Source organism: Camellia sinensis, unplaced genomic scaffold, assembly GCF_055761805.1.
Source record: "Camellia sinensis isolate YWXY unplaced genomic scaffold, ASM5576180v1 Unanchor3, whole genome shotgun sequence".
In the NCBI taxonomy this organism is placed as follows: domain Eukaryota; kingdom Viridiplantae; phylum Streptophyta; class Magnoliopsida; order Ericales; family Theaceae; genus Camellia; species Camellia sinensis.
The window spans coordinates 10,701,411-10,773,499 of NW_028129178.1; the positions used below are offsets into that span (position 1 = coordinate 10,701,411).

At 37.6% G+C, this 72,089-nt stretch overlaps 1 protein-coding gene across 2 annotated transcripts; it reads left to right on the forward strand.

Moving 5' to 3' along the window:
• Positions 1-21,139: 21,139 nt before the first annotated feature.
• On the forward strand, positions 21,140-48,675 carry LOC145816030 (uncharacterized). Of its 2 annotated transcripts, XR_014358507.1 has the most exons (5): positions 21,238-21,909; positions 24,310-24,535; positions 24,746-24,849; positions 48,001-48,226; positions 48,437-48,675. XR_014358507.1 is itself a non-coding variant. In XM_082912261.1 (4 exons), exons 2-4 carry the CDS (start codon positions 24,344-24,346, stop codon positions 48,005-48,007), a joined length of 303 nt encoding a protein of 100 aa, XP_082768387.1. In that variant the 5' UTR covers positions 21,140-21,274; positions 24,310-24,343; the 3' UTR covers positions 48,008-48,139. The 2 variants fall into 2 exon arrangements, 1 of the variants encoding a protein (XP_082768387.1); XM_082912261.1 differs by lacking the exon at positions 48,437-48,675 and having other exon boundaries at positions 21,140-21,274; positions 48,001-48,139.
• Positions 48,676-72,089: the final 23,414 nt, after the last annotated feature.

The following is a 72,089-nucleotide window of genomic DNA, read 5'->3' on the forward strand; positions in this document are numbered from 1 at the left end:
GGTATTATTTGATAGATTTGTTGCATGGGTCCTTTGGACACATGTAAAGAGCTTGAAAAGTTATGCAGTGTGTATGAAAGTGTAATTAATAAAGAATGTTCAATTTTTTTAAGTATTCGTAATTGAGTAATTTACACTAATCTCCCCTTAGGTTTGAAAAAAATATAGTAAATATCATAATTTTGATATTATTACATTGAACTTCTGTCACGCTCTCAAATTTATTACCAATACCTTTATTTAAAATTCATTTCCATAACTTAAAAAGCGGAAGGAAGACCAAAAATAATAAAACTCTAAATATTCTCTCTTGCATATACAATGATGTTTTTAACTAAGGAAAATCACAACCTAACACGTCTCACGCGAGAGGAGAAAAGGTGGTGTGAACACCAGGCGCACCTGATGTTTTTGACAGAAGGAAATCAATTGCCTAACGGGTCTCACGCATAAGGAGGAAAGATGGTGTGAACACCAGGTGCACCTGATGTTTTTAACTGAGGAAATCAATTGCCTAACGTGTCTCACGTGAAAGGAGGAGGGATGGTGTGAACACCAGGCACACCTAATGTTTTTAACCAAGTAAAATCAATTGCCTAGCACGTCTCACGCGAAAGGAGGAAAGGTGGTTCGAGGTTCAAAACCCTTCGAATCAGCGAAAAGGCAAACGATTTTTTGAAACTCGATGCAACAAGATTAACCCACCCCGAGAAGGCCTCGGAAAATGAAGGCCATGGAGATAGCGAAGTTTTGATCATGAGTTTAAACAAATCAAAATGATGCACCAATCAAAACGATGTTCGAATTAATATGATCTCTGTATCCCATCAAAAGGCGGATTCACTTAGCGGTTACGTGAGAGTTTGGATGGTACACCTTACACTTTCTTTTCTGTTTTTTCTTGTATTTCCCCTTTATATTTGCTTTATTTGTTTACTTGGTTCTTCAACTTGTTTTCCTTTTGCAGTTGTGGATTTACACATACTTCACTTCCCTTGCCCCAGTCCCAGTGTGGCCGATTGAGTTTTCTATACCCCACTCCCGATACTACAACTCCCGATTTGAGTGGCGATGACGCGTAGATCATGACTTTCCTCACTTTTGCCGCTTCTTTGACACCATCACTGCAGAGAGGGTAACAAAACCTAATACTAGTCTTTATCTTTTACTAGTTTTACTGTTTCTATACTGTTCAACCCTTGATATTTGATTTCTTGCCTTGCATCTTCTACTCGCAGATTGACTGGCACCCCTAGGCAAGCATTCCTCAAGCATCAAGGACAACCTATGTTGCTGCGTGGAAGGCCTCCACCATGCAGATTCTGTTCGAAGGTCCTTTTGGCAGGGCATATCATTTGGGAGAGCGATTCATTCGCCAGACCTAGAGCTGAGCCAATCCTAACATTTCACATTTTCCTCCTTCAAGCATGAGGATCGCTGATGATCTTTGTGATGGGACCCTGATTGATCACCTTATGCAGGGATACCACAGGCAAGGCGACTTCATTTCCTTCTTATAGACTCGGGTGATGGCTCTTCTTACTAGGGGTGTGGTTCGTGCAATTCCTGAGGCTGCTACTACTGCTGCTGCCGTTGTCGCCGCTAGAAGAGGAGTTTATGATGCTCCAAACCTATACTAAGGGTTATAGTCAAGGGAAAGTCACAAATGAGTCCTATGGCCAATAACCAAGTAAGATCCCAGATTATTAGAGGAGTCAAATTAGCCTCCCTTCTAAGTCCAGCTTTCTTAGGAAGCGTACTACCCTTTTGACAGATCTTAAGAGGCATTGACACAAGGTCTCATAAGCAACGTAGAGAATTATATTGGTGTTGGAATTAAAATACATAATAGTAGAATAATTACAAATATCCTTAATTACAAAAGCTTGTACCATCAACATTACATCCAAAAGAAAATTTAAAGTTTCATATGGACTTTATAAAACAACAAAAGAAAATCCTAACCTTCTAGGATAGCCAAATATCCTCAAAGATTTCCGGTTCATCGTCTTCTGCAGCGCGCTCCTCTTCTACACCTGGCATGATATGCCGTAAGCTTTGAATGTCCAGTAAACACACACACACCCCATCCCTTTGACATTTTTCTAGAATTTCTTAAAGCTTACTGATTTAACCGATTCTTTGCAATAAGTATCAGAAAGATGAAATGAGCCATAAAAACACACCCATGACCCTTAAAAAAATTATCACACACTCTCTATATGTCAAATAATACCCCTTTGAAATAGATCTTGAGTTCATGAAGGTTTTCTATGGAAACAAAATCACAAACTTGAGAAAAAAACATGCTGAAAATTTTAAAGAAAAAGATGAACACCACTTTTTCAAACCATGCATCATCCAACAAGTGTAGTAACTCCAAGTAACATATAAAAATATGATTCTAGCATGTATTATGAAATGGAAAAACATGATGGTATTCATGGAAAGAAGAGGTGAATGAGGTTCACCTTAGCTTGCTAGATTTTTTTCCTACTTGTATCTCTCTTTTTTCTTCTTCTTTTTTTTTTTTTCTCAAACTCACTTGCTCTCCCTTTCCTTCTCTTTTCAGCCGTGGGTTGTGTGTGTATGGAGTGACAAAAATGAGCTAGCAAGGCTTGTATTTATAGGTCAAGGAGGAGAGAGAAAATGATTGAATGGTTTGGTTGAATTTCAATGGAATTGATCTAGTTTGGTTGGTTTGTAATTGGATCCAATTAGGATTAGTGTTAATTAATCTTGATTAAGAAAAAGTAATCATATTTATTAGTTAATTGGGAGACAAGAGTACATTGCATTTATTGCTCCCCATTTCTTCATGTTTTCAAAGATTTTCTTGAATATTTAATTCAAGATTTGCTATATAAAAAAATTATTTTTTTGGTCCTTCTCCTCTATTCACAACCGGCCATCATTTCCACATGTGAGAATTTGATTTCTTTTGAATAAAATATAGTAGATATTATGTATAAATCAATAAATTATTACTTGTACTCTTGTTGAATAAAATATTAGGATTTTTGGGGCCAAAATGCAATAATAAGGAAAGTAGAGGGTACAAATATGAAATTTTGAAATAAAACATATATTTAAGGCACAAATTTAATAAATTAATGATAAGAAAAGTAATTCAGGTCATGGGAATACTGATCCACAACAAAAGGCGGGATACCGAGCTAAAATGGCGATTACTGGAAATTAGGGTTAAAATTGAAATTAATTAAGAGAATGAGGGACTTCAATGAAATAATTTAAAAGTAAGGCACTTTTAAGAAAATAAAATTTTTAGGGGCCTCACAGCATTCCTGCTATAGCCCTTATTCTTGGGCTTCCTACAATACCGATAGAGGTTGTATACATGTGACCAGATGAGGTGATCGAGCAGATCCCTCTTGAGCACATTGAAGAGAGAGATCGCAGGTTGGTGGTTGCTCCCGGTATTGAGCAAGTATGTATTCCCCTATATTTTTGCCCACTGTGCTTTATCACTTTGTTCTATATTCTCAAGTCCTCTCTCTTTTGCAAGTGTCTGTGGGGTATGTTGTTGACCTCCTCCAGATGGTTGACCGATTACTTCTCATGGTGTGGATGAAACAGACTGGTCTGGTCACTCATGGGATTGAGGTACACTTTGTCTATAGTTTACTATTGTTTCAATCTTGCCCACAATTCTGTTGAGTCTATTTTGATATATGTACTCTTTTTAGCTTGAGTCGGCACCAGCTGCACCCCACAGGACCTCCCCCCAGCTAGGAGAAGGAGAGAAAGACGGGGCCCAGTGAGAGGTAGAGGGTAGGCGGATCGGCGGAGAAACAGAGTGAGACAACGCTCGCCTTCTTCCAAGGCCACTTTTGATGAGTACATGACCCCTAAGGATAAGGGGGATGAGGTCAACATCCAGTCTAACAGCACCAGCGATGATAAGGACGCGTCTCCTCCACAACCAAGGAGGAAGAGGGCGAGAATGGGTTGATTTTTACTTTCTTTTCTTTTTTGCTTTGTAGTTAAAAATTATATAGCTTTAGATAGACCCTTTGTTTTATTTTTGAAGATTTTTTGTTTTTTTTTTTTAGAACAATGATCGTGATTGAACCCACCAGTTTATGAAAAGAATTTTTGGATGGTTTCTCTTGCATAACATATGATGAATGGCGTAACCGTTGCATAACAACCTTGTACAAGACTTTACAACTGTGAATGCTTGCTGTTGAATTCATTCTTGCATTGAATAATAACCTATAACTAGACAAAAATGCAAAATACAACTCGATAACAGAAAGAACAAAATGAAAACAACCTAAAAATGCTAAAAAACACTTGATGCAAACAAAATAAAACTCAAAATACAACCATAGTGAACCAAGGCAATAGCCAGCTTTTTTCTACAACCGCTCTGAATTGGGCAGGTATTTAGACCCGGCCGGGCCCCAATAAGGCACAACTAGGTCTAAAAAGGATGTCAGTGGGTATGATCTAGCTGTCATGCACTGTCTCTTCCTCAAACTCTATAAAAGGTGCTCCTAAGTTGCTTTTCTGGCAGAGTAGCAAGTCTTTGATATTTTGCTCTCAAGATGGAGATTTTACTCAACAATAGGCTCCAAGACTAGATAGACACTTTGGACAGCTCAGGAAAGATGCATTTTCGTGATTTTGGCATAAACGCTTTTTTTTCGTTATGCTGTACTTCACTTTGTTTTCCATTCCTTCATGCCGTGGTCCGATGTTAGAACTCGGTTACACATGTATTTTGCTTCGAAGCACAAGAAATGTGCCCTATACTCGAAGAATTTCAAGCTTTGATGAAGTCCCAGCGTGATGAGGAAATTATACTCCAGCCCCGTTTTGCTTATTCACGAGCACTTGGACAAATGTGTGGGTTTACATTACACGAGGCTCGGTCCCTGGCTCATGACGGGGAGCTGGATATCCTAGGTTTGATTCATCGCTTTTTGGGTATCAAAAATAGAAGTGACCTTCTCTGGCGAGGTTACCACCAACACGCCCTTTGCTTATGCTTGCTTGCACACTTTTTACTTGCCCCTAGATGTAGCGGAGGTAGCATCAGGTTGATTGAAGTGGCCCAATGTCTGAAAGAGGGTAAAAGTTGCATGGGTTTGCCACTAGCCGAAACTTTGATAAGCTTAAATGTTTTTCATCGGCTAAAGGCTACTCAGTTTGTGGGAAGTCCGCTGCTTCTCCAGGTATTGTTTCACACCATTCTTATTTATGATTCTCCTCACTCAACACTCATTCTCTATTTTTCTCTCAAAGCCGTTTCCTTACTTTTCGCTCATCATACACCTCTCTATTCTTTAATCTTTCTTTTTTTTCATTCCTCCCCAGGTGTGGCTAATGGATAAGCTAAAAGTAGTGGACCCTTGCCCCAAGTATTCAGCCCGAGCTTACTTCTTTTGTCAGCGGCTAGTAGACTTCCTTTCAGAGAGATGGTGGTGTGACTGGATGTGCAACAGATTTGCAACTGACGTTGCTTGGCATTGCCCCTGGCTCAATTTGACTTGATGAGCTACAATATGTCCCGATAGCCAGGTATACAGATAATTGGCCTCACACACTATGTGTTCTATTTTCCATTTTGGTTCAGGCGCCAGTTTGGACATTATCAAATCCTTCCAAATGAAGGGGTGGAGTACCCAGCTTCATTTCCGGTTCATGCCTCTCACGTAACCTAGTATCTCGCTGCTTGGAGGACAATGGAGCTTCTGACCCCTGCCCCTAGTTTCCATGATGCCCTTTCTGGTGAGTGCTTGACTTGGCTTGAAGACGAGGCACGGGTTAGGCCATTTTTGCCTGTAGAGACCTTCACGAGTGCGAGCAGAATGTGTTTAATGATGTCAAATGGATTCAATATTAATGAATATGACAAATGTGTTTAAATTAAAAACGCAAACAAAGGCTATGTTATAGTATGTCTTCATGTGGGTGATATGCTCGTCATAGGTAGCAATAATGACATGATTAAAACTACCAAGAAAATGTTGAATAAACATTTTGACATGAAAGACATGGGGATTGCTGATGTAATACTTGGTATGAAAGTTATCAAAACATCAGAAGATTATACTTTGTCACAATCACATTACATTGGGAAAATACTTGAAAAATTTAGCAAAGATAATGATTATCTTGCTAAAACACCTGTGAGTGTTAATTTGTTTCTTTCTAAGAATGTATAGGAAAGTATTTTTCAATTAGAGTATGCCCAAATTATTGAAAGCTTAATGTACTTGATGAACTGCATTAGCCCAAATATAACTTATGTAGTAAGTAAATTAAGTAGATATACGAGTAATCCAGGAGTAAAAAACTAGAAAGCTATTATAAGGGTTCTAAGAATCTTAGATTTACTCGTAAGATTAGGCTAAATTATACTAGATATCTAACAGTATTTGAAGGATATCGTGATGGAAACTGGATATCAGATACTATAGACTCAAAATCCACCAATGGATATGTTTTTACTCTTGGTGGTGCGGCTGTATCTTGGAAATCTTTCAAATAGACTTGCATTGCTAGGTCTACTATGGAATCAAAATTTATAGCTTTAGATAAAGCTGGGGAAGAAACAGAATGACTTCGTCACTTCCTTGAAGATATTTCAATGTGGCCAAAACCTGTGCCTGCTATATGTATACATTGGGATAGTCAATTAGCAATAGGTAGAGCACAGAGTCATATGTACAACGGCAAGTCACGACACATTCGTCGTCGACAAAACACCGTGAGACAATTACTCTCTAATGGAATTATTTCCATTGAATATGTGAAGCCTGAAGACAACATAGCGGATCCACTAACCAAAGGGTTAGCAAGAGAGTTAGTTGAGAATTCATCGAGAGGAATGGGACTTAAGCCTATGAAATAAGAGTTACCACAGCGGCAACTCAACCTAGTTGATTGGAGATCCCAAGATCTAGGTTCAAAGGGACAACCGAGTTGTGTATAACTAATAAGGATCACTAGGGAGTCAAACTTCTACCCATTTCTGTGATGAAATAGTGATGTTTGCAGCGTTTTAGGTTAATTAATAATTTTAATGGTTCTTATATCTAGGAATACCTAGTGGAGTATGGCAGGATACTATTCATAAGAATCACCTATATGAGTGTGATCTGGGCCACTTCTATGAGATTTGTGAAGGGCTATAATTCTCTAATGCACTCATGAAAGACCAAGTTGTTCAGGGCCAAAATGAATACAATAGTGAGAACTAAACTGTGTCTGGTAATATTCTGTGTGAGCGCTATTGTTACACAAATGGCTGAATAGTTCAAGATATCATGTTCATTGGTTAGCTAGTAAATTCGATAGTGTCTCACAAGGGAAGGTTCAAAGCCAAAAGCTACCCATCATATGCAAACGATTTTCGATTTCTGTACTCTCTGTAATTAGATCATGTTGTTGCATTTTCTCTCTGTCAAATTCCATTTATGTATTAATGTGGGGGATTGTTAGAAATTATGGTTTTTATAGGCTTATTTTGGGTAAACTTTGAGCCCAAATTTGAGTAAGGCCCACATGTTTTTTAGGGTGGGTCCAAAGACATGACGTGTTTCTTGCCACATGGCAAGTCACAGGGTACAAACGGTTCGTCAAAACCATTTATGAGTGAATGAGAAGTTGACGTCATTTTCGGGTTCATGGAATGAACAATTAAAGAGTAAAATGTGGGTATCATTTAAATAGTTGTCCTACATTAAAACTTTAAGAGAGCTTGTATGTGTATGTAAGCTCTAGGTGGACAAACTTGGGTTGGGCCCCAAGAGGCACCCCAAGTTTGTAGAAAAGAAAAGTTATGGACAAAGTGGGCTTTGGCCCAAACCATCACACAAGCGCGCGTGCTGTCGCCTTTAGTACGACCGGCCGAGCCGAGCTGGGTACGGGTTATGGGTTATGGGTTATGGGTTGGGTCTGTAGACGCGCCCTTGGGCCTCATGCTATAGTTCGGACTCGATTTGTGTCGGTTCTTAATATGATCTCATAAGGTGCAATGTGAGATTGATAAATCACCAAAGAGTCTAAATCCGACAAATCGTTTTGGAAAATAGATTTTTGTAAAGAAGTGCCAAACATGGACTGCTTTGTTAGATATAGAGTCGCCACCTAAATATTTTTTATGGGGGAATTTAGCGAACCCTGACTCATTTACCTAAGGCCACGTGTCCGTCATCACCAAAGTTGCCTCGGCTCGGGAACTTAGGTACGATCGGGGAAGGTCAGCTATGAGCACCCCCTCTCGCCCGATCCGAAGATCGGCCTCTACTAACCATGATATCTAATTTTGAAAACGTTATGCTTTCTTATTCTGGTTAATTAGACTAGAATTACTATGTGATGCGCGCAGCAAAACAAGTATAGACTAAATCGCCTAATTTGGAACAGAGCATTGCATATCCGCTTGTATGGAAAATGGTTTGAAATTTGCTACTCACGAGTAGGCTAAAACACGGATTTCAATGAGTTGTTCCAACTCAAGCAATCCAACCTTCACCCACAGGCATTCAGGCAGTAATATCACGTAAGAATATAGCCGTATGGTAAGCATGCTGTCATGTTAACATTCACACTCATGCGAGATACTAAAGCATAAATACTTACATCGTACTCCGTGCCAAAATGATGAACTAGTCAGTAATCATGCATGATCCTAGTTTAAAAATGGCTAATGCATCGCATACAAAATGTCATTAGAATAGGCTCGGCTAATCTAAGGATGACATGTGAAATACAACAATTTTGATGCACGTATTCAAGTTTGGAATTCGAAATACTATGCAGTTAGCATGATACGCCGAGCCTGGTGCATGCAAGACTGATGAATGATGCACGCATGCACAGTATAAGGTATGCTAATTTAAACGTGCCCTAACACTAACCATCAAAGCAGGTAAGTAAAAGGGAGAAAGAAGTGGGGGTTAGAAGACATGCACACACGCACCCCACACTTATTACAAATTCGCCCTTGCTCGGAGGGACCAAAAGAATAATACAATTTAATTAACCTACAAGCTAATTAAATATTACAGACAATTAACTAGTTAAGCAAATTAACTAAGCTAATTAAGCAGTAAAAAATCAGCCTCGGGAAGAGGGTCCAATGCATGTACGCTCGGTTTCGCTCAGAAATCCGTCACCATGCACAAGTTGCCTCTGTTTTCCCTGCCCTGCTCCTCTGAAAATGGCACAATTCCCAAGGAACACTCTCTGGACATTGTGGAACACCACCGGCCAAGGGGAATGGTTACTGGCCATGGCAGGGTGGTCATCGACCATCCATGGAGCCATTGGCCATCCATAAATGGTCGATCGGCACTTGGTGTAGTCGACCGGCCAATGATTGCTGCAGAATCTGTTTTGACAGCAGCAGAGGGCAAAACAAGGCATGGCAATGCATTTCAAGCAATGTTTGCACCAACCACACTCCTTACCATATTCATGACTCAAAGGGGCATGGTACTCGATTTCCGGACTACTAATCGCACATTTCAATGCGTGATGGCCCAAGAACCAAGTATGCATTTTCAATGTGGAATGAAATGCACACAAACAATGAGCTCAACCTCTATCATACTCAGTTCAAGAGGCAAAGCATGTATGCCAATGCAATGCAACCTAGGCATGCGAACTAAGTATACAACATGGCAATGCAAACAAGCATATAAGACATGTGACAATCATGCTAATGACAAGTATGCGAGATGCAATGTGGATGGTCAAGCATGCAAGCAAGCATGTGACTTCATTCAATCATGTAACAACACATGGGGTAAACATGTAGCAACATATTAAACAACCTAAACATGCAACAACACACAAGTTTGCAACAACACACATAGTAAGCATGCACCAACACATAAAGGGTGGACTTAAACCAATTTGGGCAGCCCTCAACTAGGCCCAAAACAGTGGCCAATGCTAAGGAAATGGAGGCCAAATGCACATACAAGCATGCATGCAAACATGGTCCATCACTTAGGCATCAAAGAGCAACTTCTAAGCACACTTAAAAGAGGCTAAACATGGGCTTATGACAAGCAATATAAGCTCTGAAAATCAAATGAGGATGGGGCCAAACCAACCTAAACCAAGCAATCAAAGCATGCTAACAAGCCCAAAGCTTGAGGCCAACCAAAGGGCTCAAACCATGGTCATGCCAACCAAGTCTCAAAGGGCCAAGGGGACTCCAAACAGCCCCAATGCAGGTCTAAACAAGACCAAAAACACACCTAGATGGTGTCTAAATGGTTTAAACATGCAAGCATACAAAAGAGGCCAAACATGGAGCACAAGATGACAACCTTATAAAGCATTAAAGGGACATCACATGGAGCATAAGATGACAACCTTATAAAGCATTAAAGGGACATCAAATGCAAGCATACAAGCATGCCATGAGGACTGAAATGATGCTATAAGTGGTTCTAAGCCACTGAAATGATGCAAGAATAGCATGTTAGAGGGTCCGATACTTAAGGCTTACAAGAGGGATTACATGATAGCTATACAAAGCGAAGCATGGATGACCCAAATGACCAAAAAAAGATCTCAAGCACACTAAAATAAGCATAAAAGCTTCACAAAGCTAGGCCAAAACACATGAGCATGGTAGTCTAAGTGCTATGTACATGTTAAGGCAAATCATGGCATTACATGACATGTATGCAAGGCAAGCATGGTGTGTCTAAACCAAGTAAAAACAGAGGTAAAGCATGGCAAAATACTACCAAATACCTACTGAAACATGGCCAACATGAGTTCAAAAATGGTGCTCATACATGAGGCTTAAATGGCACATTTTGAAGACAACAAGGAGAGGGGGTGGCCCTCTCCTTCTTAGGACCTTAAACCACCATCCTCACCACTGAAATCCCTCAAGATTTCAGTGGTGAGGAGGCCCAAACAAGGTGGTCCCGGAGCTCACCAAAATATCACAAAAATGGGGCCAAACAAGCCCTAAGAGAGGTTAAACAACCCCAAACAACAAAACACCCTTAAACAATTATTTTAAGCAAGTAAAAACAAGACTTTTATTAGTTATATACAAAGTCTAAAAACAGTTGCAAGATAAGCAAAAAATCTATGCAAAAATGGGGAATAAAATGCAAGAATACTCACCCTTGAAGAACACTTCCAAGATCACAAGGCCAGACCTCTTCTTGGATCAAAACCAGCTCAAAAAGTCCAAGATTAACCCTCTAAAGCCTCAGCAATTAAGGGAAGGTGTAATGGTAGGTGTTTATGTGCAAAACTATGAACAAACACACACTTATGCACAATGAGAGGAAAGTATAGAGATAGAATAGACACACATCTAACCCTAAAAAGAACCAGACCTCTGGAGCTTCTTTCTCACCCTAGAAGAGGGAGGAGAGGCCTCCTCTTTATAGAAGCTCCCTCTTGCAAAGCTTCCAAAGTAAGCTAGTCAAGAGGGAAATCCCTCCATACACGTGTAAGCACAGCTGGCATAAAAATATCTGCAAAAGCAGATTCACAGTGATCGGCCAGCTAAAAATGTCATTTTGACAAAATAAATGGCCGACTAACCATCAAGAGTGCCGACTAGCCAAATATATGGCCGATGGCAACAAAACACTGGCCAGTGGCCTCAAGCCATTGCCAGTGATGTGTGGGGATGGCCCACAAGCCATTCTTTGCCCCTCAAAGGCAAAACACAAGTGTTTGGTGTAAAACCAAACACAAAACAATCGAGTCAAGAGATTCCGAGGCAAGGTGCGTGGCCGAGACCTCCGAGAACCCAAGACGAGCACAAACATGGATGATCACCGAGTGTTCAAACGGTGACGTCCAAGTCTTGAGGATGGTCAAAAATAGTGTGTCTACAGGTCCTAACTTTAATTTTTTGAACAAAATTTATTTAAATTTTTTTTCAAAATTCTTGCAGGAAAAATTTGAATTTTGCACCAATTTGAATTCAAATTTTTTGCTCCCAACTAGTATGTCTTTTCCAAACCAGTCCAGCAGATTCAAAAAGGTTTTCAACCTGTTTTCATTAGATTGCACCAGACATACTCTGTCTCTTCCCAGACAGATTCAAACCTGTTTTAACTGGTTCAATTCAATTTCATACCTGTTTGGTTCGAACTGCATTTTTTCAGTTTGAAATATGCACCTATTTGGTTGAAATCATACCTGTTCGGTCTTTCCTAATGGTCACCACTTAGCCTATAAATACTAGAAGTGTTCCAGCAATTTGATAATTCGCAAATTTTCTTCTTGCTTTCTTTTGTGCTCTCTTGCATATATATTCTATATATTATTGTTTAGGAAATTTTTTGAGAGTATAGAACATAGATTTTAGTTCGTCGTACAGATTGTTTAGAGTGCTGCTACCATCTGTGTAGAGATCATTGTATCTTGGGAGATAGATGCCATTTATCCGTAACCATCGGAGTGGGGCAAATCTGTCTTAAAGACATAGTGTCAAACACTCGAATTGAACAATTTTTGTACTTATTCATTTCTATAAATAAATTTTGTAAGTAATTTATTTTTGTTTGTTTGATTTGTTTCAATTTATTTTGTTTTACACAGAAGATTATTCTAACAGATGTAAAAATCCCAACACTTCTTATCTATGTCAAAGTTGTATCAACGTGAGTCATAGGCCTCAATTTGTAAGGGCCAACTTCAAATCACTCTGTTCTAATAGTTGTTTGTAGATTTACATTGCTTTATTTCTTTCCATGATTCCTTTTACCAAGTTTTTGTTACATATTCTGACATATATTTTTGCATTCTTGGTAGGATTTGGAAGGCTTGAATTTCTCAATATCTTTTGTCGTCTCAGAGCAATTTTTGCAGTAGCATCTCCTAATATAAAAGGAGCAACTGACGAAGGCATAATTTGATTTCTATCTTTAATTTGATGAGTTTAATTAGTGTCTTATATTTTAAGCAATGTAGCTATGGTTATAGAAAGAGGAGAAAGGACATGGGTGTTGAGAAACAATAATTTTATGATAATTTCTTATCACAATATTAATGTAATGGGTTTCATAATTCATGTATATTTTAAATATTATGCTGACAATATTTTTTGATATGTCATATAATAAGATAGATTGTTACACCCCAAATTTTAATTACTCGGAAACATTATCAAAGCCTGTAATTTTGGTCCATTTTTTTTAAAACAAATATCCGTTACCCTTAAGTAATAGAAACATAATAATACATGTTCTCTCTCTCAATGAACACAATAATAACCATAATAAATGTCAAGCTTCTGCTGCGAAGCTTCAAATAAATAATTGCAAACAACAAGATACATTACGTTCCTTTCACATCTATGATGAAATGATACATAAAAGTTACCTGGACATCCATAACTCTTCGACTAATCAATTCAAATTTCTCTTCATGAAAAAGAATAAAACAACGAGAGATGAGCACTAATGCTCAGTAGGAATCTCATAGTTCCACAACAATAGCTAACACACAGATAAAAATGATCATGCATGCAGGGTGATACTATATAGTTAGGTGACATTTTGTAAGTCCTAAAATATTTTACGAAGAGTATCTTTTTCTTAAAATTTCATTTGAACCTTTAGTAAAACTCCCTTCCATATATGTAGTCTTTCATCATTAGCAAACCATAAATTCACTTTGAAAAACAAGTGCACTTAAGAAAGAGCATCATCTTAAATATATTAACCCGATGCCAAATTATTCCTCATATCATTTCCATTTTTCCCTTATACTATTTCCAATTACTATACACCATAACATCAAAATTCAAAGGATTAGAGTTCAAACATAACACAAGAATAACATGCCTTTTTTAATTCAATTTCTTAATTATTTACAAAACAAAACTCATAATCTTCCCTTATAGTCACAAGCAATCCATTGAGTTCATCATCACCAATCCCTAATCCAATTACCATTTCATTTTCCATTCTCTTCAAATAATTTCTATTTTCATTTTCCTTTCATGCCAAATTACACATCAAATTGTAATTTCATGAGTTCATCACATGTCACACATACTATTACTGACTCAACATGTTTCATAACACCTTTCACCTTTAGCTGACTTGATACGACGGAAAGTGGACTCCCAAAATCACCTTTTTGTTTGAAACCATTCCCCACATTTGCCGACTCCCGAAACGGCAGGGCGGTGGGCATCCAAAACATCACAACCTTCCACATTTGCCGACTTCATAAATGGCGGAGACGTGGACACCCAAAACCATCCGTTTTCCACATTTTTCGGCTCCAAAAACGGCGGGCTCATGGACACCCAAAAACATATTCACACATTCGTTCGGCGGTATATGCAGACAAGGCAATTGGGCACCTTGACTTCCCGGACAAGTACCAATTTCAACTCACCCAACACAACTCAACACACCCAACTCAACTCAACACAACTCGACCCAACGCAACTCAACATGATTCAACACAATTCAACATAATTCAACCTAATTCAACATCATTCAACACAATCCATCATTAGAATTAGTGGGCAATGCCAACACATCTTTCATTATTTCCGTAACACATTAGCTCAATACACATCCACCATATATTAAAATTTCATTTACATAACAAGTATGAATATGTTCCACGACTTTCTTCATTATCCATCAAATCAATCATTGTTTGTTACAAAAATATAACAACACATGCATAGGGGCATAAAGATTCATCTTGAAAGTGTTCACAATTCTTGGGTTCAAACTATTTCTTTACTTCCCCATATTATTATCAAGTCTACAAATTCAATTTCTACAACACATTGATTATTAATTACTACCCAAGATTATAAATTAAATCTCCAACATTCAATTTCTTTGATACAACTCATTCTTATAATACTGTCATATTTTACAATCTCTCATTTATCATTGTTCACACTCTTCTTAACTTAACATAAACTTAGTTTCATGAATTTAATGTTAATTGAAGTATCCTTCATTTTTCAAAAACAAATTTCATAACTAGAGTTGAACATAAGTTCGGGCTTTTAGTTTTGAGGTATAAAATCACTTTCTAACTACACAATAAGATTCTTAAATCTTCACTTCATCATCTTATCACAAATTCTGTATCATCCATACCATTAACAAATTTATTTACCCAAATTTAGTTTCATATTGTAACATAATTTAAAAGATCCACAATAAGAGTTTAATTGCAACTTTTACATAAATTTTCAACCACTTCCAAAATGCAATTAAACTTGTATATGTGCAATTTAATACCTTAATTTCATAATACTACTTTCAATTTAAGCAAAACCATATTCTATTTTCATGAACCAAACTAGGGTTTTCAGAGAAATTGAAACTTTTCACCTGAACACTTTTTATTTCAACTATTTTATTAATTATACACCCAATTTCATAAGCCCATAATCATAACCCAAAAATTAAACCCCAACATTTCAAACCCTAAACTCCTAATATCATGATTTATCACAATATGCTTAAAAATATAAATTTTGTGTTTATGTAACGAAAATATTCACAAATCTATCTATAAATGAGAGTATTGAAGGAGAACCAGAAACTGTATCTCAAAGAGCAAGCAAAGAAGCTAGATCAAGAGCATCCTTTCAAAAATCCAAAATCCAATCAGTTGAAAAGTAAGATCTTCAAGCCTTCTTTACTTTTTGGTAAGAGATCTTAGCCAAATCTTTAAGGAATGAAAGGTATTCGGGTAAAAAATCTAGAGTTTTTCGAACCCAGGATGAGGGGGAGGAAAAGGAAAAAGGAAGTGCAAAGAATGATCTAGAAAATCACTTTTTAAGTTGTTGAATTCGCGCTGTCCGCACGAGCGCCACTTTCCACGCTCGAGCACACTTGCTTCCAACACAGATACTAAAACTTCAAATGGACATAATTCTCTCATCCGAACTCCATTTTAGGTCGTTCTTGTGTCCAAATCGAAACCCCAGAAAAAAGCTTTCCAATGGTTCTAGCCTTACACCCAAATTCAAAGTGTGGAAAAAAAAAAGGGCAAAAGAGTGATGGTTGTTCATAGGAAAATTATCCGAATCAAAGTTTTTGGTCCAATCTTACTTTGCCATGATGTTATCACTTCGATCAATGTCCCAAAATAAAACAAGGAGGCTCCAAAAATTTAGACTCAACTAGGCAGGCCGCTCGAGCGAACAGACCAACAAAGCCGACCTGCTCAAGCGATCACTCCTGCGCTCGAGCAGAAATTCACAACTTTCAGAATCTCGGACAGACTATAAAAGTACTGGGAGCCTCACAAGACCACTCAAGCATCAACTCTTTCAGTCGAGCGGAGGGAAAAATTCTAAAGTGTTACATAGATCGTAGAAATAACTATCATTGCACCATTATATAGTATTTTCAATCAATAAAAAATGATATGAGTCAATATGTTTCATCGATAAAATTTTCACTACATAATTGGTTTAGAACACTAAGTAAAAAATATGTTAGGATAAACTACTAATAAGTCCTAATAGTTGGATTTAATTTCTATCAAGTCTTATAAAAATTAAGTACTAGTAAAATTGTTACTAAAAATAATTTTTTGTGACAATTTTTTGTACATGTCTCTAAAAATTAACAATTCATGATTATAGAAAGAGGAGAAAGGACATGGGTGTTGAGAAACAACAGTTTTATGATAATTTGTTATCACAATATTAATGTAAATGGGTTTCATAATTCATGTATATTTTAAATATTATGCTGACAATATTTTTTGATATGTCATATGATAATATAGATCATAGAAATAAACTATCATTGCACCATTACACAGTATTTTCAATCAATAAAAAATGATATGAGTCAATATGTTTTATCGATAAAATTTTCATTACATAATTGGTTTAGAACACTAAGTAAAAAATATGTTAGGATAAACTATTAATAATTCCTAATAGTTACATTTAATTTCCATCAAGTTCTATAAAAAATAAGTACTAGTAAAATTGTTGTTAAAAATAAATTTTTTGTGATGATTTTTTGTACATGTTTCTAAAAATTGACAATTAGTGAATTTTTTTGTCACAGTTTTTATAAATTGTTACTAAAACTTACAATTGGTAACGTTTTTCTGTGACGAATTTTTCAAACTGTCGCTGAAAGTTGAAAATTAGTTGCACTTTTTTTTTAAACTGTGGCTAAAATTTATAATTGACATTTTTTGTGACAATTTTTAAATGGCCATTGAAAATGAACAATTAGTGATGCCTTTTTAATAGTGTTTAATAAAAAATGTCATTAATTATAATAGGACCTATTGAATAATAAATCCACTTATTATATATAACCTACACATAAGTCCCCAATAATTACCCTTAAAATGATAGGATATGTTAGAGTGGTTAGGGAAGTCTTGTAATAAATAAATCCTTAATTTTTAATTTTATCAATTTAAACTTTAATATTTTGATTTATTTTTAATTTAAACTATTCTTATTTTCGTTAAGTAAAATTGACAAAAAAACCAAAAGTATTTTAGTCATTAAACATATTATAGGTATACGAAAAATGTCTAAAATATCCGTTTTCGATTAGTTTAGCGATTAAAATATATATTTTCAATAATGATACTTAACAAAAATAAATAAATAGTTTAAATTAAATACAAATCAAAATATTAGATTTTAAATTGACAAAAATAAAAATTAAAGATTCAACTTATTACAAGATTCAAATCTTGAGTTGTTTTGTTAAATTCTATTGAAGGCGACCACATCATTATTGAAGAGACCAAATTCTTTAAGGAAAACTTGCATTTCAGTGGTGTAGTGGAAAAAAAAATTACATTTTCATAATGGTGTAATTCTATTGTGTGCATAATACACATACATTCATATATTTAGTAAAACTTTTCTTGTGTGTCATAATTACACCCAAAAAAAAAAAAAAAAAAAAAAATCCATTTGTAATGTAATTTTTTTTCACTAGTGCATGTATTTTAAATTTCCCCAATTATTAATTGGAGACAGTTGTCGGATATGTCCCTCGGCAAGAATTTATGATTGGTTTGGAATGTTTTTAAAATGTGTACTTTTTGATTTATTGGTTTATATGGGTTGGGTTTGGATTGGGTTTCATGTGATGTGTTAGAGAGGTGATGTGATTTAAATAAGATGATGTGCCTTAAATAGGATAGTGACTTTTTTATGCCAAACCAACCCGTAATTTTGTTAGATTCTAATCATTTTAAAATTATTTATAAAAAAATTATATTAATTCAATAATTATAATTACATAATTTTATTATATTTATCCTTAAAGAAATTAATTAATTAATTTTAAAATTAGGTTTGTCTATTATTTGAAAACAAGTTTATAAAACCACGTAACTATATTATCAAATAAATATATTTTTCTAATAAATAATTTATAAACAAATAGTTACATAGTAAATTAATTGAAATACCAAAATATAATGCGTGGTGAATTTACAAATCCAAACTAATAATCTGATCATTTTAATGGATTGAACGAGTCTTACACTTATGGAAAAATGTTACAAGGTACACAGTTAAAAATACATCTTCTAAGATTTGTTCAAAGTATAAATTGTTTATTGTAATTTAAAAAATTAAAAATACTTCATTGTCAAAAAATTTTATTTAACAGAATTAATTAAAAAAAATAAAATTCATAATTACTCTCGTATACAATAATAAAATTATTTAAATTATTAATTAAAACATGTTTCAAATATCATTAAAAACTATTAATTGACTTGATGATTTATTAATAAAAGGGGCGATTTGTTATGAAATTAGAAATTTCAAGGGGTGAAATGTAATTTCTAAAACTAGAAAGGACGATTTGTATTTTAATCAAATCTCAGGAGATGTATTTATAATTTATCCAAAAAAGGGGAGAAATAACTTATCAGTGATGGTTAGAGGGGAAAAAAATTACTAAAATGTAATAAATATTGTAAATACTAATAATTAAAATTAAAATTTTTATTATTAATGTACAAATTTTTTCTTTGACACCACTATACCATAATTGTCCCTAAAAAAAATAAGATGTATACCATAATCTCAATCAAAAAATTTTCCTCAGTGGGCCCAGTGTTGTTATCATCCAAATATCATGATCTTTGGTTTACTTCCTATTTTCCTTCCAATGGAGAAGGTTGTTTTTAATAGGGAATGACTTGTTTCTATCAGTCAAAGATCTCAACTGCCTGACTCAATTCAATTTTTACTTAGAGACAAACTAAATTCTTTTTTATATTATCAAAATCACTATATCGATCCATCTACAAATACGAAATTCCCACCCTTTATTATTTTTTAGGTCAATTTAAGTTCCGTTTGAATAGATATTTCAAATGAAACTATTTGAAGTTAAATTTTATAAAAATTTAAGAGAATTGATTATTATTGATAATTACGAAATTGGAGGAAAAGTTAAAAGTAGAGTAAGAAAATAATTATTTTTTATAATTTATTTTTTTCCTATTAAAGTATTTATAATATATAAAATTATAATTAGACAATTATATATAAGTTCAACAAAAGATCTCTATAAAGAATAAGAAACCACTGGCGAGCATCTCCAACGGTAGTAGGCATTTTACCTATCTAAATATTACTATAAAGTATATATTTTATTTTACCTATCAACTGTTTTATGTTTTTATTCCAACCATACTCTTTATTTTAGCTATTTATCCAAATACTATTAATTTTATAGAATGCCACGTCAACAACAAAGATGGAGGGAAATGATCCTAATGATTGAATACATTTTGCCTAGCGTTGAAGGCTGGCTACATATAGCTGGTGAATATGAGTTGAGCCAAAATGCCTAATCATATGCCTAGTGCATTGGAATTGAAAAAAGTGAATCACACTAGGCATTTTAACTAACAAGTATTATATGCCTAGTGCATTGGAGATGCTCTAACAAATTCCCGTAACGGAAATGAGCCGTAGCTCGACAAGGGAGGCTCGAATTGGCTCGAAAGAGGGAGAGGAGAAAGAGAAGGGAGAGGAGGGAGAGGAAGAACGGAGGGAGGAGATCGTCGCGCAGCACCACCGCCGTCGCCTCGCCGCCGATCGTTGCAGCTTCAGACCGTCGCCGCCGTCGTCGCAGCACCTTTGCTCCTCGCCGATCGTCGCAGGTGGAAGCTCTGCCACCGCCTCGCCCCACCTCCTCCTCCAGCAGATTTTTATGGCCCCCTCCTCCTCCTCCCTTCTCTTCTCCATTCTTCTCCTTCTCTTCTTCTCCCTTCTTCTTCATCTCCTTCTTCGTTCTGCAACAAAGAGACGGAAAAAAGAAAAAAAGAAAAAAAAATCGACACCAAAACGATATCGTTTTGGTGTCGAGCCGGGTTTCGAGCCACGGGTTTCGAGCTACGTAGTACTACGCTTCCCGTAATAGGAAAGAAATCATCAATTTTTGGATTTAGCAAAGATTAGCTCCTAACCTTCTGGCTCGAAATATATAGATATATAGCTGGCAAACTGAGTAAATATTCATCATAATATTCATAGTATGAATTATTTCAAATAATTATTTTTGTATTATTATTAAATCCATCGTAATCATCCATTATTATATTTAAATTTGAATTATTCTCCAAAAATGATTAATGTTGAAGTTCTTTCATTTCAAATTCATTAATTGAAATGCAACTGTGTTGTTAACATCACTGGAAAAGCACTCTTTTCACCCACATTTATTTTTTTAATAGGCCAAGTGTTGTTTTATACTAATTCTTAAAAACTTCGGTGAAGTTTCCCTCTATTTTCAATGGTTGAAGTGTGTTTTTTTACTCTCCACTTCGTAGAAATTTGGTGAAGTTTCCCACTATTTTCTTTCCCAGGAAAAAAACATATCTTTTCCCGCCAAGAAATACCAAAAATAGAAACGAATGGATGCATCATCATTGATAAAAAAAGAAGAGAAAAATACAGAAAAACATAAGAGCCATCGTGGGTTGATTTTAATGAAAATTTTCAAATCCAGATATTATTTTCCTTACCCGAAAAAAGAATAATCAAAAGGCAGCAATTGATTGAAAGTGATTACAAAACTTATATCAAATTGGGAAGGAAGTCACAGGCGTGCATTTCCCTTTCAAACCAACATTTTCCTAGGAAATTTCTTCTACTACTTATAAGTGAGTCTTAATGCACAGGCGTGCATTTCCCTTCCAAACAAACATTTTCGTAGGAAATTTCTTCTACTTATAAGAAAGTCATAGTGCATATGTTCGATCATTGCGAGTCTTAATCATCTTTCGTGAAAATCTAGAGGTATGGCATGATCTTTTCATTTTTTTTGATTTGATCTGATTTGACAAATCAATTAATCTTTTGGAATTGCTTGCGATTGTTTGTGGGTTGTTGAGTGATTTGATTTTATAGTTTTTTTTTATTATTAAAAAAAATTTCGATGATTGGTGGTGGGTTTGATCAGTGTGTTTTGATCGTTCGATGTTTAATTCTAGTTGTGTGCGTTAGTTTGTAATCTCTCTCTCTCATGTGTTCTCGAAAGTGAAGGCTTGAAATGGCCCGAAAGCGTGGGCTCACCCGCCCATAATACGTCTCTCTCTATCTCTCTGTTTCTCAGTCTCAGACCCATACTCTCTCTCTATCTCCCTATTTCTCTTCATTCTCTATCTTCTCATCCCTCCTCGTTGTCGATCTTCAAGAGCTTCTCAAACTGAAAGAAGACTTGTCAGCCTCCTTCTCTGATCTCTCTCTCTCTCTCTCTCTCTCTCTTCGATTTTCAAGGGTTCCCTGTTTTGGTCAAGTTCTAGTGGCTTCTACTCAAACAACAATCAAACCTCACAAACTAACAGTGATGTGAAAGCTGTGTTTTTGCACAAAAATGTTTACCCAGTATTGTCCCTGAATGCCTTACTTTGCTCATTCTTTCATCATCCACTGTAAGTTTTTTTCAATTCTCAAAATAAAATAAAATAAAAAACTTTGAAAGTGCTTGTGTTTCAATTTCAATTCTGCAAATCAAAAGGGGATTTTCTCTTTTTATTTAAAACAACATATCTCTTCCCCTCTAACCCATCATTATAGATTTGGGTTTAGATATATAAGTGATACCATGAATCTCTTGCTAGTTTAATCTCAAAGTTTTAATTTGATATTGACAAAAAAATAAAAATAAAAATTAATTTGTGGGTATGTTGGATGCAAATTCATCTTTTGCATATGATTATAGTTAAACAAGTCAAAGCTAGATATATGTAATCACAGTTGAGTAAGTGATTTTCTTTATACATCTGCTAGTGAATTGGGGTCTGATTCATTGACACCACAGAAGAGAAGACCAAACCCACTCCGATTCTTTATAATCTTTATAATCTCTATAAATCTGCTAGTGAATTGGGTTCTGATTCTTTATAATCTCTCTCTCTCTCTCTCTCTCTCTCTCTCTCTCTCTTATGTGTTTGTGGTTTTTCAACTCTGTTTGTGTGTTTGTGTTTGAGAGAGATTTAATTTAATTTTGTGATATAGTGTTAATCAGGTGGGTAAATTACAGAGAAATTGGTGGAAAGTGAGAATAGTGTTAATCAAGTGGGTAAATTAAGTGGGAAAGTGAGAATAGTGTTAATCAAGTGGGTAAATTAAGTGGGAAAGTGAGAATAGTGTTAATCAAGTGGGTAAATTTTGTGATATAGTGTTAATCAAGTGGGTAAATTACAGAGAAATTTTGTGATATAGTGATATAGTGTTAATCAAGTGTGTAATTGAATCTTTATTTTTTATGACTCTTTTTTCAGTCCGTAGAGAAGACAAAAATGAAAATGAAATAATGATTCTACATGCATCACAAATTTTTGTTTTTGTTTTTATTTTAAACAGTGCTTCCATAAATTTTTCTGCTAAACTTCGAGATTACTTTTATTTATTTATTTATTTTGGAATTTAATTTGAAATTTTAAAAATGAATAATGTTCACTGTTTTCTTTAAACCCAGAACCTAATTTTTTTTTTGGTTATATTCTCTCTTTCTTTCTTTTGGTTCACAAAATTTGAGAACTCAACTCCTTGAGCTGAAGAGTTGTAGGATCTTATGAATTTTATTTAGCTCAGGCGTAGGATAATGCAGACCCAATCAGGGCTTAGTTGGATGCATTTGAGTTCTTTGCTTTCACTAATACTTCTCTTTTAAAACCTTCTAAAAATATTCAAAACAACATAATGATTGGATTCTAGCAAAAAAATTGATTTAACACAAGACAAATCTCATTTGATGAAGTTCATAATAGAAACAGCTGGTGTGGTCTCAGAAACTCGGACACTTTTTCAAGAAAGTGATAAGTTAACATGCATCCACCAAGTCTTTATTATTATTATTATTTATTTTTATTTATTTTTAATGTTTTCAAAAACCTAACATACTCACTGAGACAAACACAAAACATGTAACTTGTAAGTTTGAAGAAAATAACTTTGGAATCTAACAATAAAATACAATTATTGTAGATTTATGTCTATTAACATTATCTCATCTATTAGATCTTTTAATTTTAAGAGTCCAAAGCCCAAGTCTTACGATTTGTTTATAAATGCAGTTTTTAAAATCGATATTATGATTTTAGTTCACACTTCTTTTCTAAAACGTAGGGTGTGGTACATGATTTCTTAGTATTGTCATATAATAATATATAAATCTATTGGCAATGCAGAACATGAGAAATAGATAATATTTTATTGTATAAATATAAAACTATATACATATTTGTTTTTGTGTCCTTTCTATGTCATGTCAATATAAAAAATTTTAAAAAATATTGTTGTGTCGACATGGCCGTATCGTGCCATATTTGTGTCTTGTGTTCAGTGCTTCTTAGGGTGTAGTGGCACATGAGGATCGTGCAATATGAAGACAGTAGTGGTACTCTTTAGTGGCAAAATAAACATGGAGATGTCGTAATTTGTTTTTTGTTGTATGGTTTTTCATTTTTCTGTTTTGTGATCTATGTTTTCTTCTAATTTGATATTTCTTAAATTCGCTCAAGATTTTTGATTTTTGATTTTTTATTTTGGTGAAACATGTTTGTTTTGTAATGAAAACCTGGAAAATTGTTTTTAAAATTCTAACATAATTTTTTCTTCAATTACATAAATGTAGTTTTAAATATGTAGATTGTTTGCTAAATAATATATTTATTTTTTTTCTTTTCATCACAGCAGTGAGATGGGCATTTGAGAAAAAAATTGAAAAAATAGGATGGCATACTTTTTTAAAACCAATTTCCATCCTTATTATGAAACTGTTCCAACTGACTGCAATAAACAGCTAAAGTTATTTTATAAACATGCAGGGATTGAGGTAACATCTGAAGGGTGAATTGAGACATGGAGGAAAAAATGGTGCTTGATTTAGATCTCAATAATCTGCCTTCACCTGTTGACAATGTGCGATCTATTGATCTCAGTCTTACATTAGCGTTACCTTGGGACACTGGACCGTCACAAATACAAATGACAATCGAGCTTGAGTCTGTTGATGATAAAGTTGTCATATGCTCACCAAGAAGCTTTGTTGAGGTATGAAATCTTACATTATTGTTAAGATTTTGTTAATGTGTGCCGTTAGGGTATATGTTAAGAGTTTTAAAAAGATTGTACATTCTGCATGAAAATGAGTGCAATGAAGAATGTACAATCTCTGTGACCCTTATTATTATGTTAGTTGCTTTTCTTATCAGTTTACCTGATTTTTAAGTTTACTAGTTTGCCTTTTTCATCTCATCTTAGGCTAAGGCTAGACAGAAACGTGGGGTGATAGAGGTGATTGATGCTGAAAGTGATTTTCAAAGAGGCTGTTCAGCATCTTGGCAATTATGTTTCCCTCATCCACTGTAAGTTTTTTTCAATTCTCAAAACAAATAAAATAAAATAAAAACTTTGAAAGTGTTTGTGTTTCAATTTCAATTCTGCAAATCAAAAGGGGATTTTCTCTTTTTATTTAAAACAACATATCTCTTCTCCTCTAACCCATCATTATAGATTTGGGTTTAGATATATAAGTGATACCATGAATCCCTTGCTAGCTTAATCTCAAGTTTTAATTTGATTTTGACAAAAAAATAAAAATAAAAATTAATTTGTGGGTATGTTGGATACAAATTCATCTTTTGCATATGAAGGGGCTAAATGTGAAATGAGTCAGGTCCAAGCCTTGGGCCGGCCCAATCCAACAAAGTTCGAATCCAAGTGGGTCAGATGAGTATATAGACAAACCAGTTGAGCCCAACTTCATGATCAACAGTCCACCTAAGTCCTCAAGCACTTGGGCCCAATCCGCAGTGGAAAGGCTAGCCCAGCCGTAGTGCTGGTCTGGGCTGGGCTGGGCCAAGCTGCGAAACGGAATCTGTGGGCCGAACAGATAATGGGCAGCCCATCTCCATGAATGATCCTGAATCAGACTAAACCGAGGCACATCAGTACCGAACTGAAGTACATGAGTACCGAGCTGGAGAAACCTCACAAGGAAACGTGGGAGCTGTGAGTGCAAGCATGTGCAGGTTGCCACCTCAGCTGGTCCCCCACGCCTAGAATCATGGAAGTTGTTGAACCAAATGAATGTGATTTGTTATCAGCATGCCCACAATGAGTATATGCAATCAATGACAACTACCAGGTGGTCCCCCACCTGGAGCAATGTTGAAAGGACACCTGGCAGCATCCACATTCCATGAAACCACCTTGAGAAGCAAGTAAGGAATACTATATATATTTCATAAACTTCACATTGAAGGTAACTGAATTGAACTAAACTAAGGAGAACTGTTCTAATCACACTTAACATACATTCTTTCTCTGATCACTGATTCCCACGCCGGAGGGTTTATCCGGCCAACCCCGGCCGGGCAGCTCTAACGGTGCTTCTTGTGGCAGGAGTCCCGGTCCTTGGATAGTCCAACTGAGTGCGGAGCCCCGATCCACTTTCATCTAGTGCGGAATCCGGTACGCACAATTGGTGCGGTGAACGTGGATCACTTTACCTCTGAGCTCTGCATTTAGTTCCGGCAATGGGGATTGAGGACATTCCGCCTTCAGCACATACTCCACAGACGGAGAAGACGAAGGACAAAGGTTTGGCACTCCAACAGTTCTGGAGAAGCAAACTGGAAACAATAATCGAACCCCCGAATCCGTCGAGCATCGACTGCCCTTCGCCGGAGGTTCTTCTCATCATTTCCTTCTGGAAAAGGATTATAGAGATCGAATTATAGATTCCATGGGAATGGAGATACAGGAATTGAAAGATCAACTTAAGAAGGTGTTGGGTGATCCGACGGAAAAGAGGACGGAAGCAGAGCCCTCTCGTTTGCAACAAAGGAGCTCGTCTAGAGAACTACCAGTGAAAAAATTCTCCAAGAATGACTCCGGGCAACGAAGCCTACCCATCCCAGCACAGAGTGAAGCGGCGAGTAGCCACACCCGTGGGTCACGCCGGAGGAGGGCCAAGAGGCAGAAGACGGTTAGTCAACAAATTGAATACCCTCCTCAGGATCTTCGCACTTGGCTGATTGGCAATAGGCAAAATGAGCAACATCGAGATCATCTGGACTGTACTGTTCACCAGAGAGAACATCGAGCGCTGGACAGGCTCGTCTCTTCGCCATTCTCTCCGGAGATTGAGACCATGAGACCTCCAAAGAAGTTCACTCCACCAAAGTTCACTTTGTACGATGGGAAATCGGACCCTCTGACACATATCAGCCATTTTAGACAGATGATGTGCCTATGGAGCCGAGATGAGGCACTGATGTGCAAAGTCTTCCCATCCAGCTTGGGAGAAACTGGACTCCGATGGCTCGATCGACTCCCCGCTGGGTCGATTCATGGCTGGAAGCAGCTCTCTGAAGAGTTCCTAGCCAGGTTCGTCTCCAATACTAAGATCCCAAAAGAGCCGGATACACTGTTCGGCCTCAGGAAGGAGCAAGAGGAAACGCTGCACAATTATGCTAGGAGATACTGGGAAGAGTATAATGATCTGGAAGAAAATGTGTGCAGCGAGCAGATGATCGTTATGTCCTTCAAACATGGTCTGCGCTCGGAAAGTAAGTTGAGGCAATCACTTACCAAGCGCCCGGCCACAGCTTTGAAAGACTTGCGCGCCAGAATTGAGCAGTATGCTCGTCTCAAAGACGATCAGATCCCCATCGAGGTAGTGTCAGCAGAACAAATAGCCCGGCAGAAGAAGAGAACGGATCGAGGAGAACACCGAGGGATTGCAGTGAATGAGGTAGATAAGTCCAAATCCTACGAAGCTGTTGTGACTGTGTTCAAAGAGCCAATCTATCGAATCCTGGAAAAGATCAAGAGAGAGCCCTTCTTTGTTTGGCCGCCGAAAATGTTGGGAGATCCAGCTCGGCGCAATCAAAAGCTCAGATGCACCTACCACCAAGACAGGGGACACATGACTCAGAACTACAGGGCGCTAAAGCAACACTTGGAAGAACTGGTGGCAGCTGGACACCTAAGGGAATACATTGATCAGGATAAGGAAGTGGCCGAGCTGGGGAACCCACCTTCAAAAGCAAATATTGAGCATCCACCCCGGCTGATAATAAATGTGATCTATGGGACAGCGGCTCAGGAATCTGAGGAGGCACTGAAGGAAGAGATCGCTAAGGCTGCGCAAATTCAGCGAATCATGTCAGTGGAGCCGGCATCGAAAAAGATCAGGGCAGTGCGGCAGACATACTGTATTATGATTTGTTCAGAAAGCTTGGCCTCTCCGAGCAGCATCTCACCCCAGCGGCAGCCCCGTTGGTCGGTTTCAATTCACAGCCGGAATGGCCGCTCGGTAGAATAGTATTGTCAGTCGTAGCGGGGACAAAAACCCTCCAGATAGAGTTCTTGGTTATTAGTACACCATCCCCTTATAACGCCATACTTGGCCGTCCGTGGATTCATCGAATGGAAGCAGTCCTTTCAACCTATCACTAGCTCATCCGTTTCCCAACGGAACACGGAGTAGAGCAGATCTCAGGAGATCAAGTTGCGTCCAAACATTGTTTCATGGCAGCATTAAAGGCAAAGCAGCTCTGCAATCGGGTACAGACGGTAGAAGTGGCCGGACAGCCAGTCTTGGAAGATGTGGGGGGAACTCCAGAGGAAAAGATGGTAGAGGATTTGGAGAAAGTCTTGGTAAGAGAAGATGACCCGGAAAAGTACTTCCTTATCGGTACCTCGTTAGGCACTGATGAGAAACTTCAGCTGCTGGAACTGCTGAGGGAAAATATAGAGGTATTCGCGTGGTTAGCATATGATACTCCAGGGTTGGACCCAGAATTTGCTTGTCATAAGCTCAACATCAGTCCTTCAGCTCGGCCCATTGTACAGAAAAGTCAGAGATCCTCAGTTGAGCACACCGAAGCAGTAATTGTCGAAGTCGAAAAACTCCTGGCCTTGGGAGCAATCAGAGAAGTTCAGTACCCGCAATGGCTGTCTAACACAGTTGTAGTCAAGAAGAAGAACGGAAAATGGAGAGTTTGTGCCGATTTCACTTGCTTGAACAAAGCCTGCCCTAAAGATAGTTTTCCGCTGCCTCGCATTGATCAACTAGTAGACTCAACAGCAGGGCATGAGCGCATGAGCTTTCTGGACGCTTATAGCGGTTATCATCAAATACCACTGTTCGGTCCGGATCAAGAAAAGATAGCGTTTATCACTCCGAGAGGGACTTACTGCTACAGAGTAATGCCGTTCGGCCTCAAGAATGCCGGGGCGACCTACCAGCGAATGATCACTCGGATGTTCAAAGACCAACTGGGAAAAACCATGGAAGCCTATATAGACGACATGGTAGTAAAAAGCAAGTTCGCTACAAACCACCTCACAGACTTGAGAGAAGTTTTTAGCATCCTGAAAAACCACCAGTTTCGACTCAATGCCTGGAAATGCGCCTTCGGGGTAGGAATTGGGAAGTTCTTGGGATACATGGTCACTCACAGAGGAATTGAAGCGAATCCGGATCAAATCAGGGTAATACAGGATCTCGAAGTGCCAACAAAGTCTAAGGAACTGCAGAAACTAACCGGAATGGCGGCCGCACTGAATCGATTTATTAGCAAATCCTCAGATCGGATGAAGCCCTCCTTCCAGCTTTTGAGAAAAAAGGCAACATTTGAATGGAGTAGCGAATGTACCGAAGCACTGCAGAGCCTCAAAAGATACCTTAGTACACCTCCTCTACTGTCCAATCCAGAACTGGGAGATGAGCTGTACCTCTATCTAGCAGTCTCAGATCATGCCGTGAGTGCAGTATTAATTCGAGAAGTTGACAAGGAACAAAGACTAGTATATTATGTTAGCAAGACTTTACTAGATGTCGAGACACGGTATCTACCATTGGAAAAGTTAGCTTACGCGCTGCTTATCGCCTCAAGAAAGTTGCAACATTACTTCCAGGGGCATACCATTAACGTCCTCACTGAATTCCCCCTCAGATCTGTATTCAGCCGAGTCGATTTCTCTGGTCGAACAGCAAAGTGGGCAGTAGAACTTGGTGAGTTTGACATTCGGTATCAACCCAGGACAGCAATCAAGGCCCAGGTCTTGGTGGATTTTGTCGCAGAATTTACTCCCACCCAGAGTACCGAACCGGGGAATCTGAGTTCGGCACAGGTGCCATGCGCCACCGAACAAGGAAAACCCAGTGCTTCGGAAGCATGGAAACTCTTTATTGGAAACATCTGGCAACTCTACGTCGATGGTTCATCCAATAACCGAGGCTCGGGGGCAGGAGTAGTTCTTATTTCTCCAGAAGGATTTATCTGGGAACAGGCTCTCAGGCTAGGCTGGAAGGCTTCAAACAACGAGACCGAGTACGAAGCATTATTGGCTGGCTTGCGTAGCACCGAACACTTTAGTGCAGAACAACTTCTTGTTTTCAGCGAATCACAACTAGTGGTGAACCAGCTTTCTGGGGTCTATGAAACTCGAGATGAAAGAATGGCTATGTACGCAGGCAAGGCCAGAGATGTCACGACCCCAAACCGCCCCTAGTAGTTATGGTGCCATGATGGCCAGTAATTCGAGATTACTGAAGGCCAACTTTCAAAAATCCACACACAACAGAGTATAAATATATGGGGCTCACAAATACGGAAGCAATACATACAAATCAGATTAGTCCATAAGAGCTGTGCGTAAGTCAAATGAAATGGTAAACATCTTTACATGGGTTACAACTTAGTTACAAATGAGGTAAAGTACAAATTACATCTTGACTAAAAGGCTTCTCAAGCCGACGTATGCAAAATACAAGTATTACAAATCGAAAAGCATAATTTTCAAGACTGCCGACATGAATACAAGTCAAGCCGACGTAAATACAAGTTAAGCTGACATAGGCAAAAATCTCAAACAAGCTCGCGAATCACTTCTAGGCGTCACCGCCTTCTTGCTCATCACCTACATATATATATGGAGAGGGTGAGCTTGGATACTCAGTGAATGATATAAATAATAAAGGGGTCTGCATGAATAATGGCCGAAATCTTTTCAAAACGACAAATATCAAAACTTTATATAACAAGGGATGGACCTCGTCCAACTAGCAAATCTTTAAAGCTTCAAGAGATGCTTACTAGCATCAACATATCACAAATGGTTACATTCCGGACAAGCAAACCCACGCGGTAAACCGTTAGTGGCAAAACAAGACAGAGCAAGGGAGATATCTCAAACAATGGTGCTGCAAAAGTTTAGAGTCCTCTAGCACAAAGGACCTACGTTACAAAGGCCCGTAGCCCCCTAACACGAGAGTACTGTGAAAGTTTAGAGTCCTTCAGCACAAGGGACTTTCAAAACAAAATGTGCAGTTGCATTATAGTCCCCTGGCACTAAGGACTTCCAAAACAAGATATGTAGTTGCATTATAGTCCCCTGGCACTAAGGACTTTCAAAGCAAGATATCATCAAAACAAGATAATACTTGGTATACAAAATAGGGACAATCATTCATGCTTAACAAATACTTTTCAAAACAAAGCAAAGCAAAGTTCATCAAAACATTGATAGCATAACTTTATTAAAAATACCACTCGTATAGTTCTTCAAACGTCGGGGTCAAGGCAAGTCCCAATCCTACAAACACATGGCAAAGTCTATTGAATGCACTTCTCAAAACAAGTCTTGCATGCATGTAAATGACCTCGGCATTCTTCAAAGACTAAGTCAAATCAAATCAAAACACAGTTTCTTATCTCTGGAAAACATGCTGGGCAACTACCAGGACTAGGCCGAGATCCCACACCTCTTTGCCGAGGTGTGGCCTCGATGGCCACACTCAAGGAAATGAAGTCGGAAAAATTTGGGTTTCCCTCTCTTGAAGAACATGACGAACATGAAGAACATGAACATGAGGAAGATGAATGCAAAGATTATAACTTGCTATTACAAAATCTGAGATTTCATGCTATGAATTCGAAAACATGGACTTGGGTACCCATATTCAAGGATCTTATGAAAACAAACACAAAAACATGAGCCTTAATGCAAACTTTCGGATCAAACAAGGTTTTTCTTCAAGAACACATGAAAACCATTTTCTCTCTCTAAAATCAACTTTAAATCAATGCCTGATGTGCAGAACAGGTTTGATCGTGCAATGCAGCTAGATGATCAATAAGAACAACAAGAGGTGATTAAGATTCTAATCTCAGAACTCGAATCTAACGGCTCAAACTTCAATGATCAAGCTTGGAAGTTCACTCTCTTACTCAAAGGCTTCACCTTCTTCTCCCTAGAGTCTCTCTCTCTAAAAGACAAGATTTGATCCAAAATGATATGTTTCTCTCGACAGTCACTAACTTAACCCTCTGCTGGGACACGTGGCATCGGCTGATTGGCTCTACTCAAATAGGTGACTGACTGACAAGACAAGACCATGACAAGGTGTGTTCAACAAGCTAGACGGCAAGAGCACTCCGGCAAGTGATGATCTCGGCTAAGGGCAAAGCTTCGGCAAGTAGGGTGACAACGACATCGGCTTCGGCTTGGAAGGACAACACTTGACTAAGCTGTGCCACACCTTGGCCTAGATGTGCCACACCTCGGTCTAGGTCACACCATTCTAGGAACAAAATTACTGAGTGCAAGGATTAAGGATCTAGAACGCCTAGATAGTAACATCTCGGCCTAGATGATGCACATCTCGGCCTAGGCGACGTGGCACCTCGGCCTAGATGGTGACATCTCAGCTAATATGCCAGGGTGAAGATGGAGGTCAACTGAAGTGGTTCCAAGATAGTTCTAAATGTGGAAAGGTTTCAAGGTGTCTAGGCTTAAGATGACCTCGGCAACACACCAGGCAAGAACAAAACATGCAAGCAACACTCAAGCAAAACAAGACAGGATTTGCAAATGCACATAACAAGACAAGATCATACGTAAATGCATGCAAGTATGACTAAGTTGAAGTGAGGGTTGTTACATCCTACCCCCCTTAAAGAAGTTTGGTCCCCAAACTTGAGTTACTTTGTTCCAAAAATAATTCTAGATGTCAGACTTTCATTTCCTCTTCCATTTCCCATATAGCATCCTCACCGTAATGCTCCTTCCATTCAACTTTCACCATTGGTATCGACTTACTTCTCAATTGTCTCACCTGCCTATCGATAATCCGTATCGGCTTCTCTTCGTAGCCTAAATCCTTATTAACTACAATTCCGAAATAGTCGATCACATGCAGTGGATCTCGAATATACTTCCTCAACATCGAAATATGAAACACATCATGGACTTGGTTCAATTCTGGCGGCAAGGCAAGTCTGTAGGCAGCGAGGTTAACCTTCTCAAGAACTTCAAAAGGCTCGATGTAACGGGGTACTAACTTATCCTTCTTCCCAAATCTTGTAACTCCTTTCATCGGCGAAATCTTTAGGAATACATGATCCCCGACTTCAAATTCCAACTCTCTTCTTCTCTGGTCGGCATAACTCTTCTGTCGACTTTGTGCGGTTTTGATTCTTTGCTGAATGAGCTTAATCTTCTCGGTTGTTACTTGAATTAACTCGGGACCAAGCAGAGCTTTGTCTCCTACCTCGGTCCAACATATCGGCGACCTGCACTTTCTTCCGTACAGCGTTTCATACGGCGCCATGCCAATGCTAGCTTGATAACTGTTGTTGTAGGTAAATCCCACCAATGGCAAATGTACTCCCCAACTCCTTTGGAGGTCCAATACACATAGTCTAAGCATATCTTCAAGTGTCTGAATCGTTCTCTCTGTTTGCCTATCAGTCTGGGGTGAAAAGCTGTGCTAAATCTCAACTCGGCTCCGAAAGCTCTTTGCAGGCTCTGCCAAAATCTGGAAACAAACTTCGGATCTCGATCCGACACAATTGACATCGGCACTCCATGAAGTCTAATAATCTCATTCACATACAACAAAGCAAGTTTATCGGCGTTGAAGGTGGTCTTAACAGGCAAGAAGTACGCTGATTTAGTTAGTCTATCCACGATAACCCAAATCGAATCCATACCCTTTTGTGTCTTTGGCAAACCAACCACAAAGTCCATGGAGATGTGCTCTCATTTTCACTCAGGAATCGGTAAAGGTTGGAGAAGTCCTGCTGGCCTTTGATGTTCTGCTTTCACTTGTTGACAATACAGACACTGGGACACGAACTCGGCTATTTCTCCTTTCATATTCGGCCACCAAAACGTCTGTTTCACATCCTGATACATCTTGGTGTTCCCTGGGTGAACAGCAAACTTGGAACCATGAGCTTCCTGCAAAATTTTTCTTTTCAACTCTGGGATCTCGGCCACACACAATCTTCCTTCAAACTTGAGCACTTGATTTTCTATGGTGTACCCTGATCTCGGCTTTGTGATAATCTCATCGGCTACCTTCTTGAAGAATTCATCCTCCATCTGTCTTGTCTTTACTTCCTCAACAGTAGTCGGCTCCACTGAGATCGTGGTCAGACATGCCAAATTTCCAACCATCTTTCTGCTCAAAGCGTCAGCTACGGTGTTAGCTTTACCTGGATGATATTGAATTTGCATATCGTAATCTTTAAACAACTCAAGCCATCTCCTCCGTCTCATTTTCAATTCTTTCTGAGTGAACAAGTACTTTAAACTCTTATGATCTGTGAAAACCTGACAAGAAGCCCCATACAAGTAGTGGTGCCAAATCTTTAAAGCAAATACTACGGCTGCTAGTTCTAAATCATGGGTGGGATAGTTCTTTTTATATGGCTTCAATTGACGAGAGGCATATGCTATAACCTTACTCCCTTGCATTAATACACAACCCAGACCTTTATGTGAAGCATCGCTATAAACATGAAACTCCTCATTACTTGATGGTAGTATAAGAACTGGTGCTGCGACTAACCTCGTCTTCAACTCCTGGAAGGCTAATTCCCTATCCTCAGTCCATTCGTAAGTCGTTCCCTTCTTAGTCAGCTGTGTCAACGGAATTGCAATCCTTAAGAAATCCTTCACGAACTTTCTGTAATAACTTGCCAATCCCAGAAAACTACGAACCTCAGACACATTAGTCGGCCTCGGCCAATTCACAATGGCTTCAATTTTACTAGGATCGACCGAAATACCATCTTTATCAATTACATGACCCAAAAATGAAATAATCGAAAGCCAAAACTTACACTTGTTAAACTTAGCATACAATTTCCGATCCCTCAAAGTCCGTAAGGTAAGTCTCAAATGATCCTCGTGTTTAGCTTCGCTCTTAGAGTAAATCAACATATCATCGATGAAGACGACCACAAACTTATCTAGATATGGCTTAAAGACTCTGTTCGTTAAATCCATAAATGCTGCAGGGGCATTGGTCACTCCAAAAGGCATTACTAAAAACTCGTAGTGGCCATACCTCGTCCGAAAAGCGGTCTTCTCAACATCCTCGGCTTTAACCTTAAGCTGATGATAACCCGACCTAAGGTCAATTTTGGAAAAGACTCGAGCTCCTTGCAACTGATCAAACAAATCATCTATTCTCGATAACGGGTACTTCTCTTAATGGTTACCTTGTTTAGTTCCCGGTAATCAATACAAAGACGAAGTGTACCATCCTTCTTCTTAACAAACAAGACGGGTGCTCCCCAAGATGAAGTGCTCGGCCTGATAAAACCCTTATCTAGCAACTCTTTTAGTTGAAGTTTCAATTCCTTAAGCTCGGCGGGGGCCATCCTATAGGGTGTCTTAGAGATGGGCTGGGTTCTCGACATGATGTCAACAGTAAACTTTACCTCTTTATCGCCTAATGACCCGGCAAATCATTTGGAAAGACGTCGGGGAACTCATTAACAACTGGGATGTCGGCTAACTCAATACTTCCATTCAAATTACTTAGTATACTACACAGATAACATTGACACCCCTTTTGGACCAACCTACAGGCTTTCAAGGATGAGATTAAGTAAGGTGGGGATACTACTCTTTTACCCTGAAACGTGACCTCGGCTAGGTTTGGGGGTTTTAACGTGACACTTTTAGAAACACAATTTATAGATACGTGATTTGCCACTAACCAATCCATCCCCAATATAACATCAAAATGAGCTATGTCCAATGGCATTAAATCAGCTAACAATTCAACATTCCCAATCACAACAACACCTGTTCGATAGATGGATGCAACATTTATAGATCTCCCAGATGGAGTAGATACAGATAACACATAATCAAGGGGTTCTAGTTTCCTATTAATCTTCTCGGCAAACTTAGCAGAAATGAATGAATGCGTAGAACCCGAATCAATCAATACATATGCATTTTGAGAGCAAATTGGAAGTATACCTGACACCACTGTCTCAGCATTCTGAGTGTCTCCTGGTACCAGTGCAAAAACTCTGCCTTGCCTCATCTGTCCTTTCCCAGCGTTACCTTTTTGTACGGAACCCGAGGTATTCTCATCTTTCTTACTATCTTCAGCCCTTGTTTTTGGACAGTCCCTCACAAAATGACCTATTTCACCACATTCATAACAAGCTCTAGACGCCCGACGACAGACCCCGAAATGTGGCTTCCCACAACTTGAGCATGTCGGCTTAGTACTACTTTCCTGCCTTGGGTTGCTTGAACCGCCAACATTCGCTTTCTTCTTAGTACCAGATTGTGCTCGGCGATTGTCATAATTCTGCCTCTTCCTTTGGCTCTCTCCCGAACTCTGATATCTGTTCAAGTTAGCTTCGGCCATAATGGCTTTGTCCAGTACTCCGGCGTAAGTCGGCATATTGAGCATGTTAACTCGGTCTTGTATCGGTCCACGAAGCCCACTTTCAAACTTCCTAGCCTTCATATATTCATCGTTGACCATGTGGGGTGCATACCTCGCTAACTCGGTAAAGGCACGGTCGTATTCAGCCACTGTTCTACTGCCCTGCGTCAGAGTCTGAAATTCGGTAGTCTTGCGATCTCGAACACTTAGGGGAAAATGCTTGGTGTAGAACAACTCCAAAAATCGGGTCCAGGTCAAATCTGGATTGCTTTCTCGAACCATCATCCACCATCTGCGAGCGTCGTCATCTAGTGTAAAGGCTGCTAATGTCACCTTCTGGGTGTCGGTGCTGGGGAAGATCTCAAACAGCTTCTCCATTTCCAAAACCCACGCTTCGGCTTTCATCAGCTCTATACCCCCTTGGAATCTCGGTGGCATCATTTCCTTGAACTCTCTAATCAAAGCTATCGTGCCGTCCCCATATAAAGCTGGCTGTGGGGGCACTTGTGGTACTGGAGGAGGTGGAGGTGGAGGTGGAGGTGGAGCTGCATTTTGGCCATTTGTCTGCTCGGCCTGAGTCGATGTAGCACTAGCGTACTGCTATCTTGTCTGCCTTAACTTGCAGGCCAAACCTTCAACTAACCTTTCCAGTCTGTCTAATCTGTCCTTGGACTGATCTCGGCCAACCGGAGGTCTACCTTTCCTCATGATGCTATGAGTATGCAAAATGTGACTTTAAAACAAAATGAACAAATAAACATGTAGGCAAGTAACAATTAAGCATGCCGAGACGATGCACACCTTGTTCACATAGCAAGCAATATGATGCAATCCTAACATCCTTCTAAGGGAAATCCTATGCTCTTTAGGACTCAAAGTGTGTGAATAACGTATACTAAGGAACTTGTGCTCTGATACCATTCTGTCACGACCCCAAATCGCCCCTAGTAGTTATGGTGCCGTGATGGCCAGTAATCCGAGATTACCGAAGGCTAACTTTCAAAAATCCACACACAACAGAGTATAAATATATGGGACTCGCAAGTACGGAAGCAATACATACAAATCAGATTAGTCCATAAGAGCTGTGCGTAAGTCAAATGAAATGGCAAACATCTTTACATGGGTTACAACTTAGTTACAAATGAGGTAAAGTACAAATTACATCTTGACCAAAAGGCTTCTCAAGCCGACGTATGCAAAATACAAGTATTACAAGTCGAGAAGCATAATTTTCAAGACTGCCGACATGAATACAAGTCAAGCCGACGTAAATACAAGTTAAGCTGACATAGGCAAAAATCTCAAACAAGCTCGCGAATCACTTCTAGGCGTCACCGCCTTTTTTCTCATCACCTACGTATATATATTAAGAGGGTGAGCTTGGATACTCAGTGAATGATATAAATAATAAAGGGGTCTACATGAATAATGGCCGAAATCCTTTCAAAACGATACATATCAAAACTTTATATAACAAGGGATGGACCTCGTCCAACTAGCAAATCTTTAAAGCTTCAAGGGATGCATACTAGCATCAACATATCACAAATGGTGACATTCCGGACAAGCAAACCCACGCGGTAAATCGTCAGTGGCAAAACAAGACAGAGCAAGGGAGATATCTCAAACAATGGTGCTGCAAAAGTTTAGAGTCCTCTAGCACAAAGGACCTATGTTACAAAGGCCCGTAGCCCCCTAACACGAGAGTACTGCGAAAGTTTAGAGTCCTCCAACACAAGGGACTTTCAAAACAAAATGTGCAGTTGCATTATAGTCCCCTGGCACTAAGGACTTCCAAAACAAGATGTGCAGTTGCATTATAGTCCCCTGGCACTAAGGACTTTCAAAGCAAGATATCATCAAAACAAGATAATACTTGGTATACAAAATAGGGACAATCATTCATGCTTAACAAATACTTTTCAAAACAAAGCAAAGCAAAGTTCATCAAAACATTGATAACATAGCTTTATTAAAAATACCACTCACATAGTTCTTCAAACGTCGGGGTCAAGGCAAGTCCCAATCCTACAAACACATGGCAAAGTCTATTGAATGCACTTCTCAAAACAAGTCTTGCATGCATGTAAATGACCTCGGCATTCTTCAAAGACTAAGTCAAATCAAATCAAAACACAGTTTCTTATCTCTGGAAAACATGCTGGGCAACTACCAGGTCTAGGCCGAGGTCCCACACCTCTTTGCCGAGGTGTGGCCTCGATGGCCACACTCAAGGAAATGAAGTCGGGAAAATTTGGGTTTCCCTCTTTTGAAGAACATGACGAACATGAAGAACATGAACATGAGGAAGATGAATGCAAAGATTACAACTTGCTATTACAAAATCTGAGATTTCATGCTATGAATTCGAAAACATGGACCTGGGTACCCATATTCAAGGATCTTATGAAAACAAACACAAAAACATGAGCCTTAATGCAAACTTTCGGATCAAACAAGGTTTTTCTTCAAGAACACATGAAAACCATTTTCTCTCTCTAAAACCAACTTTAAATCAATGCCTGACGTGTAGAACAGGTTTGATCGTGCAATGCAGCTAGATGATCAATAAGAACAACAAGAGATGATTAAGATTCTAACCTCAGAACTCGAATCTAACGGTTCAAACTTCAATGATCAAGCTTGGAAGTTCACTCTCTTACTCAAAGGCTTCACCTTCTTCTCCCTAGAGTCTCTCTCTCTAAAAGACAAGATTTGATACAAAATGATATGTTTCTCTCGACAGTCACTAACTTAACCCTCTGTTGGGGCACGTGGCATCGGCTGATTGGCTGTACTAAAAAAGGTGACTGACTGACAAGACAAGACCATGACAAGGTGTGTTCAACAAGCTAGACGACAAGAGCACTTCGGCAAGTGATGATCTCGGCTAAGGGCAAAGCTTCGGCAAGTAGGGTGACAACGACACCGGCTTGGAAGGACAACACTTGACTAAGCTGTGCCACACCTTGGCCTAGATGTGCCACACCTTGGTCTAGGTCACACCATTCCAGGAACAAAATTACTGAGTGCAAGGATCAAGGATCTAGAACGCCTAGATAGTAACATCTTGGCCTAGGCGACGGGCACTTCGGCCTAGATGGTGACATCTCGGCTAATATGCCAGGGTGAAGATAGAGGTCAACCGAAGTGGTTCCAAGATAGTTCTAAGTGTGGAAAGGTTCCAAGGTGTCTGGGCTTAAGATGACCTCGGCAACACACCAGGCAAGAACAAAGCATGCAAGCAACACTCAAGCAAAACAAGACAGGATTTGCAAATGCACATAACAAGACAAGGTCATACGTAAATGCATGCAAGTATGACTAAGTTGAAGTGAGGGTTGTTACAAGAGACCTACTTAGAAAATTTCAATCCATACGAGTGGAACGAATCAGTCGGGACAAAAATAGCCACGCAGATGCTCTAGCATGCCTCGGCTTATCAATGGATACAAAGGATGCCAGGAGAGTTTGGGTTGAGTTTGTACCAGAACCAAGTATTGCATCTCCAGCCCTCTGCAACAACTTAGAGGCGAGCTGGATGGATCCAATATTGGTCTTTCTGAAATCTGGTAAACTCCCCGAAGACAGAAGGGAAGCCAACAACATTAGGCATAAATCAGCTCGATTCTGGATCTCACAGTCTGGGAAGCTATACAGACGTTCCTACCTTGGCCCCTACCTCCTATGTGTGCATCCAAATCTCGTCGAGAATGTTCTCTACGAATTCACGATGGGATTTGTGGATGCCACGTTGGCGGAAGGTCACTGGCGCACCGAGCCCTCACTCACGGGTACTGGTGGCCACGGATGCAACAAGATGCACAACAGTACGTACAGAGGTGCGACAAATGTCAGAGGTTTGCTCCACTCATTCATCAGCCAGCCAAAACTCTCACTCCACTCACCAGCCTATGGCCCTTTGCGCAATGGGGCCTGGATATTGTTGGACCATTGGCGCGAGGCGCTAGGAACAGGCGATTCTTCATTGCTGCAACCGACTATTTCACCAAGTGGGTTGAAGTTGAGGCACTGGCAAGCATCAAAAAGGCCGACACAAAGCGGTTTGTTTTGAGAAATGTGGTAGTACGTTTCGGCATTCCGCGGGTACTGATTGCGGACAACGGAACACAGTTCGATGGTAAGATTTCTGAAAATTTTGTGCCGACCTCAGAATTGAGTATAGGAACTCTTCTCCAGGGTACCCGCAGAGCAATGGTCAGGCAGAAGCGTCGAACAAAACCATCATCAACGGAGTGAAAAAGCAGCTTGAACATGCCAAAGGCAAATGGGTTGAAGAGTTACCTCACGTATTATGGGCCTATCGAACTACAGCACGACACCCCACAGGAGAAACACCTTACTCTTTAACGTATGGAATGGAGGCCATCATCCCGCTCGAAGTAGGTCTTCCAATCCTTCGGTCTGAATTATTTGAAAGCTCCAGTAATGTGAAAGCTATCGCGCAAGCACTGGATATGGCAGAGGGCCGAAGAGAGGCAGCGCTGATCAGACTTGAAGTATATCAGCAGCTGCTCATCAGAAGTTTCAACCAAAAAGTTTTCCCAAGGCAATTTATACTAGGAGAATTGGTTTTGAGGAAAGTCATGGATCATAAACGGGTGCTTGGTGAGGGCAAACTTGGGCCGAACTGGGAAGGTCCCTATAAAATCACAGCCGTTGTTGGAAATGGAGCTTACTACCTAAAGGATCTGAATGGCAAAGCAATACCTCGGCCTTGGAATGTAGCAAACCTCAAGAAATACTATCAATAGAATCATCCCCTAACTTCTCTATCAGGATGTAAAGGCACTTATTTGTTGACCAATGCAAATGTTTTCCCACTCCTCTCAGATTTATCCAATTCTTGTAATTAGCTTTGATGTTTATCAAATGGAATAAGCTTTGGCTCCCACCAAACGGAATCAGCTTTGGTTCTTACCAAACGGAATTAGGTTTGGTCTCTACCAAACGGAATCAGCTTTGATGTGTATCAAACGGAATTAGCTTTGGTCTTTACCCAATGCAATTAGCTTTGACGTTTGTCAAACGGAATTAACTTTGGTTTTAACCCAAATGGCTCAGTTTCAGAACGACTAAACGGAATTTAAATTTGGTTAGCACTCAAACATGCTAAGTGGTATAGCTTGGTGGAAAAATGTTTGGTAACTAAATTGGAATTTAGCCAAGTGGAATTGCTTGGTGGAAACCGCACTAATGTATCTTAAGTAAACATTTCTATTTAGCCAAGTGGAATTGCTTGGTGGAAACCGCACTAATGTATCTTAAGTAAAATATCTCTATTTAGCCAAGTGGAATTGCTTGGTGGAAACTACACTGACATATCTTAAGCACACATCTTTGCACCTACAGAACTTCTTAAGTATCAGCACATTAACACTTTAGTATTAATTCAAACCAGCAGAGTTGCAACAAACTCAACTGAGCTACGTCAAGAGCAAACTTCTAACATCAGCCTTACTCAGCTCCAGCTGGGGGCAAACAATTGTTTTTTTAAAAACCTACCTGGACCTGAGTAAGACATCCCTCTTTGCATGTCTCTCATTCAAATGCACTTGTACTATCAAAGTTGAAACAGACTCAAGCAGTTCTATACAAGGGGCAACTCTTCAGTATCGATCTTACTTAGCTCCAGGTGGGGGCAAACAATTGTTTTCTTTCGAAACCAACCTGGACCTAAGTAAGACCCACTTACGAAGTCAAAGCACAGCCATACCACATATCCGTTAGCCACGCCGATCACTAGTTCGACCCCGAGGTCCCAACAGTGCTCGGCTGGGGGCAAATAGTGCAGTGTCACACCGAGCATCAGTCCGGCCCCAAGGCCCCAACAGTGCTCGGCCGGGGGCAAGCAGTACAGAAATCAGACAGAGCATCTATTTAAAGACAATATAGAATCAGATCGAGCACCTATTCGGCCCAAAGGTCCCAACAGAGCTCGGCCGGGGGCAAGCAGTATAGAATACATTCAGACATAAAAGCCAAACAGCATCAAATTGCAAGTTCAAAGAGAAAATTATATCATCCAGCAAAGGGCACAGAAGGCCTCACAACCAGCAGCAAAGAAAAAAAAAAAAGGAAAAATTGTCTTGATAAAGTGAAGAAAGAAAGCCCGTCATGGAAACCGAGCCACAATACACCAAAACAGAAAAGCAAAAAGTTCAAATTCTTTCAACATCATTTTTCATCAACAGTGGGCAACTCAGGAGCAGCATCAGCAATTTTGTCCAGGCCATCTGCGGGAGGAAAAGTAGAGGAAGCTCTAACTTCCTGAGAAGTAGGAGCCACCTTAACCACATCTCTCGTGGCTTCGGTCTCTAGGGTTTTAACCCCTTCAACGTCCACCGTTTCAGCGGCAACATTCATGCTCTAGGTCTTGCTTGCAAAATCATCTTCTGGGAAAACATCGTCTGGTAGAACAGCAGGGGTAGAAATAGTCTTCAAACCCAAGGATCTCGAAGGAACAGGGACATCATGATACAGGGAAGAGCCTTCAGGAACCATCGCAGCGGCTAAGGCACTCATCCAACCCTTTACAAGGAGCTTGTCTCGCAGCACTAGAACCTCTTCCTTGTACGCCGCCCCAGCTTCATCCCAGCCTTGTTGCCAGTGCTTGGCCTCTAGCGTAGTACGCTCTACAGCCATCACGGCAATAACGGCCTCCAGTTCGGCCACGTTCCCCTCGAGTTGAGCTTGTGTCCCAATGGCAGCCTCCTTCGATTGTTCAGTAGAAGCGATAATCTTGTTCAAACGAAAGGCTTCCCTCTCAGCGGTTCGGTGTCCTTTCTTCTCTAACTCCAAGTTTACCGTCAACCTCTCTACGTTCATTGCAGCCTCCAGCACGGCCCTTTGTAGCTCTTCAGCACGGGTAATGGACAGATGTATTCTCTGGATACACTGCAAAGGACGACAAAGAACTTAGAAAAAAGGAAGACAGCAACGCAACAACGAAGTTAAGTAAAGCGAAGAAAACACTTACAGCAGTCATCATTTGAAGGGTCCCCTTCAAGATAGGAATGTCACAAGGCCCATTATGGTCGGCCATATCAACCGGGAATAACAAAAACTTGGTCAAATCAAAGGCAAAATCTTGCGAAGCGACAACTGAATCAGAGGTGGAAATGGGCCTGCCCTTAAGCGATATTGGCGGTTCCCATTTCTCAAAAGCATCATCCTCAATAGGATCTTGAGAAGCTTCCCCCACCACTGCTTTGCCAACCTCCCTTCTTCTCTTTTTTGCTCGTGCAGCGACTGAAGTTGAGGGCTCGACAGCAGTCACAGGGGTCCCAGAAGCTCCAACTTCCATATTTACCTCCATGAGGCTCTTCACCTCGGTCTTCTCCAGAGGGTTTGCAAAGCACCGGAGGCTCCGAAGACCTCGGCCTCTAAATCCACCAACACCCTTCTCTTCGCCACAGACCCGCTCCCTGCGAAATTGGGGGCAGGGGAGGGTGCTCTCTCAGAAAATGCATCTTGACTCCTGCGGCGGCTCGAGACCAGAGGGGTGAGAGACGTGTCAGTCTCGGTATCAGAGTCCAGAAGGGCAGCAGCGAGCCTTGCCTTCTTTGGAATAACGGAACGGTAAGTTGATTGGTAGTCCAATAACTCAGGTGCAGATCTCTTTTTATACCTCAAGGCAGCTTTGATGGCTTCAGCATTCTCTCGGTTCGGCCTTCGTTGGAAACGGGAGGACTCTGCAAAAAGAAAGCAACCCATCAGAGTAATATTCAAAATAGAGTAAGAAACACCATAGGCATTAGAAGGAGAGGCCCGAACCTGGGTAGCCGTCTTTCTGCGGCATCCGTTCAGACTGAAACTCGGTTCCGGCGGGGAACTCCCAATTTCCACCAACTTGTAGGAAATCGTCATTGTGTTTATCCGAATCCGGTAGTCCAGTAACTAAGTGACAATCAGCCGAGTGAACACGCAGGTAATATGTACTATGGTCTTTGTTATGAGAAAGGGTGTAACATCCCAAGATATCCCATATGTCAAGGTTCAGGCCCAGTCGTCTATTGAGGGCAGATACGCCGCAAACAACACGGAAAAGGTTCACAGATACTTGCATTGGGGTTAACTGGACTTGATGCAGAAAACGGCACACTAACGGGTCAAGAGGAAACCGAACCCCTCCCTCGACTATTGCTGCGATGGGAAAGGCAACGGTGTTCCTCGTACCCATACGTTTGGCATCTACTTTGGCCAGTGAAAGGGTAACGTCATGGGGAATATTGTAATCCAGACGGAACATAGCCATGGCTTCCGGGGTATCAACCAAGGAACGAAACTTACCCATTCGACCAACCTAATGGGACAGAAGTAGGATTCAGATAACAGAGTATGGGACACGGATAGCAAGTGGGCCAAACAAGATGATTGAAACAGAAAAGGGAAAGAGAAGAAGAGTCATGAGACGACTTACAGAGATCAGAATAGTGGTAGCGAAGCAGGATCAGCAGCGAAGAAGCCCAAGCGGAGCACCAACGAGATCGGTCCAGAGGAATGGGAAGAAGCTCTTTCTCTCTCTTTGGAACTCACTAGAGGAATGAGAAAAGTAAATCAAGGGATTCGAATTGATAGCCTGAGCATTTATTACACCAGTCGGCGTGCAGGTACATAAATCATGACCTTCGGTATGGAGTCGACGCATTATCTCTGCACACCTATCACACGTCGCCACGTGTTACATGAAAGGACGCATGCAGGAATTGTGTGTCAGGATTGAATCGCCACCAAGGCCGAACTGGGGGAGAACCAAAACAACGCGACGCTTGGATAGCCAAACAATAGCTCCCCCCAAGGGGAACCTTAGCGCGAGCTAGGGGGCAAATGAAGGGGCTAAATGTGAAATGGGTCAGGTCCAAGCCTTGGGCCGGCCCAATCCGACAAAGTCCGAATCCAAGTGGGTCAGATGAGTATATGGACAAACCAGTTGAGCTCAACTTCATGATCAACAGTCCACCCAAGTCCTCAAGCACTTGGGCCCAACCCGCAGTGGAAAGGCTAGCCCAGTCGTAATGCTGGTCTGGGCCGAGCTGCGAAACGGAATCTGTGGGCCGAACAAATAATGGGCTAGCCCATTTCCATGAATGATCCTGAATCAGACCGAGCCGAGGCACATCAGTACCGAACTGAAGTACATGAGTACGGAGCTGGAGAAACCTCACAAGGAAACGTGGGAGCTGTGAGTGCAAGCATGTGCAGGTTGCCACCTCAGCTGGTCCCCCACACCTAGAATCACGGAAGTTGTTGAACCAAAGGAATGTGATTTGTTATCAGCATGCCTATAATGAGTATATGCAATCAATGACAACTACCAGGTGGTCCCCCACCTGGAGCAATGCTGAAAGGACACCTGGCAGCAATGCTGAAAGGACACCTGGCAGCATCCACATTCCATGAAACCACCTTGAGAAGCAAGTAAGGAATACTATATATATTTCATAAACTTCACATTGAAGGTAACTGAATTGAACTGAACTAAGGAGAACTTTTCTAATCAAACTTAACATACATTCCTTCTCTGATCACTGATTCCCACGCCAGAGGGGTTATCCGGCTAACCCTGGCCGGGCAGCTCTAACGGTGCTTCTTGTGGCAGGAGTCCCGGTCCCTGGATAGTCCAACTGAGTACGGAGCCCTGATCCACTTTCATCTAGTGCGGAATTCGGTACGCACAGCGTATGATTATAGTTTAACAAGTCACAGCTAGATATATGTAATCTTAGTTGAGTAAGTGATTTTCTTTATACATCTGCTAGTGAATTGGGGTCTGATTCATAGACACCACAGAAGAGAAGACCAAACCCACTCCGATTCTTTATAATCTTTATAATCTTTATACATCTGCTAGTGAATTGGGGTCTGATTCTTTATAATCTCTCTCTCTCTCTCTCTCTCTCTCTCTCTCAAGTGTTTGTGATTTTTCAACTCTGTTTGTGTGTTTGTGCTTGAGAGAGATTTAATTTAATTTTGTGATATAGTGTTACAGAGAAATTAGTGGAAAGTGAGAATAGTGTTAATCAAGTGGGTAAATTAAGTGGGAAAGTGAGAATAATGTTAATCAAGTGGGTAAATTTTGTGATAGTGTTAATCAAGTGGGTAAATTACAGAGAAATTTTGTGATATATTGGTATAGTGTTAATCAAGTGTGTAATTGAATCTTTATTTTTTAAAACTCTTTTTCACTCTGTAGAGAAGACGAAAATGAAAATGAAAATGAAAATGAAAATGAAATAATGATTCTACAGACATCACAAATTTTTGTTTTTGTTTTTATTTTAAACAGCGCTTCCATAAATTTTTCTGCAAAACTTCGAGATTACTTTTATTTATTTATTTATTTATTTTGGAATTTAATTTGAAATTTTAAAAATGAATAATGTTCACTGTTTTCTTTAAACCCAGAACCTAATTTTTTATTTATTTATTTATTTTTGTATTATATTCTCTCTTTCTCTCTTTTGGTTCACAAAATTTGAGAACTCAACTCCTTGAGCTAAAGAGTTGTAGGATCTTATGAATTTTATTTAGCTCAGGTATAGGATAATGCAAACCCAATCAGGGCTTAGTTGGATGCATTAGAGTTCTTTGCTTTCACTAATACTTCTTTTTTAAAACCTTCTAAAAATATTCAAAACAACATAATGATTGGATTCTAGTAAAAAATTGATTTAACACAAGACAAATCCTATTTGATGAAGTTCATGATAGAAACAACTGGTGTGGTCTTAGAAACTCGAACACTTTTTCAAGAAGGCGACAAGTCTGTGTCGAACGTGCATCCAACAAGTCATTATTAATTTTATTTATTTATTTATTATTATTATTATTTTTTTTAAACCTAACATACTGACTTAGACAAACACAAAACATATAACTTGTAAGTTTGAAGAAAATAACTTTGGAATCTAACAATAAAACAAAATTAATGTAGATTTATATCCATTAACATTATCTCATCCATTAGATCTTTTAATTTTAAGAGCCCTAAAGCCCAAGTCTTACGATTTGTTTATAAATACAGTTTTTAAAATAGATATTATGATTTTAGTTCACACTTCTTTTCTAAGACGTAGGGTGTGGTAAATGATTTCTTAGTATTGTCATATAATAATATATAAATCTATTGGCAATGCAGAAAATGAGAAATAGGTAATAGTTTATTGTATAAATATAAAAATATATACATATTTGTTTTTGTGTCCTTTTTATGTCATGTCAATATAAAAAATTAAAAAAAATATTGTTGTGTCAGCATGTCCGTATCGTGCCATAGTTGTGTCTTGTGTTCAGTGCTCCTTAAGGTGTGGTGGTACATGAGGATTGTGCAATATGAAGGCAGTAGTGGTACTCTTTAGTGGCAAAATAAACATGGGGATGTCGTAATTTGTTTTTTGTTGTATGGTTCATCATTTTTTTGCTTTGTGATCTATGTTTTCTTCTAATTTGATATTTCTAAAATTAGCTCAAGATTTTTTATTTTTTATTTTGGTGAAACATGTTTGTTTTGTAATGAAAACTTGGAAAATTGTTTTTAAAATTCTAACATAATTTTTTCTTCAATTACATAAATGCATTTTTAAATATGTAGATTGTTTGCTAATAATATATATATATACTTTTTCTTTTCATCATAGCAGTGAGATGGGCATTTGAGAAAAAAATTGAAAAAATAGGATGGCATACTTTTTTAAAACCAATTTCCATCCTTATTATGAAATTGTTCCAACTGACTGCAATAAACAACTAAAGTTATTTTATAAACATGCAGGGACTAAGGTAACATCTGAAGGGTGAATTGAGACATGAAGGAAAAAACGGTGCTTGATTTAGATCTCAATAATCTGCCTTCACCTGTTGACAATGTGCGACCTAGTGATCTCAGTCTGACCTGAGCGCTACCTTGGGACACTGGACTGTCACAAATACAAATGACAACCAAGCTTGAGTCTGTTGATGATAAAGTTGTCATATGCTCCCCAAGAAGCTTTGCTAAGGTATGGAATCTTACATTATTATTAAGATTTTGTTAATGTGTGCCGTTAGGATACATGTTAAGAGTCTTAAAAAGATTGTATATTCTGCATGAAAGTGAGTGCAATGAAGAATGTACAATCTTTGTGACCCTTATTATTATGCTAGTTGCTTTTCTTATCAGTTTACTTGGTTTTTAAGTTTATTGGTTTGCCTTTTTCACCTCATCTTAGGCTAAGGCTAGAAGGAAACGTGGGGTGATAGAGGTGATTGATGCCGAAAGTGATTTTCAAAGAGGCTGTTCAGGTTCTTGGCAATTATGTTTCCCTCTCTTTTTATGGTTATGGAATTTTGAAGCTTAAAATTATAAAGAACATTGTTATTTAGGATAATACTTAAGATTCCATACCTCACCAAAGCTTCTTGGGGAGCATATGACAACTTTATCATCAACAAATTCAAGCTCGGTTGTCATTTGTATTTATAACAGTTTGGTGTCCTAAGTAGTACTAAGATAAGACTGAGATCAATAGGTCGCACATTGTCAACAAGTGAAGGCAGATTATTGAGATCTAAATCAAGCACCATTTTTTCCTCCATGTCTTAATTCACCCTTCAGATGTTACCTCAGTCCCTGCATATTTATAAAATAACTTTAACTGTTTATTGCAATCAGTTGGAACAGTTTCATAATAAGGATGGAAATTGGTTTTAAAAAAGTATGCCATCCTATTTTTTCATTTTTTTTCCTCAAATGCCCATCTCACTGCTATGATGAAAAGAAGAAAAAATATATATATATATATATATTAATTAGCAAACAATCTACATATTTAAAAATGCATTTATGTAATTGAAGAAAAAATTATTTTAGAATTTTAAAAACAATTTTCCAGGTTTTCATTACAAAACAAACATGTTTCACCAAAATAAAAAATAAAAAATCTTGAGCTAATTTTAGAAATATCAAATTAGAAGAAAACATAGATCACAAAGTAGAAAAATGAAGAACCATACAACAAAAAACAAATTACGACATCCCCATGTTCATTTTGCCACTAAAGAGTACTACTACTGCCTTCATATTGCACAATCCTATGTGCCACTGCACCCTAAGAAGCACTGAACTGCCTTCATATTGCACAATCCTCATGTGCCACTACACCCTAAGAAGCACTGAACACAAGACACAAATAAAACACGATACGAACGTGTCGACACAACAATATTTTTTTATATTTTTTATATTGACATGACATAGAAAGGACATAAAAACAAATATGTATATATTTTTATATTTATACAATAAAATATTACCTATTTCTCATTTTCTGCATTGCCAATAGATTTATATATTATTATAGGACAATACTAAGAAATCATTTACCACACCCTACATTTTAGAAAAGAAGTGTGAACTAAAATCATAATATCTATTTTAAAAAGTGCATTTATAAACAAATTGTAAGACTTATGCTTTAGGGCTCTTAAAATTAAAAGATCTAATGGATGAGATAATGTTAATAGATATATAAATCTATATTAATTTTTGTTTTATTGTTAGATTCCAAAGTTATTTTCTTCAAACTTACAAGTTACATGTTTTGTGTTTGTCTAAGTTAGTATGTTAGGTTTCTAAAAACATTAAAAAAAAAAAATTAATTAATAAAGGCTTGTTGGATACATGTTCGACATAGACTTGTTACTTTCTTGAAAAAGTGTCTGAGCTTATAAGACCACACCAGTTGTTTCTATCATGAACTTCATCAAATGGGATTTGTCTTGTGTTAAATCAATTTTTTACTAGAATCCAATCATTATGTTGTTTTGAATATTTTTAGAAGGTTTTAAAAGAGAAGTATTAGTGATTTACCCACTTGATTATCACTATTCTCACTTTCCCACTTAATTTACCCACTTGATTTACACTATTCTCACTTTCCACCAATTTCTGTGTAATTTACCCACTTGATTAACACTATATCACAAAATTAAATTAAATCTCTCTCAAACACAAACACACAAACAGAGTTAAAGAAAAACCACAAACACATGAGAGAGAGAGAGATTACAAACTAACGCACATAACTAGAACTAAATATCGAACGATCAAAACACACTGATCAAACCCACAATCAATCATCAACTTTTTTTTTAATAATAATAATAAAAAACCTATAAAATCAAATCACTCAACAACCCACAAACAATCGCAAGCAATTCCAACGTATTAATTGATTTGTCAAATAAAATAAAATAAAATCAAAACAAAAAAATGAGAAGATCATATCATACCTCTAGGTTTTCACGAAAGATGATTAAGACTCGCAATGATCGAATATATGCACTATGACTTGCTTATAAGTAGAAGAAGAAATTTCCTACGAAAATGTTTGTTTGGAAGGGAAATGCACGCCTGTGCATTATGACTCACTTATAAGTAGAAGAAGAAATTTCCGACGAAAATGTTTGTTTGGAAGGGAAATGCACGCCTGGACTTCCTTCCCAATTTGATATAAGTTTTGTAACCACTTTCAATCAATTGCTGCCTTTCGATTATTCTTTTTCCAGGAAAAGAAAATAATATCTGGATTTGAAAATTTTCATTAAAATATTCCACGATGGCTCTTATGTTTTTCTGTATTTTTCTTTTTTGTTATCAATGATGATGCATCCATTCGTTTCTGTTTTTGGTAAGGATATGCTTTTTTCCTGAGAAAGAAAATAGTGGGAAACTTCACCAAGTTTCTAAGAAGTGGAGAGTAAAAAAACAGACTTGGCCCATTGAAAATAATTGTTGGGGTTGGAAAAAGTGTTTTTTTTTTTGGAAAGAAAATAGCGGGAAACTTCACCGAAATTTTTTAGAATAGAATAATGCTTGGGACCTCTTTTTGGGGGTCGCCCCCTCACCCCCTTTGTTACGTGGCGGATGGTGATTGGAGGAGCAGGAAAAAAAAGAAAAAGAAAAAGAAAATGTAACCAATGAGAGAGATAGGGGGTCAAAGGGGGTGGGAGAAAAGGAGGATGAATCATTGTTGTTAGTATAAAACAATACTTGGCCTATTAAAAAAATAAGGCTTAGTTTGGCATGTTTTAAAAAAGATAAAAAGATAAAAAGTTATTCAAAAAGTTAAAAAGTTATCACTATTTACAAAAAAAATATTAAAAAATTAATTTTACACACAAAATTACAAGGGTAAACTATCAATAGGTCCTAATAGTTGGACTTAATTCCCATAAAGTCCTACTGAAAATAAGTCTTGGTAAAATTGTCACTAAAAATAATTTTTTTTGACAATTTTTTATATATGTCGCTAAAAATTGACAATTAGTGACTTTTTTTTGTCATGATTTTTATAAATTGTCGGAAAAACTTACAATTAGTGACTTTTTTTATGACATTTTTTTTCATATGACCCATTAGACAATAAATCCACTTAATAGGGCCTACAAGTAAGCATCCCAAATTACAACTCATCAATCTGACCGGTTCATATCTATGGCTGCATTTTTTAAGAAAAATTGCAAAGTTGGGGTGCAATTTTAACACACTGTTGTTCGGCTCGTGATCCGTGGGGGCCCATCACAGGTCCCGTTTTAATAATCTGAATAATTCAATGTGAAGAACTCACCGATTACTATATGTCAGTAAAAAATACATTGATCGGATATCGTTAACTATATGATCAAATTAGTTTTGTATAAAAAAATGGATAGTGTTATCTTTAACGGTTGAAAAAAACTAATCTGATTAGACAGCTATCGATATCCGATCAACATATTTTATTACAAGCATATAGTACTCGACGAGCTCTATACATTGACGGTTCAGATTATCAAAATGGGAGCTGTGATGGCCCCCACGGGCCGAATAGCAGCGTCCAGTGCAATGTCCAAAAAGTAGCCAACCATTTCTTAACATCAACTCAGCTGCGCAGACAGTACAGTGTACAACTCACACGCCTAATCTTCTCCTACACACTAATTTATACAATTTTTTAATACACATTTTTTTCATAAAAAGTCAAAAAGTTAATCTGAATAACCATTTTTTTTCATCAATTTTTTAGTCCAAAAAGTTAGAAAGTACACTTATTTAGGACACCCCAAACAACCACTTATTTATTTGTTTAGAGTGTCCTAAATAAGTGCACTTTTTGTCTTTTTGGACTAAAAAGTTGAGGAAAAAAATATGGATGTTTGGGTTAACGTTTTATCTTTTTCGAAAAAACGTGTAATAAAAAATTGTATAAATAAAGTGTATAGGAGAAGAAAGTTGAGTAGGTTGTACGGCTGTCGTGCTGGGCAGTGTGTCTTACACAGTAAATTATTGCCTCCTTCAGGGTAAAGTGTTTGGACAGTGATAGTTGGTCCGTCGGGGCCACCACGAGTCCCATTTTAATAATCTGAACCGTTCAATATGTACAACTCGTCAAGTATTATATGCTTGTAAAAAATCACGTTGATCGGATATCGATAGATATATGATCGGATTAGTTTTTTTTAACAGTTAACTATCAACATCCGTTTTGTTTATACAAAACTAATTTGATCATATAGTTAACGATATCCGATTAATGTAATTTTTTACATGCATATAGTACTCAACGAGTTCTACATATTGTACGGTTTGGATTATCAAAACGGAACTCTTAGGGGGCCCACCAAGGACCCAACATTACCATCAAACTTTGTGGTTTTACGTATGTAATTTTTTTTTTTTTTTTTGCTCAAAAAGTGTATGACCTGCCTTCCTGTTGGGACAGTATGGCTGACAGTGTAATTCAAACTTTTATATTACAAAAATGTATAAAATATTTTTTTAATATTTTTTATTTGTGAATAGTAATGATTTTTTTGATTTTTGTATATTTTTTTAACTTTTTGAATTTTTTGGGACTTCCCAAACCTGAATGTGGGTGAAAAGAGTACTTTTCCATTGGTGTTAACAACACAGTTGCGTTCTAATTTATGAACTTGAAATGAAAGAATTTCAACATTAATAATTTTTGGAGAATAATTCAAATTTAAATATAATAACCTTGCTATAGATTTTGGGATTGAATTTATGAGTTTTACCATAATGGATGATTTCTTTCCAATTATGGGAATTTGTTACGCTAGTTGTTTCTTATTTATAGATATCTTTTTTGAACTTATATATAATTGTCTAATTGTAATTTTATATATTGTAAATACTTTAATGGGAAAAAAATAAATTATAAAAAATAATTATTTTCTTACTCTACTTTTAACTTTTCCTCCAATTTCGTAATTATCAATAATAATCAATTCTCTTAAATTTTTATAAAATTTAACTTCAAATAATTTCATTTGAAATATCTATTCAAACGGAACCTAAATTGACCTGAAAAAGAATAAGGGACGAGAATTTCGTATTTGTAGATGGATCGACATAGTGATTTTGATAATATAATAAAGAATAATGTTTGAGGGCCACAAAATGTGTGGCTCAAATGGCTCGAAACTGTCAAAACGACGTCGTTTTGCGTCGTTTTGGCAGCAAAACGACGTCGTTTTGGCAGTTTCGAGCCATTGGAGCCACAGATTTTCGGGCTTCCTACTAGTGCTGTATAATAAAAATTGAATTGAGTCAGGCAATTGAGATCTTTGATTAATAGAAACAAGTCATTCCCTATTAAAAACAACCTTCTCCGTTGAAATGAAAATATAAGAAGTCAACCAAAGATCATGATATTTGGATGATAACAACACTGGCCCACTGAGGAAAATTTTTTGATTGAGATTGTGGTATACATCTAATTTTTTTCAGGAACAAATATGGTACAGTGGTGTCTAAGAAAAAATTTATACATTAATAATAAATTTTTTAATTATTAGTATTTACAATATTTATCACATTTTAGTATTTTTTTTCCGCCTCTAACCATCACTGATAAAATTTTGGTTAAATTACTAATAGGTCCTAATAGTTAGACTTAATTTCTATCAAGCCCTATCGAAAATAAGTCTTGGTAAAATTGTCGCTAAAAATAATTTTTTTGTAACAATTTTTTATATGTCGCTAAAAATTGACAATTAGTGACTTTTTTTGTCATGATTTTTATAAATTGTCGCTAAAACTTACAATTAGTGACTTTTTTTATGACAATTTTTTTTCATAGGACCTATTAAACAATAAGTTTACTTGTTAGGATCTACACGTAGGTACCTCTAAGTTATTTCTCCCCTTTTTTGGTAAATTATAAGTACATCTCCTGAGATTTGATTAAAACACAAATCGCCCTTTGTAGTTCTAGAAATTACATTTTACCCTTTGAGACTTCTAATTTCATAACAAATTGCCCTTTTATCAACAAATCATCAAGTCAATTAACAGTTTTTAATGAAATTAAAAACATGTTTTAATTAATAATTTAAGTAATTTTATTATTGTAAAGGAGAGTAATTATGAATTTCATTTTTTTTAGTTAATTTTGTTAAGTAAAATTTTTTGACAGCGAAGTATTTGTAATTTTTTAAATTACAATAAATAATTTATGTTTTAAATAAATCTCAAAAGATGTATTTTAACTGTGTACCTTGTAACATTTTTTCATAAGTGTAAGACTCCTTCAATCCATTAAAATGATGAGACTATCAGTTTGGATTTGTGAATTCATCATGCATTATATTTTGGTATTTCAATTAATTTGTATAAATTATTTATTAGAAAAATATATTTATTTGATAATTATAGTTACGTGGTTTTATAAACTTGTTTTCAAATAATAGACAAACATAATTTTAAAACTAATTAATTAATTTCTTTAAGGATAAATATAATAAAATTATGTAATTACAATTATTGAATTAATATAATTTTTTTTATAAATAATTTAAAAATGATTATAATCTAACAAAATTAAATTCATGCATAGGGCCATATCCGACAACTGTCGCCAATTAATAAGTGGGGAAATTGAAAATACATGCACTAGTGGAAAAAAAATTTCATTACAAATGGAAATTTTTTTTTTTTTTGGGTGTAATTATGATACACAAGAAAAGTTGTACTAAATATATGAATGTATTTGTATTATGAACATGGTAGAATTACACCATTATGAAAATGTAATTTTTTTTCCCACTACTCCATTGAAATACAATTTTTCCTTAATAATTCAGTCTCTTCAATTATGATGTGGTCGCCCTCAATAGAATTTAACAAAACAACTCAAGATTTCAATCTTTTAACAAGTTGAATCTTTAATTTTTATTTTTGTCACTTTAAAATCTAATATTTTGATCTGTATTTAATTTAAACTATTTGTTTATTTTTGTTAAGTATCATTATTAAAAATATATGTTAATAACTAAACTAATCGAAAACGAATATTTTAGACATTTTTCATCTACCTATAATGTGTTTAATGACTAAAATATATTTTGGTTTTTTTTGTCAATTTTACTTAATGATAATAAGAATAGTTTAGATTAAAAATAAATCAAAATATTAAAATTTAAATTGATAAAATTAAAAATTAAGGATTTATTTTATTACAAGACTTCCCTAACCAGTCTAACATATCCTATCATTTTAAGGGTAGTTATTGGGGACTATGTGTAGGTTATATATAATAAGTAGATTTATTGTTCAATAGGTCCTATCATAATAAATGACATTTTTTTATCAAACACTATTAAAAAAGCGTCACTTAATTGTTCATTTTCAATGACTATTTAAAAATTGTCACAAAAAATGTCAATTATAAATTTTAGCTACAGTTTAACACAAAGTGTCACTAATTTTCAACTTTCAGCGACAATTTGAAAAATTCGTCATAGAAAAACATTACTAATTGTAAGTTTTAGTAACAATTTATAAAAACTGTGACAAAAAAAGTCACTAATTGTTAATTTTTAGAGACATGTACAAAAAATCGTCACAAAAATTATTTTTAGCAATAATTTTACTACTACTTATTTTTTATAGGACTTGATGGAAATTAAATCCAACTATTAGGACTTATAAATAATTTATCCTAACATATTTTTTACTTAGTGTTCTAAACCAATTATGTAATGAAAATGTTATCGATAAAACATATTGACTCATATCATTTTTTATTAATTGAAAATACTATGTAATGGTGCAATAATAGTTTATTTCTACAATCTATCTTATCATATGACATATCAAAAAACATTGTCAACATAATATTTAAAATATACATGAATTATGAAACCCATTATATTAATATTGTGATAACAAATTATCATAAAATTGTTGTTTCTCAACACCCATGTCCTTTCTCCTCCTATAATTATTAATTGTCAATTTTTAGAGACATGTACAAAAAATCGTCACAAAAAAATTATTTTTAGCAACAATTTTACTAGTACTTATTTTTTATAGGACTTGATGGAAATTAAATCTAACTATTAGGACTTATTAGTAGTTTATCCTAACATATTTTTTACTTGGTGTTCTAAACCAATTATGTAGTGAAAAATTTATCAATAAAACATATTGACTCATATCATTTTTTATTGATTGAAAATACTATGTGATGGTGCAATGATAGTTTATTTCTACGATCTATCTTATCATATGATATATCAAAAAATATTGTCAGCATAATATTTAAAATATACATGAATTTTGAAACCCACTACATTGATATTGTGATAACAAATTATCATAAAATTGTTGTTTCTCAACACCCATGTCCTTTCTCCTCTTTCTATAATCATAGCTACATTGCATAAAACATAAGACACTAATTAAACTCATCAAATTAAAGATAGAAATCAAATTATGCCCTTTGTCAGTTGTTCCTTTTATATTAGGAGATGCTACTGTAGAAATTGCTCTGAGATGACAAAAGATATTGAGAAATTCAAGCCTTTCAAATCCTACCAAGAATGCAAAAATATATGTCAGAATATGTAACAAAAACTTGGTAAAAGGAATCACGGAAAGAAATAAAGCAATGTAAATCTACAAACAACTATTAGAACAGAGTGATTTGAAGTTGAGCCTTACAAATTGAGGCCTATGACTCATGTTGATACAACTTTGACATAGACAAGAAGTGCTGGGTTTTTTACATCTGTTGGAACAATCTTCTGTGTAAAACAAAATAAATTGAAACAAATCAAACAAACAAAAATAAATTACTTACAGAATTTATTTACCGAAATGAATAAGTACAAAAATTGATCAAGTCGAGTGTGTGACACTATGTCCTTAAGACAGATTCGCCCCGCTCCGGTGCTTACGGATAAATGGCGTCTATCTCACAGGATACAATGATCTTTACACAGATTGTAGCAGCACTCTAAACAATCTGTACGGCGAATTAGAACCTGTGTTCTATACTCTCAGAAATTTTCCTAAACAATAATATATAAAATATATATGCAAGAGAGTACAAAAGAAAGCAAGAAGAAAATTTGCGAATTATCAAACTCCTAGAACACTTCTAGTATTTATAGGCTAAGTGGTGACCTTTAGGAAAGACTGAATAGGTATGATTTCAACCAAACAAGTACAGATTTCAAACTGAACAGATGCAGTTTGAAACGAACATGTATAAAATTGAATTGAACCTGTTGGAATAGGTTTGAATCTGTCTGGGAAGAGAAAGAATCTGCCCGATGCAATATGATTAAAACAAGTTGAAAACCTGTTTGAATCTCCTGGACTGGTTTGGAAAAGACATACGGGTTGGGAGTAAAAAATTTGAATTCAAATTGGTGCAAAATTCAAATTTTTCTTGCAAGAATTTTGGAAAAATTTAAATAAATTTTGTTAAAAAAATTAAAGTTAGGACCCAACCCACAACCTGCACTCGGCTCGACTCGGTCGGTCGTACTAACGGCGACGGCACGCGCGCTTGTGTGGTGGTATGGGCCAAAGCCCACTTTGTCCATAACTTCTCCCTTCTACAAACTTGGGATGCCTCTTGGGGCCCAATCTAAGTTTGTCCACCTAGAGCTTACATACACATACAAGCTCTCTTAAAGTTTTAATGTGAGACAACCATTTAAAGGAAACACATATTTTACTCTTTAATTGTCCATTCTACGAACCCAAAAACGACATCAACTTCCTATTCACTCATAAATGGTTTTGACGAACCGTTTGTATTGTGTGACTTGTCATGTAACAAGAAACACGTCATCTCTTTGGATCCACCCCAAAAACCGTGTGGGCCTTACTCAAATTTGGGCTCAAAGTTTACCCAAAATAAGCCTATAAAAACCATAATTTCCAACAATCCCCCACATGAATGGAATTTGACAGAGAGAAAATGCAACAACATGATCTAACTACAGAGAGTACAGAAACAGAAAATATTCTGCAACGGATAGGTAGAGTTTAGCTTTGAACCTTCCCTTGTGAGACACTATCGGATTTACTAGCTAATCAATGAACATGATGTCTTGAACTGTTCAGCCATTTGTGTAAACCAAGACAACAGAGCTCACACAGAATATTACCAGACACAGTTTAATTCTCACTATTGTGTTTATTTTGTCCCTGAACAACTTGGTTTTTTATGAGTGTTTTAGAGAATTGTAGCCCTTCATAAATCTGATAGAAGCGACCTAGATCACACTTATATAGGTGATTCTTATGAAGAGTATCTTGCCATATTCCGCTAGGTATTCCTAGATATAAGAATCATTAAAAGTATTACTTAACTTAAAACGCTGCAAACGTCACTATTTCATCATAGAAATGGGTAGGAGTTTGACTCTCCAGTGATCCTTATGAGTCATACGCAACTCGGTTGTCCCTTTGAACCTAGATCTTGGGATCTCCAATCAACTAGGTTGGGTTGCCGTTGTGGTAACTCTTATTTAATAGGCTTAAGTCTCATTCCTCTCGATGAATTCTCAACTAACTCTCTTGATAACCCTTTGGTTAGTGGATCCGCTATGTTGTCTTTAGGCTTCACATATTCAATGGAAATAATTCCATTAGAGAGTAGTTGTCTCACGGTGTTATGTTGATGACGAATGTGTCGTGACATGCCATTATACATATGACTCTATGCTCTACCTATTGCTAATTGACTATCACAATATATACATATAACAGGCACCGGTTTTGGCCACATTGAAATATCTTCAAGGAAGTGACGAAGCCATTCTGTTTCTTCCCCAGCTTTATCTAAAGCTATAAATTTTGATTCCATAGTAGACCTAGCAATGCAAGTCTATTTGGAAGATTTTCAAGATACAGCAGCACCACCAAGAGTAAAAATATACCCACTGGTGGATTTTGAGTCTCTAGTATCCGATATCCAGTTTGCATCACAGTGCCCTTCAAGTACTGTTAGATATCTAGTATAATTTAGCCCAATGTTATGAGTAAATCTAAGATATCTTAAAACCCTTATAATAGCTTTCCAGTGCTTTACTCCTAGATTACTTGTATATCTACTTAATTTACTTACTGCATAAGTTATATTTGGGCGAGTGCAGTTCATCAAGTACATTAAGCTTTCAATAATTTGGGCATACTCTAATTGAGAAATACTTTCCTGTACATTCTTAGAAAGAAACAAATTAACACTCACAGGTGTTCTAGCAAGATGATAATCATCTTTGCTAATTTTGTCAAGTATTTTCTCAATGTAATGTGATTATGACAAAGTATAACCTTCTGATGTTTTGGTAATTTTCATACCAAGTATTACATTAGCAATCCCCATGTCTTTCATGTCAAAATGTTTATTCAACATTTTCTTGGTAGTTTTAATCATGTCATTATTGCTACCTATGATGAGCATATCATCCACATAAAGACATACTATAACATAGCCTTTGTTTGTGTTTTTAATGTAAACACATTTGTCACATTCATTAATATTGAATCGTTTTGACATCATTACACACATTCTGCTTGCACTCGTGGAGGTCTCTACAGGCAAAGATGGCCTAACCTGTGCCTCGTCTTCAAGCCAAGTTAAGCACTCACCAAAAAGGGCATAATGGAAACTAGGGGCAGGGGTCAGAAGCTCCATTGTCTTCCAAGCAGCGAGATACCGGGTTAAGTGGGAGGCGTGAATCGGAAATGAAGCGGGTACTCCACCCCCTCATCTGGAAGTATTTGATCATGTCCAAATTGGCACCTAAACCGAAATGGAAAATAGAACATATAGTGTGTAAGGCCAATCATTTGTATGCCTGGCTGTTGGGACATATTGTAGCTTATCTTAGTCAGATTGAGCTAGGGGCAATGCCAAGCAATGTCGGCTGCAAATCTGCTGCACATCCAGTCACACCACCATCCCTCTAAAGGGAAGTCTACTAGCCGCTGATGGAAGAAGTAGGCTCAGGCTTAATACTCGGGGCAAGTGTCCACTATTTTTAGCTTATCCATTAGCTATACCTGGGGAGGGACGAAAAATAAAAAATATTAAAGAATAGAAAGGTGCATGATGAGGGAAAAGTAAGAAAGGGCTTTGAGAGAAAAATAGAGAATGAGGGTCGAGTGAGGAGAATCATAAATAAGAAGGGTGGGAAACAATACCTAGAGAAGCAGCGGACTTCTCGCAAACTGAGTAGTCTCTCGTCAATGAAAAACATCTAAGCCTATCAAAGTTTCGGCCAGTACCAAACCCATGCAACTCTTACCCTCTTTCAGACATTTGGCCACTTCAATCAACCTGATGCTAGCTCCGCTACAACTAGGGGCAAGTAAGAAGTGTGCAAGCAAGCATAAGCAAATGGCGTGTTAGTGGTAACCTCGCCAGAGAAGGTCGCTTCTATTTCTGATACTCAAAAAATGATGAATCAAACCTATGATATCCAGCTCCCTATCATGAGCCAGGGACCGAGCCTCGTGTAACATAAACCCACACATTTGTTCAAGTGCCCGTGCATGGCCAAAACGGGGCTGGAGTATAATTTTCTCGTCACGCCGAGACTTCATCAAAGCTTGAAATTCTTCAAGTGTATGGCACATTTCTTGTGCTTCGAAGCGAAATACATGTTTAACCGGGTTCCAACATCGAACTGCAGCATAAAGGAATGGAAAACAAAGTGAAGTACAGCTTAACGAAAAAAGAGCGTTTATGCCAAAATCGCGAAAATTCACATTTTCTGAGCTGTCCAAAGTGGCTATCCACTCTGGGAGCCTATTGCTGAGTAAAATCTCCATCTTGAGAGAAAAATATCAAAGATTTGCTACTTTGCCAGAAAAGCAGCTTGGGAGCACCTTTTATAGAGTTTGAGGAAGAGACAGTGCATGACAGTTGAATCACACCCACCGACATCCTTTTTAGACCTGGTCGTGTCTCATTGGGGCCCAGCTGTGTCTATTTGGACCCGGCCGGGTCTAAATACCTGCTTGATTCAGAGTAGTGGTAGAAGAAAGCTGCTCTTGCCTTGGTTCACTATGATTGTATTTTGAGTTTTGTTTTGTTTGCATCAAGTGTTTTTTTTAGCATTTTTAGGTTATTTTCATTTCGTTCTTCTGTTATCGAGTTGTATTTTGCATTTTGTCCGATTATAGGTTATTATTCGATGCCAGAATGAATTCAAGGGCAAGCATTCGCAGTTGTAAAGTCTTGTACAAGGTTGTTATGCAAGAGAAACCATCCAAAAATTCTTTTCATAAATTGGTAGGTTCAATCTCGATCATTGTTTTACAAAAACAAAAAAAACAGAAGTCTTCAAAAATAAAACAAAGGGTCTATCTGAAGCTATTTAATTTTTAACTACAAAGCAAAAAAGAAAAGAAAGTAAAAATCAACCCATCCTCGGCTGCGGAGGCGGCGTGTCGCTATCATTGCTGGTGCTACTGGACTGGATGTCAACCTCATCCCCTTTTATCCTTAGGGGTCGTGTACTCATCAAAAGTGGCCTCGGAAGAAGGCGAGCGCCATCTTACTCTACCTTTTCGCCGATTAGCCTATCCTCTACCTCTCATTAGGCCCCGTCTCTCTCTCTTTCTTCCAGTTAGGGGAGGTCTTGCGGGTGCAGCTGGTGCCGGTTCAAGCTAAAAAGAGTACATATATCAAAATAGACTCAACAGAATTGTGGGCAAGATTGCAACAACAGTAGACTATGGACAAAGTATACCTCGATCCCATGAGTGACCATAGTAGTTTGTCTCCTCCACACCATGAGAAGCAGTTGGTCAACCGTTTGGAGAAGGTCATCAACATACCTCACAGACAGTTGCAAAAGGGAGAGGACTTGAGAATATAGAACAAAGTGATAAAACACAGTGGGCAAAAATATAGGGGAATACATACTTGCTCAATGCCGAAAGCAACCACCAACTTGCGATCTCTCTCAATGTGCTCAAGAGGGATCTACTCGATCACCCCGTTTGGTCGCATGTATATAACCTTTGTCGGTATTGCAGGAAGCCTAAGAATAGGGGCTATAGCAGGAACGCTGTGAGACCCTTAAAAATTTTATTTTCTTAAAAGTCCCTTACTTTTAAATTATTTCATTAAAGTCCCTCATTCTCTTAATTAATTTCAATTTTAACCCTAGTTTTCGGTAATCGTCGTTTTAGCTCGGTATCTGGCCTTTTGTTGTGAATCGGCGTTCACGTGACCCGAATTACTTTTTCTATCATTAATTTATTAAATTTATGACTTAAATATATGTTTTATTTCAAAATTTCAAATTTGTACCCTCTCCTTTCCTTATTATTGCATTTTGGCCCCAAAAATCCTAATATTTTATTCAATAAGAGTACAGCTAATATTTTATTGATTTATACATAATATCTACTATATTTTATTCAAAAGAAATCAAATTCTCACATGTGGAAATGGTGGGAGTTTTGAATAGAGGAGAAGGACCAAAACAATTATTATTTTTTTATAGCAAATCTTGAATTAAATATTGAAGAAAATCTTTGAAAACATGAAGAAATAGGGAGCAATAAATGCAATGTACTCTTGTCTCCCAATTAACTAATAAATAGGATTACTTTTTCTTATCAAGATTAATTAACACTAATCCTAATTGAATCCAATTACAAACCAACTAAACTAGATCAATTCCATTGAAATTCAACCAAACCATTCAACTATTTTCTCTCTCCTCCTTCGCCTATAAATACAAGCCTTGCTAGCTCATTTTTGTCACTCCATACACAAACAACCCATGGCTGAAAAGAGAAGGAAAGGGAGAGCAAGTGAGTTTGAGAAAAAGAGAGATAAAAGTAGTAAAAAAATCTAGCAAGCTAAGATAAACCTCATTTACCTCTTCTCTCCATGAATACCATCATGTTTTTCCCTTTCATAATGCATGCTAGAAACATATTTTTATATGTTACTTGGAGTTACTACAATTGTTGGATGATGCATGGTTTGAAAAAGTGGTGTTCATCTTCTCCTTTAAAATTTTCAGCATGTTTTTTTCTCAAGTTTGTGATTTTGTTTCCATAGCAAACGTTCAAGAACTCAAGATCTATTTCAAAGGGATTTGACATATAGAGAGTGTGTGATAATTTTTTTAAGGGTCATGGGTGTGTTTTCATGGCTCATTTCATTTTTCTAATACTTGTTGCAAAGAACCAGTTACATCAGTAAGCTTTAAGAAATTCTAGAAAAATGTCAAAGGGATGTGGTGTGTGTGCGTTTGTTGGACATTCAAAGCTCACGGCATATCATGCCAGGTGTGGAAGAGGAGCGTGTAGAAGACAACAAACCAGAAACCTTTGAGGACATTTGGCTATCCTAGAAAGTTAGTATTTTCTTTTATTGTTTTGTAAAGTCCATATGAAACTTTAAATTTTCTTTTGGATGTAATGTTGATGGTACAAGCTTTTGTAATTAAGGATATTTGTAATTATTGTACTATTATGTATTTTAATTTCGACACCAATATAATTCCCTACGTTGCTTATGAGACCTTGTGTCAATGCCTCTTAAGATCTGTCAAAAGGGTAGGGCACTACCTAAGAAAGCTGGACTTAGAAGGGAGGCTAATTTGACTCCTCTAGCGATCTGGGATCTTACTTGGTTATTGGCCATAGGACTCATTTGTGACTTTCCCTTGACTACAACCCTTAGTGTAGGTTTGGGGCGTCACAAACGCCTCCTCTAGCAGCGGCAGCAGCAACAGCACTAGCCTCAAGAAGTGCACAAACCACACCCTTAGTAAGAAGAGGCATCACCCGAGTCTGTAAGAAGGCAATGAAGTTGCCTGCCCCGTGGTATCGGTCACCGTCCACTCCTTGCATAAGGTGATCAATCAGGGACCCGTCACGAAGATCATCAGTGATCCTCATGCCTGAATAAGGGGAATGTGGAACGTCAGGATTGGCTCGACCCTGGGTCTGGCGAATGAATCGCTCTCCCAAATGATATGCCCTGCCAAAAGGACCCTCGAAAAGAATCTGCATGGTGGAGGCCTCTTATGCAGCAACATAGGCTGTCCTCAATGCTTGAGGAATGCCTGCCTAGGGGTGCCAGTCAATCTGCGAGTAGAAGATGCATGGTAAGAAATCAAATATCAAGGGTTGAATAGTATGGAAACAATAAAAATAGTAAAAGATAAAGACCAGTATTAGGTTTTGTTACCCTTTCTGCGGTGACGGTGTCAAAGAAGTGGTAGAAGTAAGGAAAGTCATGATCTACGCGTTGTCGCAGCTCGAATAGGGAGTTGTAGTACCGGGAGTAGGGTATAGAAAACTCGATCGGCCGCACTGGGACTGGTGCAAGGGAAGTGAAGTATGTGTAAACCCACAACTGCAAAAGGAAAACAAGTTCAGGAACCAAGTAAACAAATGAAGCAAATATAAACGGGAAATGCGAGGCAAAAAAGAAAAGGAAGTGTAAGGTGTACCTCCCAAACTCTCTCGTAACTGTTAAGTAAATACGCCTTTTAGTGGCATATAGAGCTCATATTAATTCAAACATCGTTTTGATTGGTGCATCATTTTCATTTGTTTAAACTCATGATCAAAACTTCGCTGTCTCCGTGGGTTTCATTTTCCGAGGCCTTCTCGGGATGGGTTAATCTCGTTGCATCGAGTTTTGAAAACTCGTTTGCCCTTTTGCTGATTTGAAGGGTTTTGAACCTCGAACCACCTTTCCCCCTTTCGCGTGAGACGCACTAGGTAGTTGATTTTACTCAATTAAAAATATCAGGTGCGCCTGGTGTTCACACCAGCCCTCCTTCTTTCATGTGAGACACGTTAGGTGTTTGATTTTCTTGGTTAAAAACATCAGGTACGCCTGGTGTTCACACCATCCTTCCTCATTTCATGTGAGACGCGTTAGGCAGTTGATTTTCCTTGGTGAAAAACATCAGGTGCGCCTAGTGTTCACACCATCTTTCCTCCTTTTGCGTGAGACGCGTTAGGCAGTTGATTTCCTTCAGTCAAAAACATCAGGTGCACCTAGTGTTCTCACCACCTTTCCTCTTCTAGCGTAAGACATGTTAGGTTATGATTTTCCTTAGTTAAAAACATCAGGTGCGCTTGGTGTTCACACCACCTTTTCTCTTCTCGCGTGAGATGTGTTAGGTTTTGATTTTCCCTCGGTTAAAAACATCAGATGTGCCTGGTGTTCACACCATCTTTCCTCCTTTCGCATGAGACAAGCTAGGCAGTTGATCTACTCAGTTAAAAACATCAGATGTGCCTATTGTTCACGTCACCTTACCTTCTTTCACGCGAGACGTGTTAGATTGTTGATTTATCTTGGTTAATTTTCCCTTCCTCTCCGTATGTAATACGAGAGACGTGTTTGTCAGTTGCACCGTTTTGTTAATTGCTTGCTCCTTTTCGTGCGAGGCATGATCAGATTTGTTTTGGAACTTTTCATTTGTGCTGTTACTTTGCTATTGCTTAACGTATTGTTTTGCATGCTCATGAGTTTTCAAAATGTAACCGGCTTCGCGTGGCGTGTAAGTTCAACTTTTAAAGGCATCCTTTCTGCATATCATTTGATTCTGTGCAAAGGGATACGTAGGCAACCCTCGGGTTCAACAATTTGTATTTGTATTTGCTTCCTTGCCTAAGTTTTATGGCCTCATCAAATGGGTCGTCTTTGGACTTTGACATTCATTTACGTCATGTCATGACGTCGAGCTTTGTCAAAGAGGGGCAATTGTAGACACTCCATTTTTGACCACCCATAAAACTTGGGTGCTTTATTCTGAGCACTCGATGATGAAAGTTACATTGTGTAAATAGTTTGAATTCTCAACGAAGGAATTCAGTTTTGAGCTCTAAACAATCCCAACCTTCCATATTCACATTGTTTTTACCTCAGAAATTTATTTTTTAGCATTGTGCTAACCTACATTGAGTCTGAAAACAGAGGAACTGGGAGCCACATTAGGGTTCGGTCATATCTCATTTGGGGCTGGCCGTGGCCATTAGAACCCGGTCGTGCCTTTTGGGCAATAAGCACTGTTTTGGACGGGAATCTTCCAGCTGCCTATATTTGAAGATATTTATGACCTATTTACCTCAAATTCTATAAATACGAGCTGATATATTTGTTTTGAGGGTTAAAAAAATTTCAAAGAGCTTAAAACACCTTTAAGAGCTCCTTCTTCCTTGGCATGTCACCTTTGTGTTATTGTATCATCTTTGAACTATATCTATACACCATATACACCCTTAGAGCTTAGACTTGGGGCCTTGGTTGAAACTTGAGAGCCATAATTCAACCTTGAGAGTGCTATAGGATCAAGTTTTTTTTATAACCAAAGCTTTCTCTCTTCAAGAGGTATAAGCTTGCTAACTTTTTCCTTGCTTTCATTTCAATCTTTTTCTATCTTTTTCTTGTGTTTTCATACTATTTTGGATCCATTCTAAGTGCTGAAACAAGGGGTTAGAGAGTTACCAAAGGTGGAGGGGCTTATCACCCTTTCTTGAACCTTATTCCATAGCTCATACCCTTTGCTTTCCTACTCTTTTCTTTATTTTAAATACTAATTTTCAGAGTTTTAAAGGGTTTAGAAGTCCCAAAAGTTGGGGGGTTAGCCACGCCTCCTTGGTTTTGCTTACTAGCTTTGTATCTCCTTATTTTTGGCTATCTTTTGTGCTTTCTTAAACTTGGTTTTGAGGACTATTTTTTGCATTTTAGGGGCTGTTTAGGGGCTATTTAATTCATTTAAATAGTTTATTCTTTGAATACTTGTCTTGTTGTGTTGTAAGTCCTCATGGCTTCGGTTGTTTAGGCCTTAGACATCGAGTCATTCGAGTTGATAGCTTTCTTTACCTAGTTTTCATGTAAAGAGTCCCACTTTGTATAATCAATCTTGTATAATCATATCTGCAACCTCCCTCCATTCTTTGTTTTTTTGATTAAAGTGTTATGTTTAATAAAAGGGTGTTATTTAAGCATAAGAAAGAGACCTTCCATGCTTAATGGTTTAGTCTCTTCGGAGGTTCATTACCAAGGTGTAGACACCCCATTTTTGACTGCCCTTACAACTTGGACGTCATCTCTTGCACACCTAATGATAAGTGCATATGTTTTTCAAGTGCTCGAAGTCCTCAACGGAATGCCACAACTTTGAGCCTTTCAAACCTTGCACCTATGTTGCCTTGTTTTTGGACCAAACCTTGGATTTTCAAGCTTGCAACCTCTGGTGGACTGCTGGCCACCAATGTGTTTTATAGATATTTTTTGACAGCTGTGCCAACTGTTTGCACAGATGCTTGCATCTGCTTCCATGTGTATGGCTTGATATTTCTGAGGGAGTTGTATGTTTTTCTATATATAGAGGACCTCCTCTCTTGCTTTGGGGTTAGAAAAATTTTGGAGCAAATTTTTTCCTCTCTCTCTACAATTCTCTCTCTCTCTCTCTCTCTCTCTCTCTCTTGCAAATTTCTTTACCTTTGCTTATATACTATTCACCTTTGCCTATACACTCTTAACCAAACCTCTCCATCTTTGAGCCGAGGTATCTTTGAGCCTTGTTAGAGCTCTTGAGGGTGTGTTTGCCTTGTTTATTGCTTGGAAGTGATCTCTTCCTCAAGAGGTATAAAGCTTTCTCTCATTACTTGTTGTATTTACTCTTTTTCTTGCTATTTTCCAACCATTCTTGGGCTGTAAAAACTCTATATTTTTGGGCTGAAACTTGGGTTTTAAGGCCAATAAAGGTTGAGGGGTGGTTCACCCTTCTTTACACCTTGTTCTCAAGGTCTTTGCCCTTGTGTTTCCCACCCTTACAATATCTTTTTTTGAGCTTTTAAACACTGATTTTCAGAATTATTTCAGTAGCTAAAATCATGTTTTGAAGTCCAAAATGGGAGGGGTTAGCCTCCCCTCCTTGTGTTTTGCTTACTAGCCTAGTATGATCCATGTTTTAGCTTATGTTCTAGCTATTTTTGTCTTAATTTAAGCATGTTTTAGGGCTTATTTAAGACTAGTTTAGGACTTTTTTTTGAAGTGTTTGTTGCATTCGAGCTTTGTTTTGCATGCTTGTAGTGTAATTGTCCTCATGAGTTTGGTGTTTTAGGCCTTAGACACCATCTTATTTGAGTTGATAGTGTTTATTTATGGCTTTCCATACTTGTGATCACTCTTAACCACCTTTGCAGCCTCCCTGCTTTCTTGACTTTTTCTTTGCTTTGAAAGTGGTTTCAAATTATTTGTTTGTTTAAGCATGAGATTAATGTGTCATGCTTAATAGTTTAATCCTTTTGGGGGTTCATTACTCTTGGTTTGAGCCCTCTTTCCATTAGAGGACTTAAATTCACCTTTGGACTCAATTAACTAAAGAATGGATGGTAATCTAAAATGGAGTAATAAAACTGATGAATAAAAAAAGGTGCAAGATAATAACTTGTTTGGGTTCAATCGGACGTTAATTGAACCTTTGAGTCTTGAGTTGTTTCATACTTATTAGTGATGAAAACGGTTCAAGATTCATTATCAACTACTTCCCTTGATCTTTCCTGATAGGGAGGTGGTTTCGGGAGTCTTGTTTTGTTGCATTCAATGAACTTGTACACTTTGGCTCATAAGCCATCATGCAATGAAATTACATAGATTGATGGTTTATGAATCAAGTTTTACTACTCCTTTAAGCTATTCAAATGATAAGGAGGGGTAAATTGTGCAAACAAACCCTTGAGAATATACTGTCTCTGCTCTATTTGCTCTTTGTTGCAGTAGGACAACCCAGTCAGCAGTGGCCGGCAGCCATCATGAGTAGACGTTAGGCCCTCTGCCGGCCACCAGTGCAAAATCAAGCCGTGTCCTTTTGAAGCAAAACAGAGTTGGTCTAGAGGTAGAAATCAGTGCAAATGTTCTACTATGCAATAGAGGCATTCAGTAGCAGAAACAGTGGCTTTTTCGGGTGGAAACCACATTCATGCATGAGCCCTCCATTGATCCTCGGGATCCGTGTTATTAATATGTTAGTGTTGTTAAAATAATGGCTTTGTAATTAATTAGTTAGAATAGTTAATTTGTCTCGTGTTGTAATTATTTTAATTAGCTAGATTAGTTAATTAATTAGTTCATTCGGTTTGTAACAATTAGTTAAGTTGTTTAGCTAAATTATTCATATGTTATTGTAATAGCTAGGTAATTAGTTAGCTAGCTAGTTCATTCAGACTCTCCTTCATGAGGTCGCAATGTTGTAATAATGTATATGTCTTCCAACCCCACATCTTTCTCCCTTTTATTTATCTATTTATGATGGTTAGATTAGGGCATTATGTTTTGTTTCGCATACTTCATGTTTGCATCCACTTGTATTGCATGAACTGAGCCTCGATTCATCATTCTAACTTGCATTGTTAGTATTAATTACTTCTTTAGAATATGTGCTTAGACCGCATGCTATCAAATTGTTTCATTTGCCATATTAGTAGCCTAGCCTATTAATTGCATATCGCATGTGTTGCATTAGTCATATGGCATAGTTAGGAATCATGCATTTTTCTAACTTGTTTCTGTTTTTGCTTGGAGTATTAGGTGAGCCTTTACTCGCTTTAGCATATCACATGCGTGTGATTGTTTCCATGTCTAGCATGCTTGTCATGAGGCTCATTGCTTAAATGCTATAATTGCTTGAATGCCTGTGGATGAAAGCTAGTTGCTTGAATTAGAATAATTTGAGTAATGTTCATATGTGATCACTTTTTCAAGTGGTACATATTCAAAATAATTTAAAAAAAAAAGCATGAATCAAGTGTTCCAATTCTTGTAAGTTAGTCTATACTTGCGTGTGTGCACATCACATAGTAATGCTAGCCTAATAATCAGAACAAGAGCATATAATGTAGATAAAATTGACATCATGATTAATAGAGGCCGGTCTTTGATCGGGGGAGCAGGGGTGCTCAATTCATGGCCTTTCCCTCTCGTACCTAAGTTCCTGAGCCAAGACAATCTTAGTGATGACGGACACGTGGCCTTTGGCACGAGTCATGGGTTTTCTAAATTTTTCCAAAAAATATTTAGGTGGCGGCTCTATATCTGGCAAAGCAGTCGATTTTTGGAAATTTGATTCAAAATCGATTTTTCAAAAGATTTACCGAATTGAGACTCTTTAGTATTTATCTATTTCACATTGCACTTATGAGATTAGATTCAGAACCGCGGGAGTTCGATACTGTAGGGCTTATTCGTCTTCCGAAAGAGGGCATGAAAAGTCAAGCTACATAAGGCATCACATCTCTCTTATGCTAAACGCAACCTTTTGTTTGTCATTCCTCTTTATCACCGGTATATTTACTTCTAAGGGACTAGGTTTCTAGTTAAGCCTTTGGAAATCTCAAAGGAATGTTTCATTATAGCTTGTTGTCAAGTTTGGATTTAGAGTCCTTATAGCTCATTGTGGGTTTGGCTATGTCATTATTGCTCTTTTGAGTTTGACTAGTCATTATCGCTTATTTTGGGTTTGACTTGGAATCCATTATCACTAGTAAACGGGTTTGATTCCTCCTTTGTAATTTCCTCCAAAGAAAAGGGCTTGAAAGGTTCATTTCTCGGGTTAAGTCGATACTTGTTCATCTTTATTGTTTTTGCACTCAGTGAACCTAACATTCACTTTTGGGCAAAATGATTAACTAATGGAAAGGTAAGTTGGAAAAGGTTAATAAACGACTTAAAATCGATTAAACCAACATAAAGAAGATTTATAAAATTGGTCAGATTCGGTCGGACGTTATGCTGAATCCATCGCTTCTAGAGTCATCACATACTAATTTGTGATGTTTGATGATTCTTGAGGCTTGTCTGCCTCCCTCCTTGAACTAACTTCATGATTGGAGGGAGGGGTGGTGTGTCTTTCATTGTATTCATTAAATTTTGTCCAACCGTGTTCAAAACCATCAAGCAATCAACTTGCGACCATTGACGGTTTCGAAACCGAATTCGTTGTTTGGACCTGGTCGGGCCTCATTAGGGGTCGACCGGGCTCCAATGTATGGTAAATAGAGCACTTTTGGTTGAAACAGAGAGCAATGGCTGAGGGTGAAATTGAACAGTTTTCCAAAGGGCAGACAAAGCACTTTCTGAAAACCGTCTTCATCGGCGCCCATACGATCCTTGTGCATTTTTTGCATATTATTGTTGTAATATTGTTGTTCATATTATTGTTGTAATATCATTGTTGTAATAAATTAGATAGTTAATTATTTATTATTCATTTGGATTTGTAATAAGTAATTAATTCAGACACTTGGACATTCGGACCCTCTTGCACGAGGGCGAAATATGTAATAAGTTGTGTATGTCTTCCAACCCTCATTTCTTTCTCTCTTTTATTTATCTGCTTATAATGGTAGTATCACATTTTCCTTAGCATCTTCCGTAACATGCATCCATCCATTCGTTTTGTATGCATACGGGCTCGTCTCATCTTACTAACCAATGTCAAGTTCAAATTCTTTATTTGAATACGTGCTCTCTTGCATGTCTTGAATTGACTCACATGCCATGCTAGTAGCCTGTAGTCACC

What these genes read in the sequence shown, in the direction of transcription:
- LOC145816030 (XM_082912261.1), top strand. Translation starts at nt 24,344, where the DNA reads ATGGAGGAAAAAATGGTGCTTGATTTAGATCTCAATAATCTGCCTTCA. An exon ending in CACCAAGAAGCTTTGTTGAG is followed by an intron (nt 24,536 to 24,745) that starts GTATGAAATCTT and finishes ATCTCATCTTAG; the next exon opens with GCTAAGGCTAGACAGAAACG.